Source organism: Hemiscyllium ocellatum, chromosome 11, assembly GCF_020745735.1.
Source record: "Hemiscyllium ocellatum isolate sHemOce1 chromosome 11, sHemOce1.pat.X.cur, whole genome shotgun sequence".
Lineage (NCBI taxonomy): Eukaryota > Metazoa > Chordata > Chondrichthyes > Orectolobiformes > Hemiscylliidae > Hemiscyllium > Hemiscyllium ocellatum.
In genome coordinates this window covers 96,707,491-96,779,579 of record NC_083411.1, presented here as the reverse complement: position 1 = coordinate 96,779,579, position 72,089 = coordinate 96,707,491, and positions in this window count along the sequence as shown.

Genomic DNA, 72,089 nt, shown 5'->3' with positions numbered 1-72,089 from the left:
TTTGTGAGATTTATTACTGTCCAAATAAAACTTCACTCTGGAGAAAGCTATTGAGATAATAATTGAAAAACGTAAGGAAAGCAAAACAATGATTACAAAGTAGAGATGGTACAATTTTGCACAGGAGATCTATGAAATGTATTAATTTCTTAAGGTACAAAACCGCAAAGGTTACACCAGATCAGGCATGACAGAGGTCAGACACTTGAAATCTTTGTCAAGGCTATGAATCAGAAAAGAAGGGCTCATGCCCGAAACGTCGATTCTCCTGCTCCTTGGATGCTGCCTGACCTGCTGCGCTTTTCCAGCAACACATTTTCAGCTCTGATCTCCAGCATCTGTAGTCCTCACTTCCTCCTATGAATCAGAAAAGCCTCACAGGCGCACAGGACACAGCTGCAGAAAAAAGACAGAACTACTCACACAAAAGATAAGTGAAGATTAGTCCAGCCTCCAGAAAATGATATACCCAACATTTTCTGAGGAGAATCACTGACCTGGATGAAATGTTTTTGTATGCAGGTATTTACTTCAGCAGATTTCAAGTTAGACACAGGAGCAAATGTCGCAGTTTTGGCAGATAGAAAGTCTTAGTTGACTACTCACAGCCAACAGAGGTTCAACTATGTGGTCTGGAGGGCATTGCACTTATTGTAACAGGTATACTAATATACCTGTTATATTAGTAACAGGTATAGAGAATACCTGTTACTCTATAGTAACAGAGTATACTATACTCTGTAGTATAGTACAGAGAATACTATACTACAGTATTCTCTGTATAGAGAATACCAAACACGAGAAAATGTTTATGTGTTTCACAACTAAGAGTTTTCACTCCTAAGTATAAGTATGTGCATTGACCTCAATCTCATTTAGAAGATGGAAGAAGTTAAACAACACAAGATCAAGGAGAAACTATGGAAGTAGTAAGAACTTGACATAGTGCTGCATAATGGGATACTTGACCAACATAAAAGGCTTACAGTTGTAGTGGAAATGTACTGATGGAGATAAAAACTGAGGTTGTGTAATTATAGTTTTGATGAAATATAGAGAATGTATCTTAAGCTCGTTAGAATCTCTGTCCTTGAGCAACATTGGAGACAAAGGGCCTAGCTGCATTGTGTATTTCTTTATCTTAAATTATTATATTCAATATTACTTGAGTGCTGAATGTATTCCAGGTAAAGCAAGCCAAGTTTTTTATATCATTATATAAATGTAGGATGACTGTGCATCTTGGGAGAGTGCTGTGAGGCAGTAAACACTGTGACAGCCTCTCTGTGAATTCACCAAAAATAAAGCTTCTTGAAACTAGACTTGAAGTCTCAGGCTAAGGAATTTCCTCAATAGAATCTGGCATAGTCGGCAGGATCCCAATTAATATGGGATCCAAAAAAGAGTAAAGGAGGAACTAGTGGGGATAGTGTATGGCACAGTCCTAGCTGATAGGGGGACTGGGCCTAGTGCTCTCCTCACAGGGGAAGTGTAGGAGCTGTCTGGTGTCTGTCTGGCGACTCCAGCTGAGCTAAGACTACCAAAAGGTTGAAGCAAGATAGCGGAGAAGACTAAACTTACCAGGCAGTGAGAGAGACAAAGGAGTGGTAGCTACCCAATTGAAGGAGGCTTGAGACTTCAAGACTTTGTGGACAGAAGAGAGACATCGGTGAGCCCTTATAGTAGGTTAGTGCATGTGGGCACAAGTAACAGTTTTTTCTCTCTTCCTTTCATGGCGGGTGACAACTCTTTGTAGATTATGGAAATGGGAAATAAATTCAGCAGTGAGTGCCTCTCCATGCAGATGTGAGGCACCCAGAAGATGGTCCAAAATTAGAAAAGCGATCAAAACAAAGACATTGTAAGGTGATAAGATCACGGCAACAGGTAGGTGACCTTATCATTCCACTGGGATCACCTGTAGATACGGTGCTCCATGAATCATGTGATTCTGGTATATCATTCTTTTTTATGTAAAAAGTGAGGTCTGCAGATGCTGGAGATCAGAGCTGAAAATGTGTTGCTAGTTAAAGCACAGCAGGTCAGGCAGCATCCAAGGAACAGGAAATTCGACGTTTCGGGCCAGAGCCCTTCATCAGGAATGAGGGCTTCATTCCTGATGAAGGGCTCTGGCCCGAAACGTCGAATTTCCTGTACCTTGGATGCTGCCTAACCTGCTATCATTCTTTTTTGTAATGATCTTTATGGATGGTCCCACAGCCATTGACTCTATGAAGGCTCTTTTGATTTAAGTAAAATTGAGGAATGGCAAGAAATCACTCAGGAAGGAGGTGGCGATCCCACTTGGAACAAATGTTACGATGCATTGTTTCAGTAAACGGTTAGAGGTTGCTAAGTATCACCAACCTCCCAAATCTAAACCTAAGAAAGATGTTGGTACACAGAAGGAGGCACCTTCAAGTTCCTCGATGGAGTTATATCCCCAGCTTGAATCTCAGGAGAATACAGTTACATGACAACATCCTCCTGGCAGCAGCTATGCAACAACAGCCATCCCGGCCTCTCCAACCTCCACATTACCAGGATGTAGTCCATACTACGCGCATGCCTACAGCCCCACCTGATTCTACCCAACCCACTACGATGCAGACTCACTCTCAGACTAAAATGCTACACCTGAATGTAATATCTGGGTCACTCTCTGCCACTTCTGATGCAATTGAACCTTTTAGTTCCACCCTCCCAGTCAACCAACTGCCCTGACTGATGGTCACCAATATAGTTGTCCTGAAGCCTTGGTCCCCCTTTGAGGTTAGAAGCATGATCAGTGAGGCTTCTCATCCATTGAAGAAGCCAATTCCCTTCCATAATTGGCTGATCCTAACCTGCCAAATTTATAATCCCTTACCTGGAGATGTTCTTTTCCTACTCAAAACTGCATAAGAAACCTTCTGCTTGGCTGTTCAGGATTCCTTTTCAGTCCTGGCTTGGGAAAATGGGGATTGGATAGAGGAACCCACAGAGGAGCACTGGGATCAGTGAAATATCCCCCTGGATGAGTGGCTCCAGAATTGAGCTATGCAGACCATCTCAAAAGCATAGCAACCTTGGGGAGATCACTCGGTGCCATCAGAAGAAAGCCGAACCCTTTGATGATTTTGTCACCCATTTTAAGGACACGTGGAAATCATCCATGGGAGTGTCTCTGGAAGAAAACAATTCTTTGGTGGTATAGACTCGATTAGATTGTGTTGAGCCCCAGATAGCTCAGGCTTTCAAGCTTATCAATCTTACCTGGCAACAGCAGAATTGGGGGGGGCTGTAGTTACCTTTCTCACTAATATGGACTGACAAGGCTTATTCAATAAGAGGTCTGAGGGTCCCAAGGGCCAGTTTGTCCAATATCACCAATCATATAACAAAAGGCCCCAAGAATATTACCCACCTCAGTTAGATGGGGAGGGGAGGAAGGGGCTGGTTTTGTCCATGCATAATGACATTGATGTCAGTGTGGTCGGAAGGGTCATTGGGCTAGAGATTGCTGGGTGCAGTTGGCTGCACCCCCTGCAACTGCAGGAATTCAGCCCCCTGACCCTGCCCCAACATTTACAGACCCCTTTCAGACTATGTAATAGGGGTGTCACAAGGGCTTTACAGTACAGGCTACCTTGATCCAGCTATCTTCCTCTCCCCTCAAAGACCCAATGACAGAAATTGATGTTCAGGAGAAGCGTGTTAAGTTTTTAGTCAACTCCAGCATGACTATTTTGTCTGTTACCCTCCCCACTACAACCCCCCCACCGTGAAACTTCCGATAGGCACTGAAACTGTCTCCACTATCAGAATAGACAGAACTCCCATGGTGGAATAACTCACCCAACCTGTTCCTCTTCAGATAAGTCAGCTCCCCGTAGAGGAGTCACTTGTCATTATCAATAATTCACCTGTTTCCTTGTTGGGACGCCAAGCCCTGTGTAAACTCAATGCTTCGATCCACTGTTTTGCTCAGGGCCTGTTCTCTGCCCTCCCTGATCACTCTGTGGCACAGACCCTGAGTTTGCTGGTGCAGTGCTCTGATCCTGCGACACATGCTGTATTGTTTTGATGGCAACTACAGAACAACACTGTAGAACCTCTCCTTGTCGCCTACTTGTTCCATTCCACTCTCCCAAAACCATCCATTGCACAACCCTTTTTATCCACCGTCCAGTCCCCTGACTAATATGTAAACCTCGCGGCCCCATGTGTAGGTCAGTCAGGTCCACTGCAGTTCAGTGGGTGGGTTTATTTCAGTCCCATGGGCCTAGGTGCTTCCATCCAGCTTGATACCTTTGTTCGCAATGGGTCCTGCCTTGGTGCCCATGTCACTGTCTCTGTTAAGTCCCCACATCGGCCTGAGGAAATTGGTTCTATGATCCAATCTTTGTCCTGCAATGAACCTTTGAAGGAGATCCATTGTGGGAACTTTTGAATTACTGTATTCTCTGATGAGGCCGGTTGTGTCTGGCTCCCATCTACCCACTGGCCAGTGATTTTTCTCTGGTATGAGCTATCCTCACTCCATGACTATATGTCCCCACCACCCCTAGCATCAGGCCCCTCTTGCCTGTAGACACTCCATAAAAATCCTATGGGGTTGGTGCTTTCTGCCCTGCCACACCGTGTTACTGTCCATCCTGGTGTGGTCCCTCTTTGTGTCCGTAATGATGCAGAAATAGGCATTTGGCCTGTTATTGATGCTCCGCACTCTCAGGGGCTGCTGCGTCCTACTGAAAGTCCCTGTAATACTCCCATTTTGCCTATTCCAAAACTGGGCAGGAACAAGTGACGGTTTGTTCAGGAATTGCACGCCGTAAATCAGATGGTTATCCCATGGCACCGCACACCCCTATACCAATGCCATTTTCCCCTCACTAACCCCCGGATTCAGATTGTTACAATGTCACAGACCTCTATTCAGTGTTTTTCTCCATTCCCCTGCATGAGGATAGCCAGGATCTCTTTGCCTTGCCCTACGGGAGCCAACAATTGACCTGGACATATCTTCCTCAGGGCTACAGGATAAGTCCAGCAGTGTATGCTGCAACGGTGCGAAGGACACTGTCTCAGCTCTCTGTCTACCTTGTGGCAGTGCTGTGTTGCAATGTGCTCCTCGTCACCTCATGGTCCCACATTGACTGTCAGTGGGATTCTGTGACTTTGTTAATCCCCTTAGCCTCCACGTTTCTGCTGCCAAGTTACAATTATGTCAGACCTCGGTACAATATTTAGGCAGCATTCTGGAGAATCGATACTGTTGCCTGGGTCCTGATCATGTTGCTGTATTTCTCCACACCCCACAACCCTCTACACAATAAGAGATGCTGTCTTTCCTTGGCATGGAGAACTATTGCTGCCAATGGGTGCCTGAATATCAATGCGGGGTGTGATTTTGCATCAGGTTACCCTCAAGGGTCAGCCTTGTTTATTTATTGGACCTCTGAGTGGCTGCAAGTGTTTGAGGAACTTCGGATGACTCTGACACAGGCCCCAGCTTTGGGCTTACCCAGTTATTGCAAGCCTTTCATCTCCTATGTTAACAAACAAGAGGGTTTTGCCAGTGGAATCCTCGTCCAAAACCATGGTGGTCTGAAGTGCCCAGTCACCTATCAGTTACCTCCGATGGTCTGTTCCTGCCAGCCTGCCTCTGCATTGTCACGGCTACCACTACAATGCTGAAACAGGCAAACCCCATTGTTCTAGATCACCACTAAGCTGTTATGGCCCCTCATGCTGTTTTACCACTTCTCAATTCGGCAACTGCTCAGCATTTCACAGCAGCCCGTAGGACTGGGTATGAGGTCATGCTGTTGTCCAAGCTGAATCTATCATTCTGCCGTACACCTTCAGTGAATACCCCAAACTCCTTCCTAATTCATCTGACTTGGAATCCTATCACCATGAATGCCTACAGGTGGGCAACTCCATGACCTCTCCTCACCCTGATTAATCGTCCATGCCCCTTGACAATCCTGACCTTGTCCTGTTCACTGATGTCTCATCCATGCATCTCTCCGACGATTGTTCCCTTGCTGTTTCCATGGTCATCAATCCCTTTGAAATGCTGGAGGCGTGCACTCTCCTGTCCGGGACTTCATTCTGGATTGCTGAACTCATTGCCCTTACCTGTACATGTATCCTTGCCATGGGAAAATACATTAACATTTACACTGATTACTGTTAAACCTTTGGGGTGGTCCATAACTTTGGTACACTCTGTAAAAATTGTGGGTTTATTATCTCATTTGGTAAACCTATTCAAGATGTGACTTTTATCAGCAACCTATTGCAGGCAGTGCTTTACCCTGCACAAGTCATGGTTGTCAAATGTGAAGCTCATACTACGTCTAGGGACAAGGTGTCCTGCAGCAAGGTTGTTGCAGATGCTGCTGCCTGTGAGGCTACTTGGACACACGTGTTCATGGTCCCCTGCTACACTAAGACCCACGTCCTCTCCACCTTCAACCTTACAGCAGCTCTCCACGTGCAGGATGTGCAGCAGAGGCAGAGCGCAATTTCTTGGCTTGTACTAGATGCTCCCCTGATGCTTCTGGTCTATGGTGGCATCCTGATGGTAGTATGATCTGTCTGCAAACTCTCCTCCATGCCCTTGCCCGACTGGCGCAGGGGAAGGGGCATGTAGGAAAAGGAGGGATGTTACGTCAAGTTGCCCAACAACGGTTTGCTCCTGGCATTTCTACTATCTTAAAACAAATAGCCAAACTTACGTTATTTGCCAACAATAGAGGAAGAACACCTGCACACTTTGATAACCTATCTATCCCTGAGGGGCCACATTGGAGCTTGCAAATTGATTTTGTCCATATGACTCCCTCAGTGAAATACACACTAGTCATAGTAGATATGTTCTCTAGATAGATAGCGGCATTTTCCAGCAAAAGGGACAATGTCTGAACAGTACTAAAATGTCTTATGAAAGATACAATCCCACGATTTGGAATGCTGGGACAAACAAATAGTGACAGGGGTTTTATTGGGAAAATTGTAACAGCACTTTGTGCAGTATTGGGATTTGTGTGCAAGGTTCATATCCCCATCAACCCTAGTGCTCAGGAAAAGTGGAAACACTTGCCAGGAAACTGGATAAAGTGGCCTGAAACCTTCGCTATCACCCTGTGCATCCTCCAAAACCAGGTTAATAGAACCATGAGTCTAACCCTGACTGAAACGCTGATGGGGAGCCCTATGACAACTGGTATCCAACCCCCTCTGTCTACATCGGAAATAGCCCTGATGTGGGTAGATGAGAAAACGTTACGGTATGTCCAAGCTCTGAGTGAAGCAGGCCAGGCCAATCATTCAAAGGTAACAGAGGCTAAGCCAAAATCCCATGGGTAAAACACACACCCTTTTAGACCTGGTGATTTAGTGTATGTTAAATCTATTAACAATGGCTCTCTCTCTCTCTCCTGGGTGGAAGGGATCATATCAAGTGTAACTGACAACTCCAAACTGCAGTTAAATTGGAAGGATGTAAGGAGTGTGGGAATGCTACCAACTGTAAAATACATAACCCCACCAGCTCAGCAACTACTAAAGTGAATGATGATAACCAGATGGATGCAATTCCTGGGCCTCCTCAGCCTGCAAAGGATTGGAACTAGAGATGTATGGCCTTGTGGTGGGTGTGCCAAAGATACCCATCAGTTATGTAATGATGACATAATACAATGTGTATCGCGCTGTAATGCTGATTTTAGTCAGGATATGCAAAGGATGGGTCAAGGTCTGGAGAGAGTTAACCATCCTTCCTCCACTGAAATATGAGGTCAAAAAGAGTATCAGATACTTTGCACTGTTGGTTCTTCTAAGTTAAGCCTCTGCTGTCTGGTTGGTTTTCCAAGATCCCCTTGTAGGGCTCCCCAGGGACGTGAGGGGAGATCACAACCTGCAAAGACTCCGCCACAGGGGAAGTCATAGAAACTAAAAGGGTTTTCTAGCAAGTGTGTGGAAGGTGGGGGCAGACAGAGATGTGACTTGAATTGCTCCCGATCCCATGTCGAGATCACCAACAATTCTCATATGACACACCAGGCTTGTCAACACAGGAGTCGAGGAGGCAGAATGTATTTTTCTCTGTGCAGTACCCCGGGCACTGGTGCACCACAATTCTTTTTTGTAAATGGCCTACCAAAGTACTCATATGGTGGGAGAAGAAATGCCTGTTGGGTGTGTGCCCATTTGCTGACCCACTAAAAGGTGGTACCTCTTTGTGGCCAGTATCCTTTAGCTGGCCTGAAGTTGCTGAATGGCTAACACACCGAAACTCTTCAGGCAAACCCGATAACTCGGAGGACATGCACGAGTGGAAGTCAGCAGGGTATAATGTGCCCCGATTCCATGATTGGTACCAATCTGGCTATAACAGATCCCACACGCCTTCCTTTCCTTGTAGTCCTTAACAACACCATTAGCAATACCACTTGCTTCACGGAAGAAGGAACATCTCGACTGATACTTATGTGGGTTCAATGTTCTTTTATTATCCCCTGGACTGAATCAATCCAAAATTTGACAAGCCAAGGTCACTTTTTGTTTAATTGGTCCCTAATAAGTCGTTAGGCTCTCTGTGGTCCCAGGTTGTGGAGGGTCAGAGATTCCAACTTAATCTCTTCCAACTGCACCTTCTTTTTTGTGGTCTTAAGACCTAACCTTGGTTTCACTCAGATTGGAGAGGGTTGTGCTATATGGGATATGTAGTACCTCGCATCAGAGTTTTGGATAGGTTACCTTCACCCCTGAAGTCCAAGAGATCCCTCACTGGATTTCTCACCTGGGTAGGGATGTCTTCTCCTCCTATTGCATTCCCAGGGATTGGGCAAATTAAAAACAGTATTGGAAACAATTGCCAATGATATTGCTGAGGCCCTGACGGAGAACAATGCTGAGCTAGTCACAGTTAGAACAGTGGCCCTTCAGAACTGCTTGGTCTTGGATTTTCTATTATCCAAGGAGAGTGGCACTCGTGCCCTTATTGGGTGGGAATGCTGTGCCTACATACCTGACAACGCTAAAGATTTGATGACTCACATTCGCACGGTGGTCAAGAAATTAAGCTCCCTTCTTTGACTCGGGGTGGTCGTTTGACCTTGCCTGGCTAGATGACAGCCCCTATGATAAACAAGCGTGTATGAGTATGTGCCCTTTTCCAGCAGAAATGTGTCCCTTTCTTGGATGAGCCGGTATCCTAGACTTCAGTGTTGATCTGGAAGATTAACAAGGAGGGAATTGTGGAAGAACTTGACATACTGCTGCATGATAGGATACTTGCTGAAAAATGTGTTGCTGGAGAAGCGCAGCAGGTCAGGCAGCATCAAAGGAGCAGGAGAATCGACGTTTCGGGCACAAGCCCTTCTTCAGGAATGATTCCTGAAGAAGGGCTTATGCCCAGAACGTCGATTCTCCTGTTCCTTTGATGCCTTCTGACCTGCTGCGCTTTTCCAGCAACACATTTTTCAACTCTGATCTCCAGCATCTGCAGTCCTCACTTTCTCCTGATAGGATACTTGACCAAGGTAAAAGGGTTTGCAGTTGTAGTGGAAAAATACTGCTGGATATAAAGATTGAGGTTGTGTAATTATTGTTTGATGATAGAGAGTGTATCTTAAGCTCATTAGTCTCTCTGTCCTTGCGCAACATTGGTAACAAAGGGAATAGCTGCACTGGGCTTTTCTTTATCTTGCTGAATGTAATCTAAGTAAAACAAGTGAAGTTGTTTGTATCATTGTATGAATATAGACTGACAGGTTCAGCTGGAGAGAGTGCTGTGAGACAGTGAAGATTATGGCAGCTTCTCTGTGAATTTACAAAAAATAAAGCTTCTTTAAACAAGACTAAAAGTCTCAGACTAAGTAGTTTCCTCAACAAAATCATATAGAAAACTTTGCTCAGTTTCGTATGCACAGGGTGGACCTAAACAGAAAGGACAATCTTCCTCGGTTAATTATATTGGATGAAAAATGTTTCATGTCATAAATGTAATGAAATCTATCACTATAGTGGTGTTACTGAAATATATAATCCTGCTAAGGAAGCTGAAGAGTTCAGAATCCAAGTGGCAACAGTGTTTGAGAAGTGTCAGCAGAGAAACAGTAACTGATCTGGCTGTGCCACTCTAGAGGATGGTTGCTGAGTTGAGAAAAATTGTCATACATCGCAGTGAATAGTCAGCTGCTCCAAATTCAAGCCTGTCATTAGAAACTGAGGTGGTCAAGAAGGGACAGGTTTGAGCAAAATGCCTGACCTCTCCAACTATCAAAGAAAGATACATAACAACCACAAACAGTATCACGTCAGCTGAGCATGACAGTTGTCATGGCCAGAGGGAATGAAGAGGAGTTCAAAAGAAAACTATATTTCATTTCCATATATTTATGTTCAAATTATTTTTCTTTTAAAGATGGACAACCTTGCTGAGCTATATAAATGGCCAAGGCTGATCTTGTATTTCCAGAAGCTTCTGAACTCCCAGCATTGCATAGACATTGAGCTAATGCTGATGTGAAGGACTTGGAGGTGAGCTACCTATTTCTATTCCGCTCCAGACAAAGGAAATATCAAGACCCAGTTTGCAAATCTGGACACTAATGCTTTTACAGTCAATTCATCACCTCACAATGGAAACTCTGGAGGTGAAACTATGTTGTTAGCTTAATGACTTTTCATTTTGTCCAGCCAGATGGCCTATCAGCATTTGAAGTCCTGGCTTTGTCAGATGGCTGAAATCTTAGCTTGCTGAATTACTTAACTGTACAATTCTAAAAGTCTACACTTTTTGACCTCCAGTGGGAGAGAAGAAGTCTAGGCTGAGCTGGCAGCCTACCTCTGACCCTTCATTCCTGCCTCCAAGTCACTCGTGGATAAGAAGCCTACATTTTGCCAGCAAGAAAGAAAACTACAGGATTAAGCTCACCAATGGAATCATTATCGGACACTGGCCCAAGCAAAGCATCTTCTACTTGACAACCTTCCATTTTCCCAGAACAGGCTTTGGGAAAGTAATGGAACCTCCAGATTGTCTATCTGAATTTGTAAACGCAAAAACTTGGGGGAAGATGGCAAAAGGTAATAGAGGCACGTACATTTAAACAAACGTGTAAGAATTTAATAATTAAGAGGAAAAAAGAACTTGGGGAAGGAATGTTGTATATGGGTCTCAAAAAGGTGCAACTTCCCCTGCCACTGCAGGAATTGCAAAACCTCTGCCACACCTCCCCCTTTACCTCTGTCCAAGGCCGCAAAGGAGCCTTCCACATCCATTAAAGTTTCACCTGCACTTACACACGTCATTTATTGTATCCATTGCTCCCGATGCGGTGTCCTCTACACTGGGGAGGCTGGACGCTTTCTTGCAGAGCACTTTAAAGAACATCTCCTGACACCCACATCAAGCAACCCTCCTGCCCCGTGGCTGAGTATTTCAATTCCCCCTCCCACTCTGCTGAGGACATGTAGGTCCTGGGCCTCCTCCATTGCCACTCCCTCACTAACCAACGCCTGGAGGAAGAATACCTTATCTTCTGCCTCGGGCCCCTTCAATTCTAGGGCATCAGTGTGGATTTCACCAATTTCCTCATTTCCCCTCCCCCCACCTTACCCCAGTTCCAACCTTCCAGCTCAGCATCACCCTCATGACCTGTCCCACCTGTCCATCTTCTTTCTCACCTATCTGCTCCACCCTTCTCTTTAACCCATCACCTTTACCCCCACCTCCATCCACCTATTGCGCTCTCAGCTACCTTCTTCCCAGCCCCACCCTCCTCTGATTTATCTCTCCACCCGCAAGGCCCACAGCCTCATTCCTGAAGAAAGGCTTATGCCCGAAACGTCGATTCTCCTGCTCCTCGGATGCTGCCTGACCTGCTGTGCTTTTCAAGCAACACACTCTCAACTCTGATCTCCAGCACCTGCAGACCTCACTGTCTCCTGAATGATTACCTGATTCAGTACTGTAAGCATCAATTATAATGGCATGGGGACTTTGAATAGAGCAAAGGAGGTGCTTGTAGGAGACTGATTTGGGTCTAGCATGCTCCAAACAGTGTCTGTGGTAATATAGGTCACATTCGTGTAACCTGTAAATAGTTACAATAAATTTTCAACTGTTGCTTCAGTAATTCTATTTTAGTTAAAGCAGGAGAGTAGATAATGTCATCCACACTAGATCACTTCAGACTTGAATGAACCCACGAGCAACAACATCTATTGTTATATTGTTATTCTGTTCCAATATTATTTAGGAAATAAATGTTCATGTGAACACACACAAAAATATCTGAAGTGCCACATCACTACTATTGCACTACAGTCTGTGAACTTAATGTGTCAGTCTATGCCAAATGGTGTGATTTATGAAATAAACTTGACGAAGCTGCAGCATATTTGAGTTTAAATGTATAATATTTTGAACTTTTGGAATCACAATATATAACATGTATTAAGTCTGTGTGAATAAAAAGCCAACAAGGGTTTCATTTTGTGGAGAACAGCAGAATTAATTTCTCCATTTATACTTTTTCAAGGACACAATTGGTCTCTTACTGTTATTGATTTTTCATGGTCAGCTTAATCTTTAAACGGTGCCAAGTTTTAAATCAAGAATAATTATAGAACATTCAGGTAGCTGTCAACTTCCACAATAAAATTGTATGGTTGATACAGAGTTGAATATCTGCTGCTGGTCTCAAAATCAATCAAAATTAATTCAGATTCTGTTATAATAAGGAGTATTTTACTCTAATTATAATAAGCTGATAAGTACTCACTTGACTAAAATCCAAATAACTTGGTTGTCCATCTATATATTTTAAAATGCCTGATTGGAAGATGAGTACTATCTATTTAACTGTCACATGCAGTATAAGGTCTTCATGTCCTACAAATCTATGAGTTTTAGATGAGTATAGGACATGGAGAACTTATAATGCATAATGAAGGTTAAATATATTGGACTCCGCTTTGCTGAACATTCTATTCAGTCATTAAAATGTCTTCCCAAGCTTCTTCTCATCATTAACCATTGTAATACTCCATCAGACTCTCATTGTGTCCTCTCTGTCTGTAGTTTCCTTCAATGTTTGAATGAAGCTCAGTGGAACATCATGAAAGAGCATCTCATCATCCAATCAGATATTTTACAGTCTTCTGGCTTCAGTATTGAGTTTGAATAACTTTAGATCATATCCATTTTCTCAATAATAACTGCAAGTTGTGGTTCTGCTGTAATCATTTACAACTTGTCCAGACCAACTTTTGTCTTTTTATTTGTCCCATGGCTGCCTCTACTTGCCTTGCACCATTCTCTCTTTTGTCATTTAACCATTTTTGTCCTCTATCCTATAACAGACCTGTTGTTTTCTTGCTTCCTTCCCATCTGCCCTGGCTCAGCATGTGCTTTCACACTTTTAAATCTCTACTCTCTTATTGTTTTGATGAAAAATCATCCATATAAAATGTTAATTGTGTTTCTCACTTCACAGATGCTATCAGACCTGGAGCTTTTCCAACACTTCTGTTTTTATTTCAGCTTGTCAGTATTCATTGGTCTGGCTTTCATGGTGAATGAAATGAATATGAAAGAAGTATTGGACACCCACTGATATCCATGTAACTGCAAAAAAACAAGAAGTGCCTGAAAACTGAGGACAGATAGGAAGATTCAATGAATTAAATTCAGTTTAAATGGCTTAGAAATTTCCCATTAAACATGAACTCTCTGATATTTGAAAAAAAACATTGCAGTGATCTGTACATTTTTGGAAAATTTCATTACAAATCAGACATTTCAAAACAGATTTTAATTATATTCCAAAGATTGAAAGGGCACTCAATGTAATGACCAACTTCACGAGCCAGTCAGAACCAAAACACTCTGACAAATTCAGGTTTGAAATTATGCCCTTCAAAGTTCACATTAATGGATGCGTTTGGATGAATGAAGTCATGGATCCCACATTTTTAAAAGGTTGTGCTGGAAGTGTGAAGTCTCAGTAGTGACAAGAACATATATTAAAATTGAGCTTACAAAATATTGAGGCATTCCACCCCACATTTGCAAATATATGATCAAGATAGGTCACTACTTAGAGTCATAGAAACCAAGCCAACCAGGTTTTCTAAGCCGAACTAGTTTCCATTTGCTGGCGTTTGGCCCATGTCCTTTGAAACTTTTCTTATCATGCACCTGTCCAAATATTGTTTTAAATGCCATGCATCAATTCGTTTTCGCTAGTTGTATCCTCTTCAGCTTGAAAAGGAGGACAACAACTACAATGAATCATATGTACAATGTTTTCAATGAGATGTAAAATCATTGTGATATTTTGTTGCTGTCAACCAAGGAAAATGTGACCTTGACATGATTATTAACAAAGTGATTTTGGAAGGGTAAAAATAAATTGGAAATGCTTCCTTGGAGCTGTTAATATTTCTCTAAACTTATAATAATATTGGCCACACTAAGCACAGTCAGCACCTCCACATGTTTTAACAGGTGCTGCATAAAAGCTGGGTCACTGATGGTTTGGCCTGAGGTCACTTAAATGGATGTTAGTGACGGGCTCAGCACTCCGAATAGCATTCCTTTCCTATGTGACCTGTTTTCCTGTGTGATGTGCTTGCAAAATAACATACATGTTGCTCATGACAGCATTACTCATGATGAATCAGGGTTGGTTAGCTTGTGTGGCAGATTCGCTATGCAAAATATTACCAACAGTGTAGGTTCAATTCTCACATTGGCTGAGTTTATCATGAAGGGCACTTTTTCCTGGTTTCTCACCTTACCGGAGGCATGGTGACTCCCAGGTTAAACCACCACCAGTTCATCTCTTAACGAGAGAGCAGCCCTGCAGTCTGGCAGGACAATGGCAACATTACCATTATGAACTGAATGGATACTGGGATGATAATAATGGTTAAAAACAAAGTCCACGAGGTATCAAAGTCCTTTTTAATAGTAGCTATAATACCCTTTTTAATAGTAGCTATATTCAGCTTCAAAGGCATCACTTTACATAGAGCATGGGAAAGGCAAGGAGACAACTCTCCATGAGCTACCATAGCCAGTACATGGTCTAAAGCCATGCTATTGGTGTCATTCTGCACCACTGTAGGCATCTAGCCAACTGAACCAAAACATTAATGAATCAACTAAAATTGAGTCTCACAGATTTTGTGCAATGTGAAAAATTTTCTCCATGTTTTGTATTCTATTTCACTGATGGTGCAGAAGTTAATACCTATGTTTGATCCAAGTATTCACATTTGAAATTTGAGCTTATTGACATAACCCCTACTGAATCTGAACTGCCTTTTTTTAAATATCTCTTCCAATACTTTTCACCAGTGACTACAATCAAGTAAATAGAATTCCCCTTTATTCTAAGGCTACCTACTGAGCATGTGCAAAAGGAACTATGTCAAAGTGATGTCAGATCACATGGAACTGGAGATTTGTTCTACACAGTTCCAAGTATGATGCCCTCACTCACATCATCTGTACACAGTGATATTCAATAACATCTGTTAAAATTCACCAAAATTAATGTGGACCTCATTATCTGCTCCCAGGAGGACCAGTTCCACCACAGAACACACCAGATGGTCCCCTTCTTTAGAGACTGCAATTTCCCTTCCCACATGGTTAAAGATGCCCTCCAACACATCTCGTCCACAGCCCGCACCTCTGCCATCAGACCCCACCCCTCCAGCCGTAACAAGGACAGAACGCCCCTGGTGCTCACCTTCCACCATACCAACCTTGGCATAAACCAAATCATCCGACGACATTTCTGCCACCTCCAAACGGACCCCACCACCAGGGATATATTTCCCTCCCCACCCATTTCCACCTTCCACAAAGACCGTTCCCTCCGTGACTACCTGGTCAGGTCCACACCCCCCAACAACCCACCCTCCCATCCTGGCACTTTCTCATGCCACCACAGGAATTGCAAAACCTGCGCCCACACCTCCTCCCTCACCTCCATCCAAGGCCCAAAAGGAGCCTTCCACATCCATCAAAGTTTCACTTTCACATCCACCAATATCATTTATTGTATCTGTTGCTCCCAATGTGGTCTCCTTTACATTGGGGAGATGGGACGCCTCCTAGCAGAGCACTTTAGGGAACATCTCTGGGACACCCACACCAATCAACCACACCGCCCTGTGGCCCAACGTTTCAACTCCCCCTCAAACTCAGCCCAGAACATGGAGGTCCTGGGCTTCCTTCATTGCCGCTCCATCACCACCCTACGCCTGGAGGAAGTATACCTCATCTTCCGCCTCCGAACACTTCAATCCCAGGACATCAACATGGACATGACCGGTTTCTCATTTCCCCTTCCCCCACCTCACCCCAGTTCCAAACTTCCAGCTCAGCACTGTCCCCATGATTTGTCCTACCTGCCTATCTTGCTTTCCACCTATCCACTCCACCCTCCTCTCTGACCTATAACCTTTATCCCACCCACATCCACCCACTGTACTATCTTCCCCCACCCTCCTCCCTGACCTATCACCTTCATTCCCATCCCCACTCACCTATTGTACTCTATGCTACCTTCTCCCCACCCCCACCCTCCTCTCATTTATCCCTCCACCCTTCAGACCCTTCTGCCTGTATTCCTGAGAAGGGCTTTTGCTTGAAACGTCGATTTTCCTCCTCCTCGAATGCTGCCTGAACTGCTGTGCTTTTCCAGTACCACTCTAATTCAGAATCTGGTTTCCAGCATCTGCAGTCATTGTTTTTACCTCATCATAATACAACTATGCAAATGTTTGGCAGCTATCTGATTCCACTGAGCCTATTACACATTTTTCTCTCAGGTGCAGACAGCAGTAATTCCCTCAGACCTTCCATCCATTCAGTTTGAATCTGGGATTCAACAACTCTCAAAAGAGGATATTATGAATGGGTAAATACTTGACAGATGCAGTACAATGTGGCTAAATGAAGATTTATACATGTTAAGTTGGAAAACAGAAGAGAAGACTATTTTCTAAATAAGGATATGTTGGGATGTGTAGATGTACAAAGGAATCTGTTTGGCGTGGGCAGCCAAACAGCTATGCAGGTTCACTGATCCTTCTTTTTTCAACTCTCATGTGGTATGTGGTATCTGTGGTATCTGCTCTCGCTCTCTCTCTCTCTCTCTCTCTCTCTCTCCCCTCCTCCTCCTTTTTAAAGTGCCTAGTTTGATCTGTTTTTTCCTCCAAAATAATGCAACAGGTGATAAAATAGCAATTACTGCTCCAAGAATTTGAGGAAATCTGCTCCAACATTGAAATTACCTCATAAAAGGAGTAGTTCTTACAGCCACAATTGTTTCCTTTCCTCCATCTTGGATTACCCAGAATCCTTAATGGTAAGATCCTAGGGAGTGTTACTAAACAAAGAGATTTTGGAGTGCAGGTTCATAGTTCCTTGAAAGTAGAGTTAGGATAGATAGATTGGATAGTAAAGAAGGCAATTGGTATTCTTGCCTTTATTAGTCAGTGAATTGAGTACAGGAGTTGGGAGGTCATGTTATGGCTGTACAGGACATTGGTTAGGCCACTTTTGGAATACAGCTTTCATTTCTGATCTCCCTGCTATAGGAAGGATGTTGTGAAGCTTGAAAGAATTAAGAAAAGGCTTACAAGCCTTTTGCCTGGCTGGAGGGTTTGGACTATAGGAAGAGGCTGAATAGGCTGAGGTTGTTTTCCCTGGAGTATCAAAGGCTGAGGTATATAAAATCGTGAGGGGTTTGGATAGGGTGAGTAGCCAAAGTCTTTTCCCCAGCGTAGGGGAGTCCAAAACTAGAGGGCATAAGTTAAGATGAGAGGGGAAAGATTTAAAAGGAACCTAAGGGGCAACTTCTTCACAAAGAGAGTGGTGCGTGTATGGAATGACCTGCCAGAGGAAGTGGTGGAGGCTGGTACAATTACAACACTTAAAAGACATCTGGAGGGTAAGATGCTATGACTCTATGACCTTGTACACCTGTCAATGAAGTAGATAGATCGATGCAGAAAGTAATTAGGAATGCAACTTATTGGCCTTTGTTGCAAAAAGGATTTGAGTTCAAAAGTAGAGATGTTTTACTGCTGATATACAAGGCCTCAGTAGAGATCACACCTACAATATTCCTTATAGTTCTGGTCTCCTTACCTAAGAAAGAATATTCTTGCCAGAGAAGGTGTGCAGCACAAGTTTGTAGATCAATTCCAGTGGTGGGGAGAGTTTGATTCTCAACTGGACCTGTATTTACTAGAGTTTAGAAGGATGAAAGGGATCTCATTGAATGCATAAAATACTAATAGTTCTGGACAGACTAAATGCCAAGAGAATGTTCTCCCTGTTAGGGCAATCTAGATCCAAGGAACACAGTGTCAAGAAATAGGGTAGACCATTTAGTACTGAGATGAAAAAATATTTCTTCACTTGAAGGGTAGTGAACCTGTGGAATTCTCTACCACAGAAGGTTGTGGAGGCTAGATTACTTAATATATTCAAGAAAGAAGTAGATAAACCTCCAGATTCTATATTTATTAAGGGGTCTGAGGAGAACTCAGGGATATATCACAGTAATAGAGGATCAGCCATGTTCCTATTTAATGATCCAGCAGATTTGAAGGGCCGAATGACCTACTCCAGCTCCTCGATTCTCTGCTACTATTATCCTCCATGACTTCACAATTGTTCATAAAGGAGGGAATCCAGAGCTCTTGCTGCACATAAATTCACAACAATGTAACTCGCTCACCAACTAAATTAATTCACCAAAGCAATCCACATCCCATTAATGGGAAATTGAATTCCTTTAAGAGCAGCTGTCTGACATGATCATAAGGTTGTCTCATTGTGCAGACTTCCCATGAGTACACATCACATGAAGACAAAGGAGAGGGGCGTGAAATACAAAATTTGGCATGTTTTAACAGTGCTGTTACTAATATCGGCACACTTGGGCTAAAGATGAGTATAGCTCACAATCTGCAGGCCTTGTGGGTTAGTATTTATACATGTTAGTGAGAGGGAAGGATTTTCAACTGAGACTGGGACGAAGTGGATTTGGACCACTTGTTTTGAATAACATGAAACACTACTCTAAATCTGTTCCTTGAACTCTATTTTGTCATTTTAATTTTTTAACGAATATTTGCACTGCTCTCCAGAGGAACTGAATGCGAATAACCGATAAGAAAGTGCAAAGCATCTGAAAGTCAAAATGGCACAAAGCATGAGGTAATTCAGCAAAGCATAGTTCGTAGAGAGAATAATGTAATTTTTGTGCTTAGCTGACAAAAGCTCATCAAATGATATTTGACTCCCATGGTCTCAACACACATTGTCTAGTCTTTTTTTAGAAATCAGGCTCTGGACCTTCCTCTGGCAAGCTGTGCTGCAATTGTCCTGCAGTGCACAGAGATAAGGGAATCAGCATTGAGAAATTCTGAAGTGCTGTTTTGCTGCACTAAGTGGTTGACAGCATGGATCACTAGTGACAATGGCAATTATTTGTGTGATTCATCTTGTATTGTGGCAATTTAACTCTTTCAGGATTCTAGCTACATTTCTTGAGCAAACATCCCAGTACACTTCAAGGCTGATTTTATGAAATTATACATCAAGCAGGAAATTATCTAAAGAAAATGATTTTGTAAATTTGGTCTTTTTTTTTCTTCACTTATGGGATGTGGGCATCACTGACTGGCCAACATTTATTACCTGTCACTTGTTGCCCATGGTGGTGAGGTACATTCTTGAACTGCTGTAGTCCATAAGCTGTAGATTGACCAAAAATGTCCTTGGAGAGGGAATTTCAGGATCTTGACCTATGACAGTGAAGGAATGGTGATTTTTTTTTCCAAGTCAGGATGGTGAGTAGCTTACAGGGGAACTTGCAGGTGGTGGTATTCCCATGTATCTGCTATTCTTGTCCTTCAGGAGGAAAGTGGTTGTGGATTTGGAAGGAGCTGACTAAGGATCTTTGGTGAATTCTGCAGTGCACTATTATTCAATAGTACATAGTCAACGTGGATGGGAATGGATGCTTGTGGATGTGGTGCCCATTAAGTGGGCTGCTTTGTTCTGGATGGTGTAAAGCTTCATGATGTTGTTGGAACTGCACTTATCCAGGCAAATGGGGAGTATTCCAGCACACTTCTGACTTGTGCCTTGTGGATGGCACACATGCTTTGGAAAGTCAGGAAGTCAATATTCTGAGCCTCTGACCTGCACTTGTAGCCATTTTGTTTATGTGACTAGTTCCAATTGAATTTTTGGTCAATGGTAAACCTAAGGATGTTGATTGTGGGTGACTCAGTGATGGTAACACCATTGAATGTCAAGGGATGGTACTTAGATTGTCTCTTTTTGGAGTGGGTCATTGTCTGTTTTTTGGATGATGCAAATATTACTTTTCACTTATTAGGCTTGGATATTGTCCAGATCTTCTTGCATTTGGATATGGACTGCTTCAGCATCTGAGGAGTCGCAAGTGGTGCTGAACATTATGCAATCATCAGCAAATATCCTCATTTTGGACCCAACGATGGAGGCCAAGTCATAGATGAAGTAGCTGAAGATGGTTGGGCCTAGGACTTTTTGTTAGGATTGCTTCGTTCTGTATATCATTTGCTGGTAATGCAGTTTGGCACGCAAGCAGCCCTTTTTGGTAGGTTCATCAGGTTGAAATTCATTTTTAGGTATGCCTGGTGCAGCTTCTGAGATGGCCTCTTGCATTCTCCATTGAACTAGAGTTGATCCCCTGGCTTGATGGGCACAGATTAGTGCAGCATAAGCTGAGCCATGAAATACTACATTACACCAACTTCAGGATACTCTAAAGATAAATGAGCATTTTGTATTGCATTCTCCATTATAATAGTTTGCTTCATTCAATGCAGTGAAGTCAAGAACAGCAAGCAAAAGAACAGGACTGACCAAAATATGTACAAGACCAGAGTGTTATTTATATTCAGACAAAGGTAAATAAAAGTGGTTAAATACAGCACAAAGATGATTAATTCTGGGCCAGCTAGGTTCATCTGACCTCTGATTAAAATTGCACTCATCCCCAGTTGAGTCCATTGGAACCCAATTGAAAGGATGCTCTTTGTTTTGATGAGTGTTTAGCCTGGATCTTCTGCTGTCCAGATAATGGGAGACAGGCTGTACCCTGAAAGATGCATAACAAACCTTTTGTGTGTCCTGATTGTGTGGGGATTGCCTGGGAAATTTAAAAGTCTGATGGGCAATTATTCAATCTTTGGAACCTTCCAAACAAGTCCCAACTCAGAGTTAGAGTCCAAGGCTTTGGATAGTTCTGACTCATGGAGCTGAATAGTTACCAAAGGAAAGATTCCAGGGATGGTACTGACTCATAGAACTGAATAGTTACCATAGGAAAGGCTACAGGGATTAAAATCTGCTCGAACTCCTGACCAAATATAAAACTGACCCCCGAGATCACTTAAAATTACTCCATAAGCCTCGACACCTGAACCATTTTCCCACCATAGCCAACAGATTCACTCACCCTCTCACACCCAACTCTCAGCACCACACCAAGAACTGAACGCCATCCAACCCTCGCCACTACCTCCTCACCCCAGATACCCAACCATCATGTTACCTCACTACCCTCTCTCACATGCCACTCCTGGCTAGAAATGAATGAATGTTAACAATACAGTAGCTGCTGGGGTCAGTAATCTGAAATGGCTGGTTAACCTCCTCACCCCTTACAGCATTTACAAACGTACAATGTGACAAAATATCTACCAATTGCCTTAGGTAAAACCCCACTCAAAAAGCTAAATGTTATCCAGCATAAAACATGATTTAATAATTGTCATTCCTGTTGTTGAACTTCTGTCACTATAGCACCGTGAATGCAATATGCACTTGGTGCTTTGTGAACTGCAGTCTCACTAAGGCTGCTTCAACACAACATCTTCTTGATAATGATCTCTACCTCATGAAAGGTAATGACACCAAAGACTGCCATCATTTCTCTCTGGCCTTCAAATTCATGAGCAATATATCTGAATACCTTAATCACTGTTAATTTCATATCCTGGAATTCCTGCCTCATGCCATTGTGGAAAGATCTTCATCAAAACAAAAAATCCAAAGAGAATGTGCACCCTCAGGGAGTTAACTAGGAATAGAAAATAAATCTTGTGATCTTGTCAGCAAAATCCAAATCTGAGAATTGGCCAAAAAATAACCAGGCTCTTGAATTTTTCTCCAATGTTCCACAATTTTCAGGGGCAGAATATTCTTGTGGGTGGCACGGTGGCACAGTGGTTAGCACTGCTGCCTCACAGCGCCTAAGACCCGGGTTCAATTCCCGACTCAGGCGACTGATTGTGTGGAGTTTGCACGTTCTCCCCGTGTCTGCGCGGGTTTCCTCCGGGTGCTCCGGTTTCCTCCCACAGTCCAAAGATGTGCGGGTCAGGTGAATTGGCCATGCTAAATTGCCCGTAGTGTTAGGTAAGAGGTAAATGTAGGGGTATGGGTGGGTTACGCTTCGGCGGGTCGGTGTGGACTTGTTGGGCCGAAGGGCCTGTTTCCACACTGTAAGTAATCTATCTAATCTAATTCTGACCAGAGCATTGGTTAATTTGCAGAGTTAGGATAAAGATTGCAATTTGGGGTGTTTAATTACATAGAGACCATCACTACTTTTCTTTTATTGCCCTCATTTCTTAGTTTGGAATTGTGGATTGAAGTTGAGAATTGAACTTTGAACAGCAACTTGTTTTAAAAGAGAAGAACCTTCTAAAGTCCATTTCGGACGTAGAGGAATTGCCCAGTTGAAAATTCAATTTCCCAGGCGATTTGTGTGGTGGACTAGAATGGGAATTCGCAGGATCCCCATTCACAAGGCCCATGATTCTCAATGTATGACAAGTCCGTGCCAGGACCCTATTCTGACTGAATATTTTTATATCTGAGACATCTATGTGTCAGATTCACCATCACATGATTAAGACTTGTACTCTTTTTTGTTTCTCACTTTTTCATATTTTAGTGAATAAAATTGATAGGAATTAGTAATTGAATAAAACTTTGAGATTACTGTTCAGAGTTAAAGTAGTAAAGATTTCACTAACTTCACTGTTAGTGGTTTGATACTTCAAATTACAATAATGATTCATAAACTCTTTTGTCACTTATGGTCAATTTTCTTTAAGGCTGTATCAAAAGAATAATAAAATACTCTAATCTATATATAAAAAAACTAAATTCACTGTTAAGGGTCCAAATCTTCAAATTCCTATTTAACAGATTTTATTCCTAATATTTTTCAACTGATTTACCTTAAACCTGTTTCTGAATAATTTTCTTGTTATTGTTAACTTTGTCATTGAGTAAACAGTTTTGAAATGTGTTAATTCACTGCTGGGAATCTTAATCGTGTTTATCAGTCTGGTTTTTCAGGTGGATACAAACTTCTTTGTTTCCCTTTGCTTAATGGATCAAACTTGCCTTGAGTGTCTGAAAACTGGCCTCTTGTCTTTGTGAGAATTGATTTTGATTGCTCCCTTTTGGCTGTTAGTAGGATTTTCCTGCTCTCACTGGGATTTTTGAAGATTTGTTTCCTTCGTTACTGTTTTCAAAAGGCTTTTTGAGATTAATAATGGATTCTTTGGAAGAGTTGCTTGGTCAGAGACGTTTCTTCAGAGTTGTTCAGATCTGTGGCAATTCTCACTGTCCTCTGATCTTAAAGCTGAACTGATGGTGCCATGCAAAAGGATTTTTGAATTCTTCTCTTCTTTGAACAATCCGAGGGTTGTTTGTTGATTTCCATTGCAGCCATGATCCTTAGGCTGTTTATCCCATACTGTCACCATCTTTTATTGTGTAGTTTGATGCCACGCTAGAATATGTACTTGACTCACCTTCCTTACTGAAAATGTGTTGCTGGAAAGGTGCTGAAGAAGGGCTCATGCTCCTCGGATGCTGCCTGACCTGCTGTGCTTCTCCAGCAACACATTTTCAGCTCTGATCTCCAGCATCCGCAGTCCTCACTTGCTCCTTGGACATACAGTATGGCATATTTGGTTGTATTGGAGGCTACATATACATATATGGGGCTTTTGTAGACAGAATGAGCTTGTACTTACTTAAGGTCGATGATATCTCCTTGACTTGTTTTGAGGGGATTTAGTTTTCATTCAGTTAAGCACTTTTTGGAAATTGTCCTGATGAGTACCAAATAAACAGCTTCACTAAAATATATCTTTTTTTTAACAATAGTCAGGATCTGTTCTCTGATTTACCTATTTGTTTCAAGCAACAAATGAGTCATATGTTCCAGAAGACCATGGATAAGGCGCTGAATGGGCGGCTGCTATATAAAATATGAGCCTATGATGTTAGGGGCAAGGTATTGGCATGGATAGAGGATTGGTTGACTGGCAGAAGACAGAGAGTAGGGTTAAAGGGTTCTTTGCAGGTCAGCAGCTAGTGACTAAGGGAGTTCTGCAGGGGTCAATGTTGTACTACAACCTTTCATGTTATACATTAACAATCTGGATGAAGGAACTGAGGGCATCACTGCTCAGTTTTCATGTGTTACAATGACAGGTAGAAGGACAGGCAGTGTTGAGGAAAATGGAGACTGCAGGAGGACTTGGAGAGGCTGGGAGAGTGGGCAAACAACAGGCAGATGGAATACATTGTGAGAAAGTGTGAGGTTATGCATTTTGGTGAGAAGAATAAAGGCTTAGTTTGTTTTCCAAAGAGATAAAAGCTTCAGAAATCTGAAGCTCAAAGGGATTGGGAGTCCTGGGTCAGAATTCTCTTAAGGTTAATGTGCAGGTTCAGTTGGCAGTTAAGAAGGCAAATGCAATGTTGGCATTCATTTTAAGAGGGCGAGTATACAAAAACAGAGTTCTGCTTCTGAGGCTGTATAAGGCTCTGGTCAAACCTCATTTGGAATATTTTATGCAGTTTTGGTCCCTGTATCTAAGGAAAGATGTGCAGGTGCTGGAAGAGGTCCAGGGGAGGTTTCCAAGAATGATCCTGGAGATGAAAGGCTGATCATATGAGAAGCAGTTGAGGACTCTTCATCTGTCCTGGATTGGGTTAAGAAGGATGAAGAAGGTAACATCATTAAAACTTATAGATTACTGAGAGACCTGTATGGAGTGGACACAGAGAAGGGCACAATCGCAGAATGAAAGGTGACCGTTTAGAACTGATATAAGGAATTTCTTCATCTTCATCTAGATGGTGGTGAATCTGTGGAAATCATTGCCACAAAAGGTTATGAAGGCAAATTCATTGAGACAGAATATCGAAAGAGTATTTAAGATTGATACTCATATTAATCAAGAACTATCTAAGGTTATGGGGAGAAGGCAAGGGAATGGGGTTGAGAAACATATCTGCCACGATCAAATGGCAGAACAAACTCAATGGGCTAAATGGTCCAACTCTGTTCCTATACCTGCAGTCTTACATTGTATTGACTAATTATACACAATTACAAAGCTGACCAGGAACAAGAGAAAGCACATCGATTTCCAATGGGACCTTGCACTAGAATGCTTCTTCTGCATTCAAATATTGTGTGACTTGATCAAATTAGGTGAATTTTAATGCAGATTTAAAATTAACTCTTCCAGAAACATTATGTATGTAACAATAGTTGGAATGCTGAGTAAGTGGACTGAATTTTCCTGGATACCATTGAAATTCTTGAATGTTGTAGAAGCTGCCTTCATGCAAGCAAGTGGAGAATACTCCATCACACAGTGGTCAAGGGCCATATACTCATGGCACATAGACTTTGGGAGACAGAAATCAAATTACTTCAAATTTTCAATGTATATCCTATTCATGTGGCCACAGTATTTATATGACTGTTCCGGTTAATTGATCATTTCCATGATGCAAAAGAATCACAATTAATAAATTGTATAAATACTCGCCTGTATTCAGCTATTCCTTTCACTAAATTTATATTTCATGGAACTGACAATAGAAAAGCTACAAACATCTGAGATTTGATTTTGAAATTGTAAAATGATAGCTGATATCATCCACAGTGTTACTAAGCAGCACCTGCTCACCAATAACCTGTCAGTGTTGCTCAGTTTGGGTTCCACCACTCAGCTCTTGACCCTATTACAGCCTTGGTTCAAACATAGATAAAACAGCTGAATTCCAGAGGTGAGGCGAGAGTGACAGCCCTTGGCGTCAAGGCTGCATTTGACTGAGTGTGGTATTAAGGAGCCTGAGCAAAACTGGCATCAATGGGGGAAACTTCTCTGATGGTTGGAGTCATACCTAGCACATGGGATGATGGTTGTGATGGTTGGATGTTAGTTTTCTCAACTCCAGGGCATCTGTGCAGGGGTTGCTCAAGTTAATGTCCAAGGCCCAACCATTTTTAGCTGCTTCAACAATGAAAAATCCTTCCATCATAAGATCGGAAGTGGTGTTGTTGCTTATGATGGTGCAATGTTCAGCATTATTTGTGACTCCTCAGAAACCCTCATGCCTCCATCTTCAAATGGGCGGCACGGTGGCACAGTGGTTAGCACTGCTGCCTCACAGCGCCTGAGACCCAGGTTCAATTCCCGACTCAGGCGACTGTGTGGAGTTTGCACGTTCCCCCCATGTCTGCGTGGGTTTCCTCCGGATGCTCCGGTTTCCTCTCACAGTCCAAAGATGTGCGGGTCAGGTGAATTGGCCATGCTAAATTGCCCGTAGTGTTAGGTAAGGGGTAAATGTAGGGGTATGGGTGGGTTGCGCTTCGGCGGGTCGGTGTGGACTTGTTGGGCCGAAGGGCCTGTTTCCACACTGTAAGTAATCTAATCTAATCTAACTCCCCTTACCTCGACCCACATTCCTGAAGAAAGGTTATACCCAAAACATCAGACTTCTCCACTTCCCGATGCCTGCTGGTTTGCTGTGTTCTTCCAGCCTCCTGCTTGTCTACTTCCTCAGATACTGAAGCAGTCCATATTCAGATAACACAAAATCTTGACAGCACCCAGACTTGAGCTGAAAAGTGTGAAGCAACATTCACTCCACACAAAGGCTATCTACAACCAGAAAGAATCTAACAATTGCACCCTAACTTTCAATGGCATTAACATCATTGAATACCCCACTATAAATATGCTGGGGGTTACTATTTACTAGAATTTGAATTGACCAAGCCTTGTAAATAATATGGCTACAAGAACAGATCAGAAGCCAGGAATCCTGCAGTGGCTAACTTACCGCCCATCTCTCCAAGCCCTGTCTAAGGCACCTTCCAAATCCACAACCTGGGCCATCTAGAAGAACAAGGGCAATAGATACATGGGAGCATTACCATCTGCATGATCTGCTCCAAGCCAGTGACCATTCTTGTGTTCCTCCATTGCCACTGGGTAAAAATCCTGGAAACTCCCTTTATAAAGGCATTGTGGGTCCACCTATATCAAATACATTGTAGCAATTCAAAAATGCAACTTACCACCATCTTCTCAAGGGCAACATGGGTTGGGCAATATATGCTGGTCCAGCCAGTGATGTAGACAGCCAATGAATGAATTTAAAAAAACATCTTCTTTGCTTAAACTAGAGAAACTTATCCAAATCCAGCAGGAGATTGCTATCTTTAAAACAAAACGAGTTAAATATTAACGTAAAAACTGTCTAACGTTATGTATTCCAGCACTGTTGTCAGTTACAGAAAGACGTGGGCATGGGGAAGTGTTCCTTACAGCCAAGAACAACAGCAGCTGGAGTTGCCAGAAATGTTTTGATAAAATAGCAATCCTTTAAAGAGCTTCATATATGAAAATGATTCAATTAGTTCAGCAAACACATGCCAGATCACATTGATTTCTAACAGCCTTGGACAGTAATTTCTTCAACAACATTGTGTTTTAGTACCATTGTGATATGATATGGGCCGAAAGCTGAATTTGCAAGTCAACTCCCCAATCTCTAAGTCTCTTCAAATGAACTTCAGATTGAAACAGTTCTTCTTTAAATTAATAATCTTTCATATTTGAGGCAAATGACTCCTGTTACACTGGGTTGAAGTACTGGCCAATGATTGGTTTATGCTGTAACGTTTAAAGGATCGCTTCATTTTACTCACTTAATTTCAGGATTTATTTTCAATAATAGAGATTACCTTTGTTGTTGCCATAAACTATGTCATGCTGAATCTTTGTCAGATTTTATTTTTCTTAGATAAAATCTATGCTGTGTTAAATTATACAAAGATTATTTTTTGTGCTCCCAGTAGCCAATCCATTGTGAAATTATTCCATTTATTTATATTTTATGATAACCAACGTATATTGTCTGTCAAGAAAGTCAAAGTCGAGAGTGTGTTGCTGAAAAGGCACAACAGGTCAGGCAGCATCCGAGGATCAGGAGAATCAATGTTTCGGGCATAATGCAGTAATGCAGTCCTCACCTTCTCCCTGTCAGGAAAGTCATATGAGAATATATCCAATGAATAACTGAGAAATGCAGAACAAGTAAGTCCCAAGAGTGATTCTATCTCTGAGTTATATTAACTTATAGAGTTAACAAGAAGGGCTATTCCATTGTCCTTAGTTTCTGTGAATAAAGGTGGAAAAATAAGTTAGGATTCTAGCAGCTGACATACTGGAAGAGAATGTATATTGGTGCTACTGTTCATGCTTTACAAATCCTGTTTTTCTTTCAGCTATTGAACTGCTTATTAAGTGATGAAAATCTCTGGAACCCAGAGCTAATAATTACTCGTAATTCGTTTGAGGTTTTATTCAGATATTTACTTTGTGCTTATGTCTATTGTTGCAGCAGTCACCAGAGGCAGCAAATTGACCTTTCTTTCTAAAATTTAATTTAATAGATATGGCCTAATACTTCTCTTGAGCTTTCAGCCTTTTCAATAGTTTCATTAGGCAATAAATCAGATTACAGTTTGAAGAACTTCATTTCTAGTTTCTTAATATTTTTACTTTTATTCATTCATGGAATGCAGGTGTTAATGGGTAGGCTCATTCTCAGGTATCCTTGAGAAAGTGATGGTAAACTGCCTTTTTGAACTGGTAGGGATGGCAGTTTCCTGCCCTAAGCAACATTTGTGAAGCAGATCACTTTTTATAATAATCAACAATGGATTCACAGTTATCATTGGATTCTTAATTCCAGATTTTTATTAAATTGGAATTCTACCATCTCCTGTGGTGAGATTCAAACCCAGGTCCCCAGAACATCACCCTGGGTCTCTAGATTAACAATCCAGTGATAATACCACTAGGCCATCACCTTCCCTAAGTGAAATGCTTGAGTTGTGACCAGTATTTCCTGTTTCCCTTTCCTCTAATGTCCATACCGGCACATGTGTTGCTGATTATAATTACCTCATGTGGACCCACACAACTACCGGAGTTACTGGTGTGACCTGGACCAGTACTTTATCTCTCACACTAAGTACCTCAGACTGTTTGGCTCATGCCTGTGCCTCCATGTCATGTAAGAGCTGAATGTCTCTTACCGTCTGTCTCAGGTCAGGCAGCTTTTGCATAGCTCCCATACACATTGTTTCACTCGTTCTCTCTCATCAGTCCTATCCCTTAACTCTCTGCTACAACTTCCCGTGGGGATCTCCGAGCTCTTCTTGTCATCAGTTCACATAGAGTCAACCCAGTCATTCTACTGGTTACTGTCCAAAGTTGCAACAGAATTCATCCATCCATCCCTGCTCTGAGTCCTGATTAGTCTTGGCTAATATTTTCTTAAACATTCTGTTAATCTCTGGGAAGAGTACCCTGCAGTAGCCCTGCAGTGAAGCAGTCTGGGAGATGTGTCCTGCAGTAGCCCTGCAGTGAAGCAGTCTGGGAGATGTGTCCTGCAGTAGCCCTGCAGTGAAGCAGTCTGGGAAAAGTGTCCTGTAGTGGCCCTGCAGTGAAGCAGTCTGGGAGATGTGTCCTGCAGTTAGTTCTTGTTGATAAAAAACAAGAGTGACATCATAGGAAATCTACAATTTCTTTAGCTACTGAGGAAGTACCATTACACATTGTCTGCAATTTTTTTATATAAATTACACAAGTGTACTATTAAGCATCAGTGATAGGGTTAGGGTTAGTAAAATAAGTGAAAGTTAGGACCAATATAATAAAGTAAGATAAGAAAGCTGAAGTAGGGTTGGAGAAGAAGATTCAAGTATTTGTAAAGGAATTATATTTAAGATTGTGTATCGCAGGGGAGCTTAGGCTCATGTAATGCATATGTCAGAAATCTTAGATGCTCCTGGTGGTCTGGATGCGCATAATGGAACCTTATTCCCAGCCTGTGCCTCTAGTCCTGCAGCCCACTGTGTGATATCCTTTGAATTAGCATCCATTGAGAGACCCATTCTGAGGATATTTTACTTTCTGGTCCAAATTCCTCCTTTAATATTCTTAAAAATACTTCATCAGCCCATTTGGAATTCCATTGCTCTGAAAATTGTACTTACACCTCCCATTTCCATTTTGCATTGTCCACTACTGACTTGCCCTTTCTCTGGGTAAGTGACGTCATACAAATCCCAATTTGTTTCCTCGTTACCCGGAGCAGCTCTGAATTCTGCTTCAAACCACGTATATAATTCATGTAGGCAAAAGTGAGGACTGCGGATGCAAAGAGTACAATAGGTGGATGGGGATGGAGATGGAGGTCATAGGTCAGAGAGGAGGGTGGGGGAAGGTAGCAAAGAGTACAGTGGGTGGATGGGGATGAAGGTGATAGGTCAGAGAGGAGGGTGGAGTGGATAGGTGGGAAGGAAGATGGGCAGGTAGGACAGATCATGAGGATGGTGCTGAGCTGGAAGGTTGGAACTGGGGTGAGGTGGGGGGAGGTGAAATGAGGAAACTGGTAAAGTCCACATTGATCCCCTGGGGTTGAAGTGTTCCGAGGCGGAAAGTGAGGTGTCCTTCCTCCAGGAGTCAGGTGGTGAAGGAGCGGCAGTGAAGGAGGCCCAGGACCTGCATGACCTCGGCAGAGTGGGAGAGGTAGTTGAAATGTTGGCCACGGGGAAGTGGAGTTGATTGGTGCAGGTGTCCCGGAGATGTTCCTTAAAACATTCTGCGAGAAGGCGTCCAGTCTTCCCAGTGTAGGGGAGACCGCATCAGGAGGAATGGAAACAATAAATGACATTGGTGGATGTGCAGGTGAAACTTTGATGGATATGGAAGGTTCCTTTGGGGCCTTGGATGGTGGTGAGGGAGGAGGTGTGGGCGCAGGTGTTGCAATTTCTGCGGTGGCAGGGGAAGGTGCCAGGAAGAGATGGTGGGTTGTTGGGTCTGTGGACCTGACCAAGTAGTCACAGAGGGAATGGTCTTGGTGGAAAGTGGAAAGGGGTGAGGAGGGAAATATATCCCTGGGGGTGGGGTCCGTTTTGGAGGTGGTGGAAATGTCAGCGGATGATGCGTTTATGCAAAGGTTGGTGGGGTGGAAGGTGAGGACCGGTGTTTTTTGTCTTTGTTGCGGTTGGAAGGGTAGGGTTTGAGGACGGAGGTGTGGAATGTGGACGAGATGCGTTAGAGGGCATCTTTCACCACGTGGGAAGAGAAATTGCGGTCTTTAAAGAAGGAGGCCATCTGATGTGTTCTGTGGTGGAACTGGTCCTCCTGGAAGGAGATACAGCAGAGGTGGAGGAATTGGGAATACAGGATAGCATTTTTGCAGGAGGTAGGGTCGGAAGAGTTGTAATCCAGGTAGCTGTGGTAGTCGGTGGGTTTGTAAAAAAATGTCAGTGTCAAGTCGATTGTCATTGATGAAGATGGAGAGGTCTAGAAAGGGGAGGGAGGTGTCAGAGGTGGTCCAGGTGGATTTAAGGTCGGGGTGGAATGTGTTGGTGAAGTTGATGAACTCGTCAACCTCCTCGCGGGAGCACAAGGTGGCGCCGATACAGTCATACGAGGTACAGATTGAATACTTGTACCTTGTCCCACTGAGGATGCCATGAGGGTTGGCCAGGCCCCACGTTTCATCTCCCGGTGTTATTGATCCCAGATATTACCGAAGCATTTTGCCTTTATTTGGACGAGAGTTTTTGGGGTACATTGTGTGAAATGCCTGCACATCTGTTGTTTTGTTCAGAATTCTAAGGTGTCATTCCACTATTTAAGTCCAGGCAAATACTTGAACAACATTTTCTTTCACTTCAGGGATAAAGGGCACAAGTGTAACCTTCTCTATTACCTGCTCTACATCTCCTATCCTGGCCCTTTCCTACTGTATTAGACCATAAGACCGAAGAGCAGCAGTAGGCCATTCAGCCCATTAATTCTGCACCTCTATGGAATGAGATCATAGAAGATCTCATAACCATCATCTCCACTTTACTGCTTTTGCCTCAAAAATCTTGATTAAATAGAATCAGAGAATCATACAGTACAGCAGAGGCCCTGTGACCCATCAAGTCTGTACTGCCAAAAATATATTACTACTGAAACTCATCCCACTTTCCTGCACTAGACCCATAACCTTGAATATTATAGAACTTTGTGTGCTCATCTCAGGTTCTTCCAAGAGATGACAGTCATAGTAGGTTGAACTTGCAGACTGTAGTGCCGTGGTAGCTATGATTTGTTATGAAGTGAGCCTCTTTTTTCCCCATTCTCAGTATTTCCTCCTTAAAGTTCCCTGAACTATCTTCATTGCTATCAAAGCCCACTGCAGCCACTGACTTGTGGTTTATTTCCTTACTGTTCAGTTGGGTATTGACCTTAATTCATTTTCACAATTGCAGATATAGATTGGTGATGATCATTATTCTCTTCTGTTTTATTGTTTTATTGACTCATCTACCAACTTTCTTGTTCTTTGGAGGTTCCCTGTAGGTTTCACCCATCCTTATGCATCTCTTAATAATTTTGCTTGTTAGTCAGCTATAAACCATGTAATGGAACTGTCTAAAAGGTCTGTAGCACAATCCCTTCCCCAACTGCATTTCTTTCATTATAATCAGCATAGATGTCACTGCAGAGGCTCTCTACTTTAGCCCCTACACAGATTCTCTCATGCTGTTTAGTTCATATACAGCTCTCATGTGGATTCTTGACAATGGAATCAACTGTTTGCTAGTCACCTCTCTTTTCCCTATACTCAATATTTCTTTAGATCCTCTAGTATACGAATAGACCATCCTTGGGTCAGCTAACTATGCTATTTTTTTTTCTAATCAACCTGTTCAGAGATGTTGTTGCCTCAGGAGTAGGTGAGACTTGAACCCAGGCGTCTTCACTCAGGGTTAGGGATACTACCACTGCACCACAAGAAGCCCCTATTACACTAACTTTGGGTGGTAAACAAACCATACTTACCTGTTTTGCAGCACCGATCCAACGGTTCAAGATGAATATCCTATTTCTGACACCAAGTTGTACTTACTTCTAATGATCAATCAGAGAGGTCATCAGTATCAGTCTAGGTTATTTACTCAAGCTTACAAAAGGAGAGTCCATTCTCAGCTAATAAAGAATAAAGCTGCTGAATATACGAAATGTGTTATGTTTGTACATCTTTAATCATACCTATACATTCTGTTGTTAAATTTCCGACCTTATGCAGAGGAACCTCAATTATCCAAAGGATAGAATCGGGGAGTATTCCCTTCAGTTAATTGAATCCCTGATCATCGAATGCCAGATAACATAATTTAGCCAAGCACTAGGACCTTGCAATCTTGCCAGATAATCTGATATTTGGATAATTGAATGCCGGATAATTGAGGGTTCCTCTGTATTTAAGTAATCTTACAATAAAAAGATATCTCTAGTAAGACTGCTTACTCTTATCCTACTGGCTCTGTCTGCTTCTATTTACTCCACGCCTTAACAGTATCTGTTTATTTCATTATAAATATCTCAACATAAATTCAATTTGTTATTGCTGTTGAAATACAAACTACCAGGACACTTGCCTACAGGAGCAGAGAAATTTAAATTTATATGGAATCAAGCAAATAGAATGTTTCAGAATGAGCGCCAGTTTCCCTTTCTCCTACATAGCAATTCTGAACCAACCCTGGATGATATCAAAATCAAGTTCTGTACAGATTTCGTCTTTAAAATCCACAACTTCCTTACAGCTGCAATAACTACTGAAGATCATTCACCTATAAAAAAGTATTTTAATGGTTGAGTCAGAGATCATTTCCACCATCCAAAGAATATCATAATTGATGGAATGTCTTTTAAAAACTTGGACAAAATGACAATGGCAAATTCAATAGTGATGCAGATCTTTATTATTTAATAATAAAGCTACCTCGGATAAGATTTGAAGAAAAATCTCATCGTTTTGATTCCATCTAGTGTTAATACTGGACAAGTCAGATCCCAGGGTGAAACCTAGCTTGTTTTTTTTTTTAAGGGTAAAAAATGAGGTCTGCAGATGCTGGAGATCACAGTTGAAAATGCATTGCTGGTTAAAGCACAGCAGGTCAGGCAGCATCCAAGGAATAGGAAATTCGACGTTCCTGATGAAGGGCTTATGCCCGAAACGTCGAATTTCCTATTCCTTGGATGCTGCCTGACCTGCTGTGCTTTAACCAGCAACGCATTTTCACTTGTTTTTTTTTAAACCATGGAACTCAGAATCTGAACACATTCACAAGAGTATACTTTTAACACGAGCAAAGGAAAATAAAAAGTCATGATTTACATTACACCAGGCAAAAAGGTTGGGAATACCTCATTGTAAACATTGAAAATTATTCAGACTCACACTATTCCTTTCATCCAGCAAAATTCTTATAAACAGTCAACCCTCAGTGAAGAGTCACCACTATCTGCACACTGGGGCTTCACTGTCAGGCTGATATGTTTGTAACCAGTTTCCTTTTAACAAGTTTCTATGAATTGATTCTCTCAGGATCATAAAACAAACTGCAAATTAAATTTGCTATCAGAGTAATCACATGAATTTCATAAATATGGTTTTGAGCATATGTCTTACCAGATATCTTCCTAAAGGGCTTCAATGTTTAGCCTCTACTCTAGCATTTTCACATACACATTGATTGATAAACTAAATTATTCTTTCTCACCATGACACTAGACATTATCATTAGGCAACAGTTCAGTTTGTTATCCACAACGTTTTTGTTATGCACTGTGGTGTTATCCCTGCTCCTCAACAATTAAAAGTTTCATTTAACACATATTAACAATACTTTTCCAGATTCTTTAGTACCAGCCTAAAAAATCTCTACATTGAAACTAAACAATATCACCCCAGAAATAGGATGCAAAAATGCAAAATTGAAATCAACTTTATCTATTGTTCTAAACACCTGCTCACAGGATAAAAATGTATATTTAAGTCACATTTTTATTTTTCTATTACAATTGTCTCATTGCTCTTTCTTTTGTATTTATACAGGTTTTACTCTCACTTTCACTACACTTACGACAAATACACAAGAACTTTCCATAATAACCATATCAGATTAGATTACTTACAGTGTGGAAACAGGCCCTTTGGCCCAACAAGTCCACACCGACCCGCCACCCACCCATACCCCCACATTTACCCCTTACCTAACACTAGGGGCAATTTAGTATGGCCAATTCACCTGACCCGCACATCTTTGGACTGTGGGGGGAAACCGGAGCACCCGCAGGAAACCCACGCAGACACGGGGAGAACGTGCAAACTCCACACAGTCAGTCGCCTGAGTCGGGAATTGAACCCAGGTCTCAGGCGCTGTGAGACAGCAGTGCTAACCACTGTGCCACTGTGCCGCCCACTATCCTACACAAGTCTATTTTGATCTACAACATTCCAAATCTAAACATTCAACAACTCTGCTAAGATGGTTATTTATACAGACCATGGTCTATTTTGATCGTGACATTTGTTTTTATCCATATCTGCACTTGATAAAGCATAATATTATCTTTGCCTGTTGTGTGAATGATGTTCAAAATGTATGGTCATAATATTATGCTCCAACAAGAAAATCTCACATTCCTAGTTTGAAACTTTTCTTGGAATTCTAGTGGACTATTGTCTGGATAAATAACTGTTTTAGCAGTGCTGTTGGATGTGTAGATTTAAGAATGTTGCACAGCCAACAGCAAGCTCATGTTTGTTTTTTCCCTGCAGACTGTCAGATCATATCCTTCAGCTGTTCACAACAAGCAAGGAATTAACTATACACAACCAGTTGCATTTGCAAATTTCACAATACATTGTCTAAAATTAGATGTGATTCTGCAACCCGATAACATTGATGGATAATCCTAAATGTGTATGGTCTTATCATCATAACTAATTTAGGAGTATTAGCCAAGCTTGCAATGTGGCATATTAGCATGTATTGGAAGTTACAATAGCGAATACACAGGGACTTATTTGTTGCAAACAGAAAGACCATGAACATACACTCTGTATATGTCAAATCAACAAAGTAGGTGACAACCACTTGTTGACTCATTTCTTACAGCAATGTCCTAATGAATCAGAGTCAACCTGCCCTTTAAAGTGTATGTTGCCAATCAGCATTAATGGATATATTCACAATGGCAGTGCAACTATCTATTGGGTCCAATTGCCAACCAATCAGTCATTTTTCAACTCAATTTATATTCTCACAAAACAACCTCATAACTGCAAGATGAAATATTTTAACAAAAAATGTCTTTTATTCAGTTCGGTCAGTTATATCCAATAAAAGAAACTTGATTCTTACCATTTTTGCCATAACTTTCCCCAAAAGCACTGATGCTGGAAATGTTTTAAAACTTCATTCGCAGGCTAGGCAAGCATTAATTGTTCATCCATAATAGCCCAATGGGGATTAAGAGTCGACCACATTGCTGCCAGTCTGGAGTCACAAGCAAGCCAAACCAGGTAAAGATTCCTTCTGTAAAGAACAGTAGTGAACGAGATGGATTTTTCTGGCAATCGACAATGTATTCATGGAATTCATTAGACTCTTAATTCTCTTATTTTTTATTGAATTCAAATTGCACCATCTGTTGTGGTGGGACTTGAACCCTGGAACACTACTTGAGTCTCTGAAATTACAGTCCAGCAAAAATACCGCTAGGCTGTCGCCTTCCCCAATCTTATTTCAAAATTCATAATTGTTACAATTGAGTGATTCCCAATTCGATTTATTATGGCAATCCATCAAATCTATTAAGACCCTGTTAAATGATTTTTAGAAAGCTAGAATTGGAATCAAGAGTGTAGGGTTGATTGATGATTGGTGTTTCCCCACCACTGACATGTATGAGATGTCTACCAAAACTTAACCACATCTATATACAACACAGGGAAAAAATATTTCCATCTGTATTTTCCCAAAACCTAATTGACCTGCCATCAGAATTTTATGAACCACTTGAAAAATATTGTTGTAATACTCAAACAGAACTGACACCTGGCAGACTACTGCCCATTCCTCATTGGCTGATATTTAATATGGTCTCCATTTATTCTTTTGCATTTGTCTTTCAATTAATAATGCTTAAGTATTAGTTCTTATTCAGTCTCTGACTAAGTTATTTGATTAAGTTATCTCAAATTAGAATGCATTTGCTATATCTCAGTTCATAAAAAAGAGGACAATGCCACCATCATTTTCTTCACTTTTCCGCTTAGGTTTTCAAAAAATGTCAGACCACTAAATGTCTGCATCATCTTCCTATTACATAGAATATTTCTCTTCCCATCTATTTCTATGGGTTTGAAAAGTAAAAGAACAGCCTTCACCTACACCACTGCTATAATTTTAATACACATTTTCTTTCCTGACACAAGATTCCATGAGGATCTCTTAGATGTTCCTAATATTGCAAGTTCTTCAATTTAATATCTGGTAATCAGCTTTATTATATCCAGCCTTATTACAAGAGAAGACTATAGTTTTCTTTACATCACTTGTAGGTCATTCACTCAAATGATTAATATATCCTTTAATCCCCAGAATTTCTATTCTTTCAATTTTGTTGATTATTCCCTTTTGACTATTTTCCCACAAGTAACTGCCTATTTAAGATATCAAAGTTATCTGTCAGAACTGTCACTTGTCATATCTTTAATAATTGACATTCATTTCATAAGACTTAAGGTTTACCAGAATGCTATTTTGGAACTCGTTAACAATCATGGTTTTCCTCATGTCTTCAATTTTCTTTTTTCTAAATTCAGTAATCGAAAGCACTGATCCAACAGTATTGCATTTTCTCCTGAAAATTGTACAAGCATCAGACAAGGTTTCTTTCTATCAGCCTAAATTTTAATTGATAAGCTTCAAGAACAAGCTCATAGATATTGAGTATTGTCCTGTAATAGCTTTGTAGTCCACAGAATCAATTTGCACCAGTAGTTACATACATTCGTAACTGTATATATGAGGACAATTTTCAGCAATAGGTCAAAAATCCTTTGTTCAATTTAAACTTCACAGTTATCTTTTCAAATGAGGTGAAATATCTTTTAACTCCATCATCAGAAAACTTGGGTACTAAAAAGGGTATTGTGATGTCAGGTGTGTTATTTATGCATAATATATGTAATTCATTTTAGAGTTGTGATTTTGAAATAGTGGCATGTAGTTTTGGTTTGGGAAGGTTAAATCAATTCTTCAGTGGAATAAGAATAATCTTCTGAAATATTATCACTTATTTCTTCCTTTATTTCAACATTTTATTTAGCCAGTTTATGTTGGCTGAGGTGTCTCTCATTCCAGAACTCAAGCTTTTTAAATTCCATTTCCCTTTCCATTGTTCTTTCCTTTACTTGTTCCTCCCTTGTCAACTCAAGCTTTCTTATTTCCATTTAATTTCTCTTCTCTCATTCTCCTTTTTTTGCATTTTTCTTTCTGCTCTCTTTCTATTTATCATTCCTTCCCCTTCTCCCCTAAATTTCCTTTCCTCATAATGGGATTTTAGTTCATTCTAGCTGCAACACATCCCTTTAAGATTTCTTTCAGATAAACTCTAAATGATGGGTACTCACTTTAATTATATCATCTTTACCTATTACTGTTTTGAACTCTGTCTTCATTTTTTCTACTAACTTGTGGTTAAACCTGAGCCAAAGATTTCATGTAGTCCACTTCTAACTGAAAGCAGGCTGATGGTCTTTAATCTTTAACCTGCTTGCAAAATATTTGTAATGAAACAAAATCTCATTAGCTCTCCTAGAACTGTCTCTCTCATGCTGGTTTTAAAAAAGGATTAGAAATATTGACAGGCTAATCACTAATTATTATGCTTATACGAGGCTATGGGCTAAGTGCTGGAAAATGGAATTAGAATAGTTAAGTGGTTGCTTTCAACTGGCATGGATATGATTGGCTGGAAAATCTTTTCCTGCACGATAGATCTCTATGACTTTCAACCCCCTTATGCACACAAACCAAAACTACATGCCACTATTTCAAAATCACAACTCTAAAATGAATTACATATATTATGCATAAATAACACACCTTACATCACAATAACCTCTTTTGAGATGCCTTTAACAAACTTCAGACTAAAAACTCTCTCTACCTTCAGTGTAATTGCATAAATTCCATTAATTCAGCTTCCAGCAGTTTTCTTGCCAGATGTCTCACTAGAAAGATTAGTTCTTCAGCCTCTACTCTCTAGCTCATCCATGCAGAGGTGAGTTGATCTTTTGGGTTGTTTAGTCTCTGTGTTATGGGATCATATTGCTAGATAATGACCCAGTTTCTTTTTTTCCCTTCACTATTTTTATCACACCAAACTATTAACCTCCAGCTCCGCAAATCAAAGCTGAAAAACATCAAAATTTAGCTAAACAGAAGTGTTACTAGACCCTTTACCACCAGATCACAAGAACATTTCAAATTAAGCTGAACCATGTTGCCTCATTTTGAATATAAATAAATACAAAAGTTAAACTAAATTTAAAGTTGTGTATTGATTGTAACACTATTCCCTTCCATTAGTTGTTCTGCACATTTGAACTGTGTGAATTCAATTTTTTGCTTGGTTTTGGGATTTGAACCAAAATAACCCTAGGGCTAATTTTGCAGCCTTGAAATATTTGAACATATCAGACAATGAGAGGGTATTATTGGAAACTGATTTAATTAATATCAAAAGCTTCATATTAAGATAGATTTTATGTCGATACATCTTTTTATAAACAATGAACACCTTTGATTTTACTAACCCATTTATTTTTAGACATTATACCAAGGAACATATTCCCATGTATGCACAAATTAATGTTTCTGTTATTTTTCTACGTTAGCTTTAGAGGTGTTTCATTGTTCACAATTTACGAATATGAATATTTTGTCTGTTGTAAGTATAAAAAATCCTTCCTACCTTTCTTAGTAAACTTATTTGAAGCCTTCAAAGAACAAAGAGCTTTATTTTCATCCAAAACACTACCAGCACAATTCATTGTCACTGTGACATACACCATACTGTACAACAAACTGCCACCTGATAGGAGTCTTAGATAAATTCATCATTTTGAGAAGATGAACTGATAACCAGAGGTGGTTAGCAGGGCACTGCCATAAACACAGAAATGGCCCCATTCCATATTAAAACACCGCACTGATGGCATTCTGTGAGAACCTAATCAGAGTGTACACGCTGTGCTAGTGACAGAGTCGTCCATAATCCAAGAAAACACAGCCCAGTTTAATTCATTACAAACTACATTCTTTCTCGCTAGCTAACGACAATGCCTCTTGAACATTTGCAATCAATGATATAAGATGCCTGGATATTCATCTGAGAACCAATTTCTCATTCAGTAACAGATACTATTGTAATTTAATTCATGAAAATTAGAAAAATCTTTTCACCTTAAATAGGTTTAACTTCTGATGCTAAGGATTACACAAAGGATAACTTCAGTAGATCTTTACAATTTGGAACTGGAGGCTTCAAATGCTGAATTATGTATTCTGAGTGCTCATTTGTACAGAACAGATTAATTAAATTCTTTCACTACTTTGCCACTTTTAACTACTCAAAGAAAGGTAATTAAAATTATAGGAAAACCCTTTAGGGAACAAACTTCTCCATTATAATGAAAGTTGTGAGCTTTGAATATTTAACTTCAAGATATTTTCATTGTCATTGCATTACTGAAGATAAGCTGTTTGAATGAAAATACCGGTTGGCTTAAAAATTGGAAGCAGACACTACATAATTAATATCCTAACCTGGTAAACTGGGTAATTTCCTGTAAAGTTACATTTTCTTGAATATTATGAAAACAAAAATTAGAGTTACTTGGTCACTTGATTACTGTTGACGTAGATTGTTCAGTGATCATTTATTGAACCAATGCTGGGACAGCCTTAAATAGTGTGCTGAATTTCCCCAAGCCCTGAGTGACACCAGCACTGGCTGATCAGTTGGAGAAATGAGTTTCTCAATGTCGAGAGAAAGAAAATCCTGACTTTCAACCTGAGGTTTGAATGGTGAGATGAGCATCTCACTAGTGGGATTGTGTGCATTTGAAACTCATTGGTACGAAATCTCTCCTCATTTTTATGCAGTTTTGTGTTCTCCCACACAGAGCAGAGAGAGAAGCAAGATAGTGACAATTTCCAACATGAAAGTCCAAGTGGGCATTTGGTGCTTTCAGCTCACCATCTGTTCCTGCAGCCCTCCATCTTGGCCAGTGATCATCTGCACTCTCTGCTCATGAAGTTTGGCAAGGAACACACACCAGCCTCACCAAATCATCCTGGAACATCTCCAGCCAACTTAGAATACAGTTCTCCACTTCAATGTTGTGCAGTAGAACGCGCTGACAGCTTGCATTGCAAAGCTGCTGCCAGACCAATTTGTGCACTTATCTCACAATTCAGAGTCAGGGATACCTCAGGACTCTTTGTTTGTTTTCTTGGTGCTAATTCACTTTGCACCTCAATGCCTACAGTATCATTCCTGGCCTTGCCCTGCCTTCAGCACTTAAAGGTTCGCAGTCTTTCTCTGTTGCCTTGCCATTTAGTGCAGAAGCAAAGCCAGGCAGTTTGTCATAGCTGTCAGCAGTGATCAGTCAAGGGGATGAACATATTGCTGTTCAGCATTGTGCTACATCAATATCAGATCTACAGTACGTGCCAACAGCTTATGCAGAAATCACACTGCATTTGCTTCAACAAAATGGCCATGTCAAACAGTCCAAGGAGATAGTCCTCAGTCAAATCAGGGGAACAAATGTCAGTCAGGGTGTCCCACCGTAATCAATAAACAGCAGTAACAGATCTCAGTCCAGGGGCTAGGCCACAATCAATCAATGCTTGGGATGATTAGGATCAGAGGTTCCATATCACTACAGTAGAGGGAATGGGTTATGGTCAATCATGTAGCTCCAATGCACCCAGCCCAGAGCCATAAGTCAGTCAGGAGCAGCACAGAGATCAGTCAGAGTTTTGGTCATCCATCAGACAGAGCTGTCCATACATGTCAGTCAGACGGTGAAGGCCACTTTCAGTCCTTGGAGTCTGCTTACTGAAAGTAAAGGAGGTTTATCAGGGGCCAGGGCTGTGGTAGAGAAGTCTGGGAAGTCAATTTTTGGAGATTGGAGGAAGCATTCTGAGATGCAGAGGAATAATATTGGGATGGGAGGCAACTCAGCATATATGGAAATGTAAATTGCATCAGAGGACATGGCTTGCTGAAGGATGGAGAGTCCTTTACAATCAAAACCATCTTGGTGTTGATGGAGAAACATACAGCACAATGGTTGACATGTTAAGATGTAGGATTGAGGCTCAGGGGGTAATATTGCAAGATGAACAGCTGAATGAAAGAGTTGAATGGGAAGTTCAGAATCAACAGGGAGAGCAAAGAAGAAAGGAACATGGAGGTTCAGAGGAGGAGGGGTTCTTGATCACCAGGCTGAGGTTGCAACTGCCTCTGTCAAGTGCAAGTTGAGTTGTCTTCCATCTTCATCTCAATCAGAAATACTCAATGGGAATGAAGCATTTTATTTTCTGTTTAAGCATGCAGATTATTCTTGTAGGTATTGTAATGCCTCTGCAGTAGACAGGCATTTACAGGTTGAAGGCATCTGTAATCATTTCACCTTTGAAATAAAATGTACACAGAGTCCATCTCAAAGGAGTGCAATTCCTCATCACAAACAATCATGCCCATTTCTTTGGTCATTGCAGAGTTACTCAGTGAGTGGACGCGGTTTGTTTGAAACAGACCGCAATGGAGAGATCAGAGCCCAGGGAAGTGAGGGAACAGCAGGCTCCTTCCAACAGGCCATTGGGATGTGAGGCTGGGATACAAAGGGGGCTCCGAGACCAGGATTGATTCAGAGTGAGTTCAGGGAGAACTGGGAGTTGTGGAGAGGCCTAGTGGAGCAGGAACTGGTCCTGGAACTTGATGGGGGCAGGCTAGGGAGAAAGAGAGAGGCCTTTCTTGGGCTGTGTGTGGGCCAGCTGTGGATCATTGTTGTGGTTTGCAATCCTCTGAACATTGATAAAAACTCATTGTTTGATTTCTCTTTCACGCTGTTTGTTGATATTTCTGTGAAGCAGAATAATCACAGTGGCACCTGAGAGCCACAATTCACAAGACAGTCTAAGTACTCATAATTTGGAGATGCCGGTGTTGGACTGGGGTGTACAAAGTTAAAAATCACACAATGCCAGATTATTGTCCAACAGGTTTAATTGGAAGCAGGCTAGCTTTTGGGGTGACGCTCCTTCATCAGGTGATTGTCTCATAGTAAGTACACATAGGCTGCATGAGAACATGAAGCTGATTTTCTCCCACCTTGAAGAGTAAGTATTTGCTTGCATGCTTTTGTATGCAATGCTGTATTTCTTGGGTCATATGGGGTTCAGAGTGTGTGTGAGGACAAAGTTTTGGCAATGTTTTACTATCTTTGTGGACTTGTGCTGCATTCACTGGAATAAAATCCTTATGTGAAAGATCCACATGGAGACATTCCATGGCTCACCTTGTCAGACCTCTCTATGTTCCATTGTACTGTACATTGTACCAAGGACTCGGCTAAAATCTCATTTTTGAGTCATGTAAATGCTGACTGCTCACATTACGAAGAACCTGTTTGGTTTCTTTCTTATCCCATAAAAGTTCATTGGAATTGTGACCAGAACTGTGCTCATCTTTGCTGTGGGCACATTGCTATAAAGGCAAAGAAATTGAAAAGGAACATATACATCAATAAACTCAGGACCAGCAGCAACCTCCAACAACTAGTAAACGGCCTCTATATAAAGAAGGCACAACTGAAGATCTCCTCAGGATGTAGAGTAAGTACCAAAAGCCCAGAGTCTATTGTCCTTGATGCCATCTCCTCTAGCTGAGCAAGCTCCATCCTGGCTGCAGACTGAAGGAGTGCTCGGACACAATTGCAGAATATGTCTCCTGCTGAAAGGGGACCATTGACCTGGAAGAGTGTCTGACCATTCTATCCCAGGGGTCAGCAAATTAACAGCTGCACCAAATCTTTATGCATTGGTGACCCTTGTGGGATGCCTTAAATTCAGCCAATGTAATTTGTGCAAGATCATCACTTAATCACATTTCCCTATGATGAGGTCAGTGTTATTGTCAGGCAATTGCCTTTGCAACGTAGCTGACTTCACCTAGGTGCAAGATGCTATAATCTGTGCATAGTACAGTGAGCACAGTATCATTCCATGGTAGGCTTTATCATGAAAAATAATAAGTCATTCCACCAATGTACAAGGTATCTGCGATCATCAATACTTCACTCTGCGGCAGATACTTGGCACCTGGTATAATGCCTATATCCTTGAGATCTCTTATCCTCCTGCTTCATTTCAAAGGCTGGATGCCTTATAAGAATAGTTACTGGGAGACAAGGGCTACCTACAGTACTGATGATCCCATTACATAACCCTCTTAATGAGGCTGAGCGTAGATAGATACAATGCAGCCCATTCTTTCACCAAGTAAATCATGGAGCAGATGAAAGTCCTTCTTAAGATGAGATTCCAATGTTTGGTTTCATCTGAGGTTGGGCTTTAAGGGGGAAAAAGGAGGAGGCAGCACAGATAATGCAAGTGCTGTGCCATAGAGGTGTGGGGCATACATAATGAGGTGAGCAGTGTAGGATGATGTGAGATAAGTCACTAGAGTTCATGGAGAGAATCACTCCATGAAAACAGCCTATAATTACAGCTTGCCTTTTTCTTGAAAGAAATTGACATCACATCAAAGTATCACAACAATCTAAATGATTGTAAAAAATAGAAGGATAATTCTGAAATAGTTAGAAGTTTTTCAGCATATATTAATTTAAAAAGTAAATAAATATTTATTAATGCACAATCCATCTTCATTATGAGTAATTAAAGAAAATAATTATATATTTTTTTAAATCTTTCAAAAGAAGACGCCACTTAATACAATTGAAGTGATTGGACAATTTAAAACACTAGCCAAGAAAATCTGTTGCATCTACACAAAAAAATTAAATAAGACAAAACAATAGTAAGACAATGCAGAAAGATATTATTCAGACAGATGTAAAATCAGAAATTATTCAGACAATGGTTTTACTGGGCTGTATGGAAGAGACAATTCATACAAAGAAGAATTGCTTCAGGATTGCAGAAGAAGCCCAGTGAAGTATCAATGAATGCATTTCTTTAGTCACTAGGTCAGGTCGCAGATCTTGTTTTAGAACAACAGAATAGAAGAAAAGAGCCAGATATCCTTGATAAAATTGCTAGCACATTTCCATTAAGTTTCCATTAAGTACCAACTGGAGAGAGCAAGACTTAACAGCAGCTTCCAGGAGAACCAGAAGACATTATTATTAATGATCTTTGCACATTGCTGGCATTTTATGCTTATGGTGATTTGCAATTAGAACTGTCATTGCAATTTCTGATAAATTTCTGTCAGATATGTTACGATTGAAAGAGGATCTGACATTGGATACAGTAATCCATGTAGTGAAAGAGCTGAAATATATAAACTGCTGAAGAGAATGATGGGAACAGGAAGCTGACCAAGCTCAAGAATCTCAACAGCCTTCACCTGTGTTCGAAGGTATGAAAGTACCAAAGCATCACATCATACACCAACACAAAATGTCTTTAAATCCTTTCATGTTAAACGTTTCTGTTTTAGATAGGGAGTTAAAAAAACAAACAGAAACAATGTTCAGCTTTATATCGCCAATGTTCCTTAAGAAAGTCGACATTTCCAGTGAATAAGCAAGAGTCAAAGATAACATTTGGACCACAGACTCAAAAACGCTTAAAGAATTAACGCTGTTAATTTGCAAGCTGTCATTTGAATTGACCTGTTGTCATGAACTAATTTGTCCATTAGAATTGATCAGGAAAAGATTTTCAGACAAAAAGATGGATTAGCAATGTTGAACTTTATGCTCGTGTATTTAGAAAGTTTCACAGGAGCATGTAATTTTGCACTGGAGCATTGAAAAATGTCACGGGCAAAAATGAAGGGATGGGCAGACTAAATATGCTATAATCAGAACACTTCAAAGCATGGTATAACTGTTCGGGCTGAAGCTGCATTAAATAGCTGAATGCAGTTCTCAGTTGGCATAAAATGGCCGGGGAAGATTTTTAACTGAAACAACAGTTCATTTAGTTTGATATTTAAAGTTAAACTATAAACCATAGCAATTATGCAATTCATACAATGAGTCCATCCAAGATTACAAAATTAAAATAATACACAAAGGGGGCTAGTAGAATGAGTACAATGAACTGTGTTTAAACAGAAGCAGATATAGCTGCTTATATAGAGACATTTGGAATGGAACATCCTTGAGAAATATGATAGAAGGTTCCATACAGGTCTGGTCCAAAATGTGGTTTTGATCTTGGATAGAAGGGAAGGATCTCACCCACATCAGTTAAGACCCTTAGGTAATTGTAGCTACAGGTTTTATATATATAAATGGAGTTTCAAGTATACAGACATTAAGGGATTTTACTGCATTCCCATTGATTCTCAGTGTAAAGTGAAGAAATCCCCTTAATGTTAGCAGAGGAGCAATCTTAGAATCTCTACAGTGTGGAAGCAACCCATTCAGCCATTGGGTCCACACCGACACTCCAAACACCATCCAACCCAAACCCAACCCTTACATTTCCCCATGGGTAACCCACCTAACCGTCAGATTCCTAGACACTATGGACAATTTGGCTTGGGCAATCCACCTAACCTGCACATCTTTGGACTGTAGGAGAAAATTGGACAATGAGAGGAAAACCACATAGACGTGGAGAGAATACACAAACTCCACACAGACAGTTACGCAAGTCTGGAATCAAACAGAGGTTCCTGGTGCTGTGAGGCAGCAATGCTAACCACTGAGCCACTGTGAATAACTGGTGCAGAAGCTAAAGCCTGAAATGTGGTTGAAAAGGATGTAGTGTGAAATGCTGAGGATAAATGATAAGGGTCTAGTAAACATCATGAGATCATGGGAAGACCTAGGACTGTCCATCAACTGATTACAGTCACATAGTTAATCTGATTGGATGTGTGCATAATCAATTAATCATACAATTGATTTATAACGGCCACAGGCAAGCTAAAAATAAATGTACAGAAAGTGTATGTTTCCATTTCTTTTGAAGAGAATTGTTTAGACTGGCAGAGGTTTACTTACCACTGGTGTAAAACAACAAAGTCCTTGGACAATAAAGTGTACCTGATGTCGAATGATACACTTAGTCATTCCACCCGAACCATAGCAAAATGCCCCTCCCCAAAATGGTAAACAGGATGTGTTGTTTGATATGATTCTCAGAAAAGTATGTTCACCATTTGATTTTATTCTGCTATTGGAAGTCATTTATTAAATAGTCCAGCCTCTACTGTGTGTTAGTGGGGTGGCATAGAGTGCCAAAGTGTAGCTATGATGTTGGGAATGGCATTAAACAGGAAATCAGAAAGGCATGTGATAAATGAGCATCTGTACTTATGGGTGACTTCATTCTACACATAGACTGGGCAAATCAAATTAGTCACAATACTGTAGAGGAGGAATTCCTACAATGGTAGTCAGGATGGTTTTCTAGACCAATACATTGAGGAACCAACAAGAGAACAGATCACCTTAGACTGGATATTACAGAATGGGGAAAGAATAATTGATTATATAGTTATGATCACCCTTAGGGATGATCAACCATAATACAATAGAATTCTTCATCAAATTAAAAAGCAATGTAGTTGATTCTGAGGACGAGGTTCCTGAATCTTAATAAAGGAAATGACTATATTAAGAAGTGTGATTTGGCTATAATGGGTTGGGAAATGTTACTGAAAGGAATTACACTGGATAGGCAGTGGCAAACATTCAAAGAGTGAATGGGTGAACTGCAAAGATTGTTTATTCCTATCTGATGCAAGGTGCAGTTGCCAAACCATGGTGTCTGACAGAGGTTAGAGATAGTATTACATGCAAAAAAAAGACATGCAAATTAGCAAGATAAAAAATAGTCCTGAGGATTGGTGACAGTTTAAGAGTCAGCAAAGGAAGATGAGGGGATTGAGTAAGAAAGGGAAAATACAATACAAGAGTAAGTTTGCTGGTACACAAAAACTAACTGTAAAAGTTTCTATAAGTATGTAAAGAAAAAAAAATTGATGAAAACTAATGTAGGTTCCTTACATCAGAAGTAGGAAACAAAGAAATGGCTTATGAACTAGACTCACACTTTGCTTCCATTTCACAAATAAGAATGTAAATAATGTACCTTGAATGATGAGAAACGCAGGGTTTAGTAAGAGGGAGGAACTGAAGCAAATCTATATCAGTAGAGAAATGGGTTGGAAAAACTGTTGGGATTGAAGGCTGACAAATCTCCAGCACCTGATAATCTATGCCTCAGAATACTTGAGGAAGTGGTTCAACATATAATGGATTAATTGATGGTCATCTTCCAAGATTCTTTAGACTCTTGAACAATTTCTACAGATTAGAGTGTAGCTAGTGTAACTTCACTATGTAAAAAGGAAGGTAGACTTGAAGGGCTTATGCCCGAAACGTCGAATTTCCTATTCCTTGGATGCTGCCTAACCTGCTGTGCTTTAACCAGCAACACATTTTCAACTGTGATCTCCAGCATCTGCAGACCTCATTTTTTACCCTACAACAAGTAATTGTAGTCCAGTGAGTTTGATGTGGAGAAGCCAGAGTTCATTGTCTAGGAATTTAGAGCAGAGCACTTTAAAAACAACGGTAGAATCAGACATGCTCAGCATGGATTAACAAAAGGGAAATCAGGCATGAGAAATCGACTGGAATTCTTTGAGGATATAACTAGTTGAGTTGATCAGGACAACCAGTAGATGAGGTCTATTTGGATTTTCAAAAGGCTTTTGACAAAGTTCCATATGAGAGATTAATGTGTAATATTAAAGCTTTAATATGGGATTGGGGGTGGTGTATTGAGATGGATAGAAAATTAGTTAACACACAGGAAACAAAGAGTAGGAATGAGACTTTTTCTGAATGGCAGTATTTACTAATGGGATACTACCGGGATCACTACTAGAACCCCAGCAATTCACAACCTATGTTAATGATTTAAATAAGTGAATTAAATATAATACCTCAAATTTTGCAGATGATGCAAAGCTGTGTGAAAGGGTGAGATATGAGGAGGATACAGAGAAATTGCAATGTGATTTGGACAGGTTGAATGAATGGGAAAATGCATAGCAGATGCAGAATAATTTTAATAAATGTGAGATCACCCACTCTGTAACACAAATAAGAAGGCCTATTATTATTTGAATGGCTGTAAATTGAGGGAGGGGAATTTTCAATGAGATTTGGGTGTCCTCATGCACCAATCACTATAATAAATGCACAAGATCTCCTATATGATCGATTGCTCCATGACAGAGCAAGCTTGTCTCCAGCTCAATTATTTACCTCCTTACAAGTTGTCAGAGAGCGGATGCTTGGGCAAGATCCTCCTTTCCTGTAAAGCGTGAATGTTGACAATGGTTTTGAACTGCACGATGACATATATTGGTAAATTCACTGAGCAATCCCAGTGGGGAGCTGTGCCATGCAGGTCAGTGAATTAGCACAACAGTTTGTTACAGTTTTTCCAATTTACCTTGAAGCGAGCCTACCTGCTGGGAATGTGAAATTGCTGAAAATATAAAGCATAGTTTTATATAAATCAGAATGAATGTAAGTTGTGAGCAGTTAAGGAGGCATGGTTCTTATTTTGCAAAACCGTCTGCTCCTAAAATGTTCTATAAAACATATTCTGTATAAGTTAATGCAGTAATGCTAAGGTTTAGTATTAAATTGTTAAAGCCTTTTCTGGAGTTGCTGGAAATTACTGTAGAATATTCTAATATTTGAGGCAAGTTAGGCACGACATTGAACTGCGGCATTGTCTGAAATATTTTTTAAAAGGTTATTTATTTTTGTCTCTTTCATCTGTCTGTGTTCCACACTTATGAAATGGGGATATGGTGGCATATTCCAGATCTACAACAATGAAACCTTACATGTGAATGATACTTTATGATGATCAAACATATATTATATCTGGCTTTGAAGTGTTTATCTTAATAAGGGCAAAATTAATCAGATCTTTTTAAAGTTTAAAAAAAAGACAGCCAGAATATATGCTACTAAGAAGTTAAATTGTTGCCCGCTGCTTCAAAAGCTGAAAACATAAATTAATGCAGAAAGTTAGCTGTGGTAGATCAGATATCACTACTTTACAGTCACTTAAGGAAAAGAGGCTGTTTATTGCCTGAGTTGGTGCAAGCATAGAAACAAGTCAAATAAATGAGAAGAATTTAACAGAAAACCAATTATATTCCAAATTTTCTATGGGATTGCTGCTTGGTTGATTTGTCATGAATTACATGAACTCAAAATAAATCTTGCAGAATTAAAAACTTGAATTCTATTCCTGTTAAACAAGTGATTTTTGATAGTACTACAGAGCTACATAAAATTTTAGTCATTGTGTTGAAAACAATGACTAATGGGTAGAGCAGGGACAGGAATGGTTGTTGCAAGTTCCAGGATTTAGATGTTTCAGCCAGAACAGGAAAGGTGGTAAAAGGGGAGGGTGTGGTTGGCATTGTTAGTCAAGGACAGTATTACGATTGAAGAAAGGATGCTTCAGGACTCGACAACTCAGGTAGTATGGGCTGAGGTTAGGAACAGGAAAGGAGAGGTCACCTTGTTGGGAGTTTTCTACAGGCCTCCGAATAGTTCCAGAGATGTACAGGAAAGGATAGCAAAGAATATTCTCTATAGGAGCGAGAGTGACAGTGTAGTTGTTATGATCAGATTCCAAAACAAGCTCTAAGCTCCATGATAACAGAAGGACAGATGAGTGTATCCTCAATTTCCTGAAAAAATGCAATGTCACTGACTCGAGGGAACATCTTGCCTGAGACTATCCGAACTGGGAAAGAAGCATCCACAAGGAACCATCTCGGACAAACCCAAGTGGAGGATAGGTGCAAACAATAGAAGGTGCAGAAGCACCCATTGTCCTTCAAGCAGCTCCTGTCCTCCTGCAGCAGGCTCTGGGGATCCAGTATGAACTGTTTAGTCACCTCAGGCCCCACAACTCCCCACAGCAGAAGGAACTCATCCTCAGTCTCGAGGGACTGCTAAGGGTAAGAACAGCATTTGATGTTTGATATCGAGAAACTTTGATTACACAGCCCACAAGCATGATAATTCGAAACAATAAAATAAAACAAAGAACTGCAGATGCTGGCATTCCAAAACAAGAACAGAAATTGGTTGGAGAAACTCAGCAAGTCTAGCAGCATCTGTGGAAAGAAAGCAGAGAGCAGCCCCAAGTTGTTGTCCTCATAGGCACCAATGACAAAGGTAGAAAGAGAGATGGGATTTAAGGCAGAAATTCAGAGAACTCAAAGTGGAAGCTTAGAGCTCAAGCAAACAGAGTTGTTATCTCTGGTTTGTTGCCCATGCTACATGTTAGTGAGCAAGGAATACTGAGAGAGAAGAGTTGAACTCGTGGCTACAATGATGATGCAGGATAGAGGGTTTTGGATTCATGGATAATTGGGGTTCTTTCTGGGGTAGTTGGCACCTCTACAAACAGAAGGGTCGTTACTCAAACCAGATGGGTACCAATATCCTGGGGGATATTTGCTAATGCTCTTAGGGTGGGTTTAAATTAATTCAGCAGGGGAATGGGAACCCAAATTGTAGGTTCGAGCATACAGAAGGTTGAGAGTAGTGAAGTCCAAAATAAGGTTTTGAGGTTGCAAGAGGGCACTGGCAAGCAAGACGTTGGTTTGAAGTGTGTCTACTTGAACACCAGGAGCATCCGGAATAAGATGGGGGAACTTGTATCATGGGTTGGTAGCTGGGATTTTGATGTTGTGGTTATTTCGGAGACATGGGTAGAGCAGGGACAGGAATGGTTGTTGCAGGTTCCAGGATTTAGATGTTTCAGCCAGAACAGGAAAGGTGGTAAAAGGGGAGGGTGTGGTTGGCATTGTTAGTCAAGGACAGTATTACGATTGAAGAAAGGATGCTTCAGGACTCGACAACTCAGGTAGTATGGGCTGAGGTTAGGAACAGGAAAGGAGAGGTCACCTTTTTGGGAGTTTTCTACAGGCCTCTGAATAGTTCCAGAGATGTACAGGAAAGGATAGCAAAGATTCTCTATAGGAGCGAGAGTGACAGTGTAGTTGTTATGGGGGACTTTAACTTTCCAAATATTGACTGGGAATACTATAGATCACATACTTTAGATGGCATTTCCAAATCATTCTTTAGATGCATCAGCTTTTGTCCAATATGTACAGGAGGGTTTCTTGATACAGTATGTAGACAAGCCAACAAGGGGCGAGGCCATATTAGATTTGGAACTGGATAAGGAACTCAACAAGGTATTAGAATTGGAGGTAGGTGAGCACTTTGGTGATAGTGATCACAATTCAGTTCTGTTTACTTTGGCGATGGAAAGGAATAGGTATATACCATAGAGCAAGAGTTATAGCTAAGGGAAAGGCAATTATGATGTGGTGAGGCAAGATCTAGGATGCATAGGATGGGAAAGGAAACTACAGGGGATGGGCACAATTGTAAAGGGAGCTTATTCAAGGAACAGCCACTGTGGGTCCTTGCTAAATATGTACCTCTCAGGCAAGAGGAAGTGGTCAAGTGCAGGAGCTGTGGTTTACTAAGGGAGTTGAATCTTTTGTCGAGAGGAAGAAGGCAGCTTATGTTAGGATGAGATGGGAAAACTCATATGAGAGAATTACAAATTAGCCTAAAGATAGAGTTAAGAAGAGTCCAGAGGGGACATGAGAATTCATTAGTGGATAGGATCAAGAAAAATCTTAAGGCTTTTTATAGGTATATCAGGAATAAAAGAATGACTAGAATAAGATTAGGGCCAATCAAGGACAGTAGTGGAAAGTTCTGCAGGGAGTCAGAGGATATAGTGGAAGCGCTAAATGAATATTTTTTCATCAGGATTCACACTTGAAAAAGACATTGTTGTTGATGAGGGTACTGCGATACAGGCTATTAGACTAGATGGGATTGTGATCCACAAGGAGGAGGCGTTAGCAATTCTGAAAGTGTAAAAATAGATAAGTCCTCTGTGTTGGATGGGATTTAGCCTTGGATTCTCTGGGAAGCCAGGGAGGAGATAATAGATTTATCCGAGGACTCTCTGGGAAGCCAGGGAGGAGATTGCAGAGCCTTTGGCTTTGATCTTTATGCTGTCACTGTCTACAGGAATAGTACCAGGAGTTTGGAGGATAGCAAATGTTGTTGCCTTGTTCAAAAAGGGGAGTAGAGACAACCCTGGTAACTATAGACCAGTGAGCTTTACTTCGGTTGTAGGTAAAGTGCTGGAAAAAGTTTAAGAGATTGGATTTATAATCATCTAGAAAGGAATCAGTTGATTAGGAATAGCCAACCATGTATTGTGAAGGGTAGGGTGTGCCTCATAAACCTTAATGAGTTCTATGAGAAGATGACCAAACTGGTGGATAAATATAATGCTCTTCATGTGGTGCATATGGATTTCACGAGGCGTTTGATAAGGTTCTCCATGGTAGGCTATTGCACAAAATACGGAGGCATGGAATTGAGGATGACTTAGGGTTTCGGATCAGAAAGTGGCTAGCTGTAAGAAGATAGAGCGTGGTGGTTGATGGGAAACGTTCATCCTGGATTTCAGTTACTAGTGGTGTACTGCAAGGATCTGTTTTGGGTCCACTGTTGTTTGTCATCTTTATAATGATCTGGCTGAGGGCAAAGAAGGATGGGTTAATAAAATTTGTGGATGACACTCTGGTCAGTAGAGTTGTAGATAGTGCAAAAGGATGTTGTAGGTTACAAAGGAACATGGATAAGCTGCAGAGCTGATCTGAGAGGTGGCAAATGGAGTTTAATGTGGAAAGGTGTGAGGTGATTCACTTTGGAAGGTGCAACAGAAATGCAGTTTACTGGGCGAATGGTAAGATTCTTGTCAGTATAGAAGAGCAGAGAGATCTCAGTGTCCATGTGCATAGATCTCTGAAAGTTGCCACCCAGGTTGATGGAGTTGTTAAGAATGCTTAGGATGTGTTTACTTTTATTAGTAGAGGGATCGAGTTTCAGAACCATAAGGACATGCTACAGCTGTACAAAACTGTGGTGCAGCCACACTTGGAGTATTGCGTGCAGTTCTGGTCACCGCATTATAGGAAGGATGTGGAAGCTTTGGAAAGGGTTCAAAGGAGATTTACTAGGATGTTGCCTGGTTGGAGTGAAGGTCTTATGAGGAATGTTTGAGGGACTTGAGGCTGTTTTCGTTAGAGAGAAGAAGTTTGAGAGGCGACTTAATTGCGACATAAGATAATCAGAGGGTTAGATCGGGTGGACAGTGAGAGCCATTTTTCCTTGGATGGTGATGGTTAGCATGAGGGGGCATAGCTTTAAATTAAGAGGTGATAGATATAGGACAGATGTTAGAGGCAGTTTCTTTACTCAGATTAGTAGGGTGCGGAATGCACTGCCTGCAACAGTAGTAGATTTGACAACTTTAAGGGCATTTAAATGGTCATTGGTTTGACATATGGAAAAGTGTAGGTTAGATTGGCTTCAGATTGGTTTCACAGGTCGGTGCAACATTGAAGACCGAAGGGCCAGTACTGCGCTGTACAGTTCTATGTTCTAACATTTTTGGTCCAGCGTTCCAGCTTCCATCCATTCTGAAGAATGGTCTCTAGACCTCCTAAAACAACCCTGCTTTCTCTGCACAGATGCTACCAGACCTGTTTACCTTATCCAGTAATTTTTGTTTTTTGTTTCATTGGCATAAACTTTATTTGGTTTATATTGGGTAAGCACTGTTGATACAGGAGCAGTTTATCCACCATAACATCCCTTTGTACAGTCAAAAAAAGTTATAAGGAGTCAAATTTTGCAGGAAAGGAACAATAGTCGCAGATAACGTTACTACGATGAAAAAGCTAATCTTCCTTTTTTTATGTTAGCATTTGTGTTTTGCATTTCATTTCCACACTAAGGCTTCTTTCTCATTCATGGGATTTGGGTATCACGGGCTTCCCCTGAAAACATGGTGGGTGAGTTGCCTATTAAACCACTGTAGTCAATTGTTTATAAATAATTAAACATGTTTCCTGATGTAAAGCATGCAATTAATTTGAACTGACCTTGCTGCCAGTTCCAGTCAGCAGCCAACTGTGCATCAAGCAGAGTCATAAAAATATCAGTGATACTTGGAATGTTTCAGATCTCATGCTTCATCCATGATATTGAGCCTCTATTTATTATACACCAATACCACAGCAACATCATTATGAAAATCAATTGCTAACAATGGCTAACCTAAATAATTGAGAATACATTTTATTTATGATAAAAAATTATATGGAGTGATTTTCCCAGTCTCTCTTAAATCTCTTCCAAGTGTGGAGAAAGTGAGGACTGCTGGAGATCAGAGCTGAAAAGTGTGTAGCTGGAAAAGCGCAGCAGGTCACGCAGCATCCAAGGAGCAGGAGGATCGATGTTTCGGGCTTATGCCTGACCTGCTGCGCTTTTCTAGCAACACATTTTTCATCTCTTCCAAGTGTGTCTACATTATATTATAGTTTCCATACATGAATAGGCACATTCCTTTTGTTAAAATCATAGTTCCTTTACTTTACAAAAAAGGTTTATAGGTTCCTCTACATGCAGCTGTTTTCGTATCAATAACTGTCATTCAGGAGTGAATCTTTTTCTTTTCCCAATTCAAAATCAATTTCCTAGTTACTGAGCCATGCCTGGTTCTGGTAACAATCTGTGATTAAACCAGTCTGCTTACAAACCTGGTGTCACATTTCTCCCTAAAATGAGCTTCTGAACTAATTGCTGGCTATCACTTACCACCTATTTACATTGCCTGACTTCATCATATCTCAGCTCACCTGTTGAAACCCTTATCCATGCAGCTGCTAACTTTTCATTTGACTTCATGACAATGTGCTTCTAACTGGTCGGCAACATCTACCCTCTGTCAACTTGAGATATTTTAAATGAGTTGCAACAAGTCCTATTCACATTTCTCTCCTGTTCTTGATGACCTAAATTGGGTTCTGGACAAGCAAAAGTTTGATTTTAAAATTTGCATCGTTTTTTTTTAAAATCCCTCATGGCCCTGCCTCTCGCTATCTCTGTTATCTCCTGTTACCCAACAACTTGCAAACTCACTGCAGTCAACTAAAGCTGACCTCCTGAGCATTTCCAATTTTAAATGGCCTACCTCTGAGGGCCATGACTGGAGTTGTCTCGGTGTTAGCAATGAAATACTCTCATGATACCATTTCACCTCTCTAACTCATTTTTCTGCTTTCAGATACTCTTTACACCTCACCTCTGATTACATTTTTGATGTGTCTTAAGATCATCTAATGTGGTTTAATGTCATACTTTGTTTAATATCATTTTTGCAAAGCATATTGGGTACTGTATAAATTGAAATAGTTGTTACAGATACATGAAGGCACATGCTGTTTATCCCACTCCTTTAATGTATACTCCAGATCTTTTAATGCTTGCATGGATACCAACCAAGTTTATTTTACTTTTGCCATTTTGTGATAATCCTGGAAACTCTGGCTGTCGGTGTGCTGATAGGTCATGGCTCCCTCTTTGAAAAATTATAGCTCCGGTGTAGGATTTCAGGAATTTTCATCAAAGGTTCCCTGAATCTGCTTTATTTTAATGCTTTAATGCAACCCTCCGCACAATTAGAGAACTGAGAAACTCTTTGACAGAGCATGTTTTTGGGTAGTCCCTTGGGATTGAGGGTGAGTTGTTTCAACTCCAGTTTGATGGGTTCTGATATAGTTGATAAGTCCTACACACAATGTGCATACTCTGCCACATATTGGGCAGCTTGGAGGATTGGATGAATATGAGGTTTGGGATTGGGTGTTCGAACATTTTTCTCAATATCTCCATCTGCTTGTTGTATGTTCCCAATGCTGTCCTAAATGCACCTTGTCCATTTTGGTTGTTCGCAAAGTATAGGAATTGACCAAATCAATGAATAAATTAAGGCATTAGTTAAGGTAATAGAAATTGCAGCATTTGAATAGGTTCTAAGAAATACTGTACAGTAAAATGTACTAAAGTATCGCAAGCCTACTGTTGGGAAAAACAGCCAAACACCTTTGAAATCAATAAACCTAATCTCACTCATTCATTAAAAAAAAATTAAAAACAGTTGATAAGACCTTGTTTGTGAAAATACAATGAACAATGGAAGATTGTTTAAGCTACCAAAGAGACAGAATAGAAATTCTTCCAAGCAACACAGACTCACAGAGACACTGGCAAAGGAATGGCCACCTTTGTATACAACAAGGTCAGGTGAATAATTAAAACTCTCCAAAGTTGAGACAAAGATAAACAAATGACACAAGATTGTGACTGTTCTTTCCTTAAATTTACTAAATTGATTGTTTTTAAGGTGCATTTATACATTGCATACATTTGAAGTAGAATAGTCAAGTTATCATTATTCTGTAATGTAGTATTTGTCATTATGATGTAGTTTAGAATTGTTTCCTACAGTAAATATAAAGTATAAAAAAGTTATGGTCTCATACTTAAATCCTCACAAGAACACATCTTGACACAAAATATCCTAGAATTCTTGAGATAGGATTATAAGTGCCGATATTGGTAAGTTTAAAAAGGAATTCATTTCTGCTATAATGTACCTGTAGCTATATTCTACGCTGAGATTATTTTGCGAGTTTGAAAACTCCTGGAGGTATGAACCTTTGATTACAGGACCCAGTCCGTAGTTGGTAAAGATAAATACATTTCTTGAATGACCTAAAATGCTTTTAAATTGAGTTTTAAAGTAGACAATAAGCTTGACTTGGTATGTTTACCCTGGTGAGAGTTAAAGGAAATAGAATCAACAGACCAGACAGTCCCTGGCAGGGATGTTTGAGGATAGTCGTGAAGCATTTCCATTGTCCTCCTCAGAGTCCGCAGTCACAAATAAGTTCAGGTAGAGCATCTACTTCAAAAGAAACAAAACAAGTTTGATCACATAGAGGAGAAGCTGAGGATCACTACTGTGCAGCATACCATGAACTTTGTTTCCATTATAGAGCCTAGCATGAAGAAATTTCTCTTGCTCATTGTGAATTCTTTTTCATCCCAGTTGAGAATGATATGTTCACTAGAAAAAAAACCCATATGGTTAAATATATCATTCTTTGTTGTACGTGGATCAGAAATGTGCACTCAGATCCTGCATGTACCAACTGGTGGGGGTATTTGCTGACATCTTTAACCTCTCCTTACTACAATCCGGATACCCCGTTTGCTTCAAGGAGACTACCAGCACCCCTGTGCCAGAGAAAACTCATGCAGTGTGCCTCAATGACAACCGCCCGGGTGGCTCTGACATTTCTAATTATGAAGTAGTTTGAGAGAATAATCACGTCTCATTTCAATTCCAGCCTCCCAGCCTGCCTTGATTCCCTGCAATTCACCTACCACTGCAACAGGTCCCTAGCTCTACACTCATCCCTGGAATATCTGGATCATAAGGATTCCTACATAAGGCTCCAATTTATGGATTACAGATCCACCTTCAACATCATAATTTCAATCAAACTCATCTCCAAACTCGGAAACCTAGATCTCTGCTCTGGCTCTTTGACTTCCTGACCCACAGACTGCAATCAGTGAGAATAGGCACCAACACTTCCTCCTCACCACTGGTGCCCCACAAGGCTGCGTACTCAGCCCCTTACTATACTCCCTATATACTCATGACTATGTGGCCAAATTCTTTTCAAAGTTCATATACAATTTCTATGCTGACACCACCAATTTAGGCTGGATCTCAAACAATGACGAGACAGAATACAGGAAAGAAATAGAATACTTGGTAGCATGGCATAAGGATAACAATCTTTCCCTCAACATCAGCAAATGAAAGAGCTGGTCACTGACTTCAGGAAGCAAGGTGAAGGGCACACCCCTGACTACATCCATGGTGCTGGGGTAGAGATGGTCAAGAACATCAAGTTCCAAGGAGTGATGATCACCAACAATCTGTCCTGGTCCACCCATGTTCATTCTATGGTGAAGAAAGCACAATAACACCTCCACTTCCTCAGGTGGATAAGGAAATTTAGCATGTCCATAAAGACTCCTATCAATTTTTATAGATGAACCATAGAAAACATTTTATCTGGATTCATCGTGGTTTGGTACAGCAACTGCTCTGCTGAGGACTATTAGAAACTACAGTGATTTGTGAACATGATGCTTCTTGCTGCCTTGGGAAGACACCTCTCTTCTAACCTTTTGCATCAGGCAGAAGATACAAATTCTTAAACACAGGTGCCGATAGATTCAAGAATAGCTTCTTCCTCACTTTTGTTAAACTTCTGAATGGATGTGTCAAATGTAATGTTAATCTTGCTCTTTCTGCACCTGTAACATTGAATTCTTTATGCTGTTCAAATCAAAATGATCTGAAAGACATCAAACCGAGGGCTGCCGTTAGTCCATCTACTAACATGGCGTAATATGGACTTGGGTGCAGCGGATCTTAGGATCTCAAAGCCAAAGACAATCTCAAAGTTATTTCTCAAAGTCTCTATAACAATCTCTGTCATATCAAAGTAACCTGCTAACGTGTAATCAACAGTGTCCTGTTAAAAACCAGAAACTTACCTGGTTATTGCAGCAAGAGGTTTGCAATAGATGAAACAAGCCTTGTGTTTCACCATCCTTCATTATAAGAGCTTAAGAAATAAGTACAATAGTTGGCTATTCAACCTCATCATTTTTGGAATAGGATTGAATGATGCCATGGGGTACAATACATAATGAATGAGGAAGGCCTGGTAAGATAGGGAAAGAAAACTCGCTATATCTAGCAGCAAAACATTTGGCAACACAAAAATTGTCAAAACAATTAGCCAAAAAACTCCATCAGATTCAGAGTCTAGGAAATTCTCCCCCTCCCTGATGTGTCACAGTGTCCATAGCATGTACTCTTGCTCAACAAATCCAAGCTAAAGTTCCTCAGGCAACCAATACTTTCTGCAAATGAGGGCATGGTGGATCACTCCCAATTTCCACCAGTTCCCATACACACACACACACACACACACACACACATGCAAACACACAGATACACACACACACACACACACACACATATGTTGTGGTTCTGTTTGCCGAGCTGGGAATTTGCGTTGCAGACGTTTTGTCCCCTGTTTAGGGGACATCCTCAGTGCCTGGGAGCCTCCTGTGAAGCGCTTCTGTGATCTTTCCTCCGGCATTTAAATAAAGCGCTTCACAGGAGGCTCCCAAGCACTGAGGATGTCACCTAGACAGGGGACGAAACGTCTGCAACACAAATTCCCAGCTCGGCGAACAGAACCACAACAGCGAGCACCCGAGCTACAAATCTTCTCAAAACTTTGAATACATATACATATATACACACATATATATACGTATGTACACACACATATACGCATACATATAGGCAACACATCATCTGTCCAACCATCTATTACATTTAATTAATTAATTTGCATGTTAAATATTTTCAAACTGAATTTCTTAACTAATTTTTAACAGTAGCAACATCTTCTGATTTAAATCACTTGGCCAATCAAAAGACTCACAGATGGAATACACACAGATCATCTCCATGTTTTCCTGTGATGCCACAGATTGCCTATCTCTATCTATCAGAGCTGAAGGGCCCGTTTGCCATTAATTTGTTCTCCCATCAAAGCTGCCCTTCTCACAGGCATCCACTCTCCATCTGCTTCACGGTGATGCAGATCTGCTGCACACTCCTCCCAGCCCCAGTCATAAGCAATATCTCAAACAGCTTAGTGAGCTGGCATATCACCATACCACATACATGAGAAATTAAATCACCAGATTACTAACTTCATAACTTGTGAGTTCTGAAGTGATGAAGAAGCTTTGATCACTGTAATGCAGACATTATCACAGGGCTCTTGCTTATAAATTTTGTTTATACCATATTTTGAGTTAGCAATTTAAATGTGAATCTCAATTTTCTGGGAAACGAAATTAATGTGAGGCTTGCAAAGGAGTCCCAGAGGCGTCGCCATGAAATTTTACCACTTCTGTTTCTCATGCACCATCTGTTCTTGATCGATGTTTTCACTGAATCACAAAACTGAGCACTAATCACTGGGTAGTGATCAAAAAAACGAGTGCATCTTTGTTCTGGTGCTAATTCTTTGTAAATCTGAACTTCAACCGTGAATTATTTCCTCACCTATCTGCTTGTTTTTACAATTCATAAACTACAAATCATCGTGAATACTGTGACTCATACCTTCTCCAGTATTTATCATTACTGAGCTTTCCTGGTTTTCCATGTTCAAACCCATTATTTTGAGCTCATCTATTTTGAACCCAAGAAAGAAAGATTATAATATCTACTTGATGGTGAGAATCTCTGCTGTAGATAATTAGAGGGATCATGAGGGTCATATACGAATTGAAGGATTAGAATAATTCGATGCTTGTTTCTTGACTGATGCAGACTCAATGGTCCAAAGGGCCTATTTTAGTGCTGTATATCTCTATGCTTGAAAGATTAGTAAAAGCTAGTTCACAAGTACAAAATGGGGAGGCAATGACCTCCTAGACTATTGATCATTAGAATATTGATCCAGGTTATGTTCTGGGGATCCAGGGTCAAATCCTGCAATGGAGGAAGCTGAATTTAATTTTAAAAAGTCTGGTACAAACAGAACATAGAACAGTATATCGTTCCGGCCTTTTATCGTACTCTAAGATCAGACTAATCTACATATCCTTCATTGTGCTAACTTCCATGTGCCTATCTAAGAGTTGATGAAATATCCCTAATGTATCTGACTGTATGATGATCATGATATCATTGTCAATTGTTGGAAATATCCAGCTAGTTCAAAAGTGTCCATTAGGGAAGGAAATCTGTCATGCTTACCTGCTCTGGCCTACATTTATTTCCAGCTCTTAACTGCCCTTTGGGGAATAAATACTGGCCAAACCAGCAATGCCCATGTCCCACAAATGAATTTTAAAAAGGCTAATCAATTCTTTGAAGTCAGCTTTACTCATAAAAGCGGTTAGGATCAGGTGAAATGTACATTTTTTAAAAATGTTACAACCTCATTGCCTGCCTCCAATCCAAAAGAATACTGCAGGGGATGGGCACAACTGAAATGTGGCGCTTATTCAAGGAACAGCTCCTGTGTGTCCTTGATAAATATGTGCCTGTCAGACAGGGGGAAGTTGTCGAGCACAGGAGCCATGGTTTACTAAGGAAGTTGAAGTTCATGTCAAGAGGAAGAAGGCTTATGTTAGGCTGAGATGTGAAGGCTCAGTTGGGGCGATTAAGAATTATAAGGTAGCCAGGAAAGACTTAAAGAGAGAGCTAAGATGAGGGAAAAGGGGACATGAGAAGTTGTTGGAGGGTAGGTTCAGGGAAAACCCTAAAGTTTTCTATAGGATATAAGGGATTAAAGAATGACTAGAGTAAGATTAGGGCCAATCAAGGACAGTAGTGGGAAGTTGTGTGTGGAGTCAGAGGCGATGGGGAAGCACTAAATGAATATTTTTTTGTCAATATAAACACTAGAAAAAGACAATGTTGTCGAGGAGAAACAGGCCGCTAGACGAGATGGAATTGAGGTTCACAAGGAGGAAGTGTTAGAAATTCTGAAAAGTGTGCCAATAGATAAATCCCTTGGGTTGGATGAGATTAATCCTCAGATTTTCTGCGAATCCAGGGAGGAGATTGCTGAGCCTTTGGCTTTGCTTTTTGTCTACAGTAATAGTACCTGGAGGATAGCAAATGTTGTTCCTTTGTTCAAGATGGGGAGTTGAGATAACCCTGGTAATTATAGAACAGTGAGCCTTACTTCAGTTTTGGGTAAAGTGTTGGAAAAGGTTATAAGAGACAGGATGTATAATCATCTCAAAGGGAATAAATTCATTAGGGATAGTCAATACTGTTTCGTGAAGGGTAGGTCATGCCTCACAAACCGTATTGAGTTCTTTGAGAAGGTGACCAAACAGGTGGATGAGGATAAAGCCGCTGATGTGGTGAATATGGAATCCAGTAAGGCATTTGATAAGGTTCCCCACAGTGGTCTGTTGGACAAAATATGGAGGCATGGGATTGAAGGTGATTTAGCGGTTTGGATCAGAAATTGATTATCTGTAAGAAGATAAAGAATGGTGGTTGATGGGAAATGTTCATCCTGGAGTTCAGTTACTAGTGGTGTACCGCAAGGATCTGTTTTGCACCCTCTGCTATTTGTCATTTTTATAAATGACCTGGATGAGGGCGTATAAGGATGGGTTAGCAAATTTGTGGAAGACAGTAAGGTTGATACAATTGAGGATAATGCAGAAGGATGTTGTGCTTACAGAGGGACATAGATAAGCTGTAGAGCTGGGCTGAGAGGTGGCAAATGGAGTTTAATGCAGCAAAGTGTGAGGTGATTCACTTTGTAAAGAGCAACAGGAAAGCAGAGTACGGGGCGAATGGTAAGATCCTTGGTAGTGTAGAAGAGCAGAGAGATCTCGGTGTCTATGTACAGAGATCCCTGAAAGTTGCAAACCAGGTTGATAGGGCTGTTAAGAAGGCATATAGTGTGTTTACTTTTATTAGTAGAGAGATCGAGTTTCTGAACCATGAGGTCATGCTGCAGCAGTGCAAAACTCTGGTGCGGCCGCACTTGGAGTATTGTGTACAGTTCTGGTCACCGCATTATAGGAAGGATGTGGAAGCTTTGGAAAGGGTTCAAAGGAGATATACTAGGATGTTGCCTGGTATGGAGGGAAGATCTTATGAGGAAAGGTTGAGGGACTTGAGGCTGTTTTCATTAGAGAGAAGGTTGAGAGGTGCCTTCATTGAGATATATAAGATAATCAAAGGGTTAGATAGGGTGTAAGTGAGGGCTTTTTTCCCTGGATGGTGATGGCTAGCACGAGGGGCCATAGCTTCAAATTGAGGGGTGATAGATATAGGACAGATGTCAGAGGTAGTTCCTTTACTCAGAGAGTAGTAGGGGCATGGAATGCATTGCCTGCAACAGTTGTAGATTTGCCAACTTTAAGGGCATCTAAATGGTATTTGGACAGGCATACGGACAAGAATGGAATAGTGTAGGTTAGATGTGCTCCAGATTGGTTTCACAGGTCAGTGAAACATCAAGGGTCTAAGTGCCTGTACTGCGCAGTCATATTCTATGTTCTAATGTTTAATATTCGACAAAAAAGTAGGAACTGTAATGGGCCATGGAGTCTGCTTTGCCATTCAGTAAGATCAAATGTGCTCTGACTGTAGACTTTACTCCATTTTTACTTCCTGCTCCCCATAACTCTTGTCTTGTTTATTTGTATTCAGCTTAAGTATATTAAATGACCAACGCCACCCCCCCCTTCCCCACCACCATCCCCACAGTCTCAGATAAAGAATTCTAGAAATGAATGACCATTTGAGAGAGGAAGTTCTACCTCATCAATGTTTTAAGTGAGAGACTCTTTATTTTGAAACTGTTCACCCCCCACCCCTCCCCAATCACCACTCCCCTCCCCCCACCCCAACCCTGCCAGTTCTAGATTCATGAGGGGAAACACTGTCTCAGCATGTACACTATTAATAGCCCTCAGAATATTGAGTTGAACTTTCTGAGATGTAGCAATCAGAGCCATTCTTGCCCAAACATCCATCTTTCTGACTCAACAGGAACAACGCAGAGGTCTTTGAAATGTTGACCATCAGTCATACGTGAAAAATTTCAGATACCAACCAAAAGACAAATGAGGTGGTGCTTGAAATTACAAGGGCAAAAATAACTCTAAAAGGTGACATCGAGAGAATAAAATGTCAGTGTTTCTGTCATTTGATCACAGATGAAAATCCAGAGAAATCTCCTTTGGAGGATAAAGTATAATTCAGTAGCAAGAGGGACAGTTCCATGCACAGATAGATGATAGATGTCACAGTCTGTTGAAGAAACCTTCCATTGGATGTGCGAGGTTGGCACTGGACACATGAGTCAGACATACCATGGTGGCAGATCTCCCAGCAGGAAGAGATAATTATCTTAATGGTTGCAATGGTTTGAGCTCCCTCACTCTGCCAATCTGTGCATGAATAGATGTGAATAATTGGAAATGTGTCCAGCTATATTAAACAACTCAACATTTCCTTCTGATCTGTTCTTCTGATATGTCAAGTGACACATTAAAATATACTGTCATCATTGTGGTAAATATGGGATCACCAATTTTCAACTCCTTTCATATGTTTTTAGTACCTTGGGTGTTCATGGACTGAAATTGTTTTGTTGTAAAAGGAGAAACACTATGCTACAAATGGCTGTAGTCATCTCCTGATCACAGGTTGATCCAAACCCCATGAAATTATCAAAAAAAAATCAAAAACCAGTCTAAATTGAAATCAATATTCTGAAGTGAATCCCACTAGGTGCTGAGAAATCCATATCTTCTTTATATCTTTACACACCATGAGAACTTCAGGTTTTATACATAAAACAAAAATTACTTAAAAGCGTTCAGCTAGAGACAATAAATTAACACTTGGAAATATGTGAATGAATTGTCTTTCAAGCAAGTACTTTGGCAAAGCAGAAGAGATGGGTGTGTAACTTTAATGAAGAAGGCTTCCTGTCCTTGTGAAATACAAAGTGCCTGGTGATAATGCAAACTGGCAAGTACCATCTGAAAACCAAGAACTCAAGGAAATCTGAAACCTTCACAGCTGCTGCTGATTCAGGACGTCCTCAACCAACCATGATTTGAAGATGCTGGTGTTGGCCTGGGATGTACAAAATTAAAAATCACACAACACCAGGTTATAGTCTAACAGGTTTAATTGGAAGCACTAGCTTTTGGAGCGCTGCTCCTTCATCAAGTGGTTGTCAACCACTTCATCAACCACCTAATGAAGAAGCGGCACTCCGAAAGCTAGTGTGGTTCCAATTAAACCTGTTAGACTACAACATGGTGTTGTGTGGTTCTTAATTCAATCAACCAGCAATTGTAATGTTGTGACAATAACAATGCACTCAGGCACACACACCCAACATGGACCTAACCGTGAGTTGTTTCCTTTCTCTCGTAGAACTCACTCACTCGGAGTCTACAAGGACATATACAGCATCTCTGCCTTGTCTTGCCTTTTTACACCTTACCCCTCAGCCAAAGATAACAGGCTGCATTGTTGTGCCATTTCACACAGAAAGCAGAAAGCTTTTCACTGTTATCAACAATCCTTAGCCAAATCAAAGTAAATAGCCTTCACTCAGGGATTGTCACACTATACCAGGAACAGCTTCTAATACTAGTTCAGGGGCTTATCATGGTCAGAGAGCCCCTTGCGGCAGTCACAGTTATGATTCTCTCCTCACAAGGGGGAGGGAGTCAAGGTTCAGGCAGCCCACCATCTACTTTGAGTATTTCTGCTCTAATAGAGGATCTTTTCCTCCTGAAAAGAGACAGATAGATATTAAGAAAGAGTAAGTCAGCTGGCACAGCTCTTACTCTTGATGCAGTTAGGTGGTGTCCAGCATGAGTAGGCAACATAGGCAGCACTTAGGTGTAGTGATATTGGGAGTTGGAGGTTGTGACAGCAAGTGAGGGAAGATGTTGCAGGTAATAGTGAGAGGGATATAGCATGAGCTCTTGTAGGAGATGTGTCTAATAGAGTAGAAAATACGGTGAGTGTGAGATATTGGAGACAAGATGGTCATTGACCTTCTTCCTATAGTGCTGGATACTCTTACTGATAGCTGAGATTGCACTAACATTGGTGGCAACCTCAGACTAGATTGGGATGGTCTGGTGTCGTGGCCACTACTGCTGGCCCTGGGGGAGATGGTCATCTGCACCATTTGATCTAGCAGGACATCCAGATCCCTGTCTGTAAACCAGGCCACAAATCTTTCCTTCTCTGCCATGTCCAGAGTAAAGGAAACCTGCAGGGCAACTCTGGCTAAACAGTGCTTGCGAGACTGCACAGTGGCCTTCTGAAGATTGCACTAGTCCCAGGGATGTCAGTCAATGCTGGGATAAAGAAGGAAAATTAGAGTACAAGACAAGATTTGGTGAAAAATATAAAAAACAGACAATAAGAGTTTCTATAAATATTTAAAGAAGAAAAGACCAAGCAAACTGAACATTGATCCTATAGAAAGTTAGACTGGAGAATTGCTCATTAAAAATAAGGAAATGGCAGATGAATTAAACAGGCATTTTTCATTACAGTTCACTGAAATAACATTCTAAAAGGAGTGTTAATTCAGAAAATGAAAGCCGAACATAGAGAAATCATAGTCATCAGAGAAGATGGACCAAGTAAAATGCTGGATGTGCAGGCTGACAAGTGCCTGGGTCCTAAAAGATCTGATCCTTGAGTCTTAAAGAAGTGATAAGTGAGATAATTGCTACATTAGTTCTAACTCTCCAAAATTCCCTTAGTTTGAGGAGGGTCCTATTACATCCAAAAATAACAAATTTAACTCTTTATTCAAAGGGGAGGAAGACAAGAAAAAGTCATTTTGCTTAACATCTGTCAAATGGAAATGTTAGAAGCTATTATTGAAAATGTTCAAACAGAGCGCCTCAATAAGTTCGAGATAATCAGGTAAAACCCATACGAGAAAGAGAAATCATGATTGACCAATTAACTGAAGTTCGTGAAGTGGTAACATGTGCTGAGGACGGAGTGGAACCAATGAATGTACTGGACTTAGATTTCCATAAGGCATTTCATAAAGAGATTGATTTAAAATATTGCAGAACATAAATGCTCATAGAGTAAGGAGAAAACATATTGGCACAAAGAGTAGATTGATTTACACAATGCAGAGAGTAAATGGATCTTTTTTCAGGCTGGCAACATGTAAGAAGTGGTATGCCATAGGCACCAGGGTTGGAGACTAAGCTGCTTCCAATTTATATAAATGACTTGGATGAAGGGATTGGAGGAATGGTTATATTTCTGTTGACGGACAGTTAATTGTGAAGAGGAATTAAAAAGACAACAAAAAAAGATATAGAGAGTTTGAATGAGTAGGGAAAGGGCAGAAGGGTTATAATGTTGGAAAATGTGTTTTTTTCTATTTTTAGCAGGAAGAATAAAAAAAGCATATTATCTAAATGTGAGAGATAGAGGAGTACTGAGATGCAGAGGGTCTGGATATCCTGGTATAGTATGCAAGTTCAATAAGTAATTTCGAAAGCTGTCAGAAATCAGAAAAGATTTACAAGGATGTTGCCAGGGTTGGAGGATTTGAGCTATAGGAAGAGGTTGAATAGACTGGGGCTGTTTTCCCTGAAGCATCAGAGGCTAAAGGGTGACCTTGTAGAGGTTTATCAAATCGTGAGAGGCATGGATAGAATGAATAGCCAAGGTCTTTACCCCAGGGTAGAGGAATCCAAAATTAGAGGACATAGGTTTATGGTGACAGGGAGAAGGATTTAAAAGGGACCTTAGGATCAATTTTTTCTTGTGGAGAGTGGTGTGTGTATAGAATGAGCTGACAGAGGAAGTGGTGGATTACATGTGGATTACCATATTTAAAAGGCTTCTGGATGTGAAAAGGAAAGCTATAGAGGGATATGAGGCAAGTGCTGGCAAATGGGACTAGATTAATTTAGGATATCTGGTCGGCATGGATGAGTTGGACCGAAGGGTCTGTTTCTATGCTGTACATCTCTATGACACTAATATTTTCACTTATCATGGGAGAATTGAATACAAAAAGGATGGAGGATGTACTTCAGCTACACAGGGCAGTGATGTGACCACATCTGGCCTACTGTGTATATGAGTCTACTGTTTTATGTGGAAAGGTTGGGCATGCTTGGCTTGTATCTGGTGGAATTTAAAAGAGGATGAGGTGACATGATTGACATACAAAATCCTGAGGCATCTTGATCGGTTAGATGTCGATGGGATTTTTTTTCTTATGGAAGAATTTAGAACAGGGAGTCACTGGTTAGAAATCAGGATTCATCCACTTACAACAGGAATTAAATAAATTGGTTTCTCTCAGAGGCCTGCAAGTCTTTGAAGTTCTCTTCCTGAAAAGATATTGGAAGCAGACTTCTTGAAATTTTTAAAGGTGGAGGCAGAGCAATTTTTATTAAGCAAGGGTTGAAAGATTATCGTGTAGAAGCAGGAATGAGAATTTGAGATTCTAAACAAATCAATCATGTTCTTTTTGAATGGCAGGGTAGATTCAAGGGGTTGAATAATGTATTCCAGCTTCTTGTTTGTATGTTTGTAAATGAGTATTTCACTGTCTGAAAAAGTAAGTTAGAAGCAAAGGGCACTGAGTGCAATTTTACTGTCCTGATTTGTTGTATATGAGTTATTCAACGTGATTTGCTGCTCATCTTCTTGCTGATGTCACTGCTGCTGTATATTTGGAGACCTTCTTACATTGGCTGTAGATTTAATCTGTCTTTAGGGAAGTGGAAAATCATATTAGACCTTTTTCTCAAGACAGCAACAATACCTTGATTTGCCACTGACCATGAAACCTTTGTCATTGGTCAGTGCATGCCATTTGTATGTGGGACATGTCGTTGAGGTCTACCTCTCCGGTCAATGTCAGGAGACAAATTTCAGTCAAAACTAGCTTTGTAGAATATAATCAAGAATTAAGAATTGTTCCCCTTTAATTCTATGAATATCCTTAATTAAACAAAGAATGTTGAATAATCAGGGGATCTTCCTGAGATGAATGTCTGAATCTTTATTTAAAGATCAATTAGTAAAACTGCAATTATAATCTGAGCACTTCAATGAACACTTCATCTCAGCAGTGTTTTTATCCATTTTGCTCCCTTGCAGTGTCAGGCTCAGTAAATCCTCACTTGTCTCTATTGATTTTAGCTTAGAATGTATACACAAGGGAATTAGACATTTACTTGAAGTATCCCATGTTGATGGTCTACTTAACCGCTGCATAAATTGGTATGCTTGAGTCTAGTGGGCTGAGAAAGAGGCATTAAACATGATCAAGGATTTGATAGGGTAGATATGGCTGAACTATTTCCACTGGTGGGACATGTAGAAACGAGTTGATGGATCTTTGTGCAACAGTGTAATGCCATACCCTGAATGGAATGAGAATTTAAGGAAGGTGCTGCTGACTCACTATTAACTATTTTACACAATTTCACAAAATTAAGGCCTGCTAAAAATAGTCTCAATTATATCATTAGACTAGTACCTTTCATTAATCAAATCAGGAAATACTTTGCAAATGAAGAACAATGGAAATCTGAACTATGTCCCTAAGAAGTTTTGACTATTTGAATAAAATATTAAGACTGAGATTGATGGACTTTTGGCAGGTAATAACATGGAACAAAAACAGATAAGTAGAATTAAGTATAATATAATTGGATTGTAGAATAGGCTTAAGTGTTGAAGAGCCTAGTCTTCCTATGTTTCTGTGGTCACACGCAAACTGACTGCCATTCTGTGGAAGAGGTTATGATTTAAGTGTGGCACTCCAGTCTTCAGCATGTAGAGTTAAATGAGGAGCATCAGGCACATACAAAATGTATGGAAACACTGGATTCACTGATGTTGCTGTTTTCACCACTTGCCCTTTGAAAAGTTTAAGGCAAAAAAAAACTCAGAGCAGGAGCTATCTTCACTGATACTGACAGGACTAAGTTCTCGACCTGCTGAAGTGTGACTACAGTTATTTCTGCAACATGTTGCTTCGCTCTGACACTCACTCCCTGGTGAAAGGTTAAGACCAGTTAAAGGGTGAGGCATCTTAATATTGTATAAGATAATGTGTCTGAAGGATTAATGCTGAAGACTGCATTAAGCTTCACCCAATCTGATAATGTCATAAGGACTTGGTGGAAAAAGACAGAATATATTAGGATCTTGAAAAGGATAGATCTGTTATCGTAGATCGCCTCAGAACCTTACTGCAAGTATTTATCTTGCTCTCTCACCAGACTGCATTGTGGTTCTCCCCTTTGATGATAGACCAAGTAGGCTCTTTTAAAAAAGCCAAGAAAGAGGGTGATGGAAACAATCTACCCAAACATACTTTGGCATCTAAACTAAAAACTGGCTGCATCTAATGTGTGTTATTATAATGCTGAAAACCCAAGTTTGTCTCTTCATAGATTCTATCTAGTCAAAAACTGATCAGAAATAATGATGGCTGATGTCTCTCTTTAGAGTACATAGTTAATCTTCAAAAAGATGACAGGAGACAGACTGAAGTCATTATGCATTAACAGCAAACACAATTATAAAGTAAGTCAAAATCAAAACTTTCAGCTGAAGATGAAAAGGAACTAACGGAACTGTTTATTCTTAGGAGACTGAGTGTGTTTAAGAATGTCTGTACAATTCTGTTACAGAGTGTTGTTTTGCAAGAGGGAAGAACTCCTATTGTTTTACCATATTGTCGTGTGCGCTAATGGATTTGAAACATTTCTGTTCATGACAGATGAATTGATAGATAGTTTGACATATAACATT